The sequence below is a fragment of the Copadichromis virginalis genome, linkage group LG22, assembly GCF_057382275.1.
Source record: "Copadichromis virginalis isolate Kocher_CV1m ecotype Utaka linkage group LG22, C_Virginalis_male_GT1.1, whole genome shotgun sequence".
In the NCBI taxonomy this organism is placed as follows: domain Eukaryota; kingdom Metazoa; phylum Chordata; class Actinopteri; order Cichliformes; family Cichlidae; genus Copadichromis; species Copadichromis virginalis.
This window is the reverse complement of record NC_140638.1, coordinates 7838657-7910336: the sequence shown is the minus strand read 5'-3', so window position 1 is coordinate 7910336 and position 71680 is coordinate 7838657. Positions and strand designations below refer to the sequence as shown.

General features: G+C 38.0%; 5 protein-coding genes across 5 annotated transcripts; all 5 read right to left on the bottom strand.

Annotated features, from left to right (window-relative positions):
- Positions 1–3548: 3548 nt before the first annotated feature.
- On the bottom strand, positions 3549–6097 carry LOC146682620 (CD209 antigen-like protein A). Its single transcript, XM_085446821.1, has 6 exons — positions 6039–6097; positions 5524–5634; positions 4651–4728; positions 4293–4444; positions 4069–4193; positions 3549–3796 (listed from the first exon to the last, which is right to left on the bottom strand). Exons 1-6 carry the CDS (start codon positions 6067–6069, stop codon positions 3637–3639), a joined length of 657 nt encoding a protein of 218 aa, XP_085302947.1. The 5' UTR covers positions 6070–6097; the 3' UTR covers positions 3549–3636.
- Positions 6098–19035: 12938 nt separating this feature from the next.
- On the bottom strand, positions 19036–22895 carry LOC146682619 (CD209 antigen-like protein C). Its single transcript, XM_085445622.1, has 8 exons — positions 22865–22895; positions 22382–22492; positions 21373–21450; positions 21086–21154; positions 20886–20945; positions 19655–19806; positions 19446–19555; positions 19036–19180 (listed from the first exon to the last, which is right to left on the bottom strand). The coding sequence occupies exons 1-8, from the start codon at positions 22893–22895 to the stop codon at positions 19036–19038; spliced, it is 756 nt and encodes a 251-aa protein (XP_085301748.1).
- Positions 22896–26044: 3149 nt separating this feature from the next.
- LOC146682618 (C-type lectin domain family 4 member E-like) lies at positions 26045–30475 on the bottom strand. The gene is made up of 8 exons (XM_085446964.1): positions 30445–30475; positions 28601–28711; positions 27545–27622; positions 27257–27325; positions 27059–27118; positions 26530–26681; positions 26330–26430; positions 26045–26213 (listed from the first exon to the last, which is right to left on the bottom strand). The coding sequence occupies exons 1-8, from the start codon at positions 30473–30475 to the stop codon at positions 26045–26047; spliced, it is 771 nt and encodes a 256-aa protein (XP_085303090.1).
- A 20754-nt stretch (positions 30476–51229) lies between these two features.
- Positions 51230–55386, bottom strand: LOC146682617 (uncharacterized). The gene is made up of 9 exons (XM_085446003.1): positions 55322–55386; positions 54806–54916; positions 53885–53962; positions 53611–53679; positions 53395–53454; positions 53181–53240; positions 52550–52701; positions 52335–52453; positions 51230–51515 (listed from the first exon to the last, which is right to left on the bottom strand). The coding sequence occupies exons 1-9, from the start codon at positions 55350–55352 to the stop codon at positions 51281–51283; spliced, it is 915 nt and encodes a 304-aa protein (XP_085302129.1). The 5' UTR covers positions 55353–55386; the 3' UTR covers positions 51230–51280.
- Positions 55387–64884: 9498 nt separating this feature from the next.
- LOC146682616 (uncharacterized) lies at positions 64885–71144 on the bottom strand. The gene is made up of 10 exons (XM_085446962.1): positions 71114–71144; positions 70722–70832; positions 69456–69533; positions 69212–69283; positions 68996–69061; positions 68657–68808; positions 68433–68557; positions 66755–66899; positions 66055–66095; positions 64885–65203 (listed from the first exon to the last, which is right to left on the bottom strand). Exons 1-10 carry the CDS (start codon positions 71142–71144, stop codon positions 64885–64887), a joined length of 1140 nt encoding a protein of 379 aa, XP_085303088.1.
- Between the last annotated feature and the right edge of the window lie 536 nt (positions 71145–71680).

Here is a 71680-nt window from a genome sequence, read left to right as displayed (position 1 = left end):
TAAGGAATCTGATCCCACATGGCAGATACTGTATGTTATTGCACATGGTGAATACTGGGTGGGTGATCATACTGGCCAATGTGCAAAACCAGAATGTCCTGAAGGTGCACTATAGTATTCATTTTAGGCGAGTAAGGAGGCTGGTCTAATGGCCCGTTATTGTTTAGACAGTTGTAGGGCCATGGGAAGTTAACTAAAATACTGTTCCCGTGTATTTTCATATGTCTTATTTAATATTTGTTAGGTAAATTTTCACAGTCTTTAAACCTTGTGTTCAGTGGTGAGCCATAAATCTACAACTACCTTCTCTTTTCTGCAGATTCTGTCAGTTCTTCTCAAATGTCACAAAGAAAGCAAAATATTATATCTCACAGATATCATATCATCAATCTACAACTATCTGAAAGATTTTTCAAACATTCTTGAACATTTGAATAAAATGTCTTCTTGGAAAAAAAAGTGCCAGTACTATGGGGAAGTTTGCTACTTGCAGAGAGTGCAAGGGAACATTCGGGAAATGTTCTGTGACTGTTTGCTGAGGGTTGACTGAATGTTCAATCAACCCCCATCAAAAAATAAAATAAAATAAATAAATAATGAAAATAATAAAATTAAAATAAATAGTGGCATAGCTTATGTATCTATTAATTTCTCTTAGTAGTACACCCTTTTTTGTTTCAGCCTAACGCAACAAAAGGAGGATGGCACCACCTAGTGGCGCTATTCTGCAACTGTAATTGACAAGGAGGCATACAACTACGTTTTCTGTGATGTTATGTCAAAAACTGCATGTTCAACTGTTTAATACGACTTTTTAAGGCAGAATGAGATGGTGGGTCACTGTGGTGTCCAGTCTGGCCTCAGTCCAACACAAGAGACAAGAAGAGACCAATCTTTTCTTTTATATATTCTGTGATCATGACCTCCTGTCTTTCATAGTGAATGATTGGAAGTCAGTGGAAAAAATGGAAGTCAAATTAGAAAGATTGAAAGTCAGCCACCTCCTCTTCCTGTGTCTCCACTGCTCTTCCAGTGTCCTCTCCTTCTTATTTGAGAAGGAAACGGCGCTTCCTCACCTCTACCAGAATCTGTGGCTCCATCTGTGGCCCATTCCGGAGCATCAGAATACTGCTCTGGGGTAAGTGACAACAACTTTTCTCCTTATTATCTCCCCAAGCTGGAGAAAATGAAAAGAAAGACTGTTGATGTTTCCCAGCCTGCTAACCCAGAAAGTCTCAACTCTTAAGGTCATTACATTTGCTTTGCTTGACTCACTTACAAAGACTGCTTATTATGTTCCCAAGCTCTCCACTTCTGAGGCTGTTGGAAGTGCTGCTAACCTGGTTCTGCCAGAGACTGAAACTATGTAATGGCCTACACAGAGACTTAGTTTGAGGCTCCAGCCAACCCCCGGCACTCTGAGGGCCGTGGACCAGTGCTGCCTTCTGCATCAACTGGGGGCTCAGCCGTGCCACCCCAGCCTCCTGTGTCAGCTTGTTTCCCGGTGTCTGCTGAGTTCTCAACGCTGCCACCTGCCAGCGTCTTTGTTCGAGACTATGCCTGCTCTCTTGTGCTGAGAATCAGCCACCACCAGAGCCTGCTGTGTGCCCTGCGCAGCCCCACCCTGAGCCAGATTTTAGTGGGACCATATTTTTGGTCTTTTAGTAACAAGCAGAATTGAAATCAATTAATCAGTGCACACTCTTGTACATGTGCATTCGAATGTGCACGTGAAACTGGTCGCATGACACCCAATGCACACAATCACCACTCTGGTTCTTCTCATCAGTGCAGGTGAAACCTTAACTTTCCATGACTGGGGAGGATGGGGTAAAAAACCTCTCAGTGGTAGCACGGTGCATTTAAACATGCCTAAATCATTTTCAGCACTTTCAAAATTTTTGTACATACATAAATCTGTATATCTGCTGTGTATATACACACACATGGAAAAAATGGGCCCTTTAAAACTTGACTTTTAATTCCTACAGTAAAACCCATCACCCATGCTGAGAACCTATTTATTTACTTCTAGGCTGGAAATTGTAATCCACTATTATTATGTTCTTCTAAAAGCTCACTGAAAAGCCTTCATTTGATCCAGAATTGTAGTGAGAGTACTGATGAAGTAGAAAAATGTGCTTTATTTTCCATATTAGCTTCATTTCTTTCCCTTGGACTCTACAGACAGAGGACTCTGCCAGTAGTCCTTGGTTAAATCCAGAGTTGTGAAAAAAATAGCAGTGCCTAACTGGTCAATGAGCTTATTGGCCCGGGGAATGGGATAAGCATTAAATCTCATTTACCTTGCGGTAGTAGACATAGAAATGTATAGACCCATTTTTCTTCATCACAAGAACTATGGGGCTACACCACGCCCTGTGTAACTCTTTTATTACCCCCATTTTCAGCATTTTAGCCAATTCTCTCTGAACAGTTTTCTCTCTGAACAATTTCCCACAGGCACAGCCCTACAGACCCTACAGTTTAGACCAGGGGTCTCCATCTCCAGTCCTTGAGAGCTATTGTCCTGCAGCTTTTAGACGCATCCCTACTCCAACCAAGCTGAATCAAATGGTTGAATTAGCTCTTTGGAATGCCATCAAGTTTGGCAAAGGCCTGGTAACAAGCCATTCATTTGATTCAGGTGTATTGTAACAAGGATGCATCCAAAAGCTGCAGGACAGTAGCTCTCTTGAACTGGAGTTGGAGACCCCTGGTCTAGACTCTCTGTTGTACAGCCGCTGCTGACATTCTTGGGCCTGCAGCAAATTTTATTGTGACAACATCCCCAAAGTGTGTGGCTTTGCTCTCATGTCCACAAGGTATTGAGTCTCATTTTTTGCTGAGCTTAAACCTTCCTCCCAGGTTTCTTTAATTCGGTCCTACAACCCTTGCTGCTTCTGGCCAAACATTAACTCAAAGGGAGAAAATCCCATGGAGGCCTGGGGAACCTCCCGCATTGCAAACAACAGAGGGTCTAACCAGCCATCCCAATTGCGTTTGTCCTCGTGAATGAATTTATGAATCATGGACTTTAAATTCTGATTCAGCTGCTCCAACAGCCCATCCTCTGTGGTCTTCTGCCCGCTTTACCATGATATCCAGGCCAGATGGTGGCAGTGGACCCATTCCGGTGTCTGCCAGGAGCCCTTCCACAAGCACTGCCATATCCAGCAGACGAGCTTCTCACTCTGTGGGACCGGGCTGCAGCCACCTGGCCACTGTGTTGTGCAGCTGCCTGGTGTAGGCAAAGGGCAGATCCTCTGACCCCATCCAATCTCCCTGGAAATTGCGGCAGTGGTCCGCTGGGGACACCCCCAGCCGTCTTAAACACCGGCCCTTGCTGTTGCCGGGAGGTTGAAGGCCACCACCATGAAACCAACCAATTTACATTAAGTCAACCAATTCTGCATAAAAGAGTGGTCAAATATCAAACCACAATTATGACAGAAGGCTGGTGATGTTGCTCTTTTAGCACATAATACATGAATAAGAAAATCAGACACAGAATAATTATTAAAATGTATTTCATTATAAACAGTGTATATAGTATTTTTTTCATTAAACATTTCTGGATGTCTTTAAATGTTTGCAGCATATCGTCTGCTCATACTGTTGTTCCTGAACTGAAATTTAACCACACAGAATCAAAGCCGGTTTCTCACAAATACTTCTTTGTGGTACTTTGCAGGAATTATCAAACCAATACATTGGCCCCATCCCCACACAGTCGTCTCCATCGGGATCTTCTCCACTCAAATCATCTGCCTCTTGATCCTTCCAAAATGTCAACCTAAGGGATGAAGAACAAAAAGAGCAGTCACAGTAAAACGGGGTCACCCAAATGTCGCTAATAGATTGTCTGATTGTTGGATATCTTAGTGTCTTTTCCTTACACTATAAAGCACCTTTAAGGTGACTGTTATTGTGAATCTATCTATCTATCTATCTATCTATCTATCTATCTATCTATCTATCTATCTATCTATCTATCTATCTATCTATCTATCTATCTATCTATATGAAATGTAATATATAATATAATGTAATTGGATTGAATCAAACCTTTCGTTCAGTGGTGAGCCGTCCACCCACAACCATTTGCCCTCTTCTGCTGAGCCTGTCAGGCCGATCCAGAAAAGGTCGTCGTATCCCGCCGTTTTTTGTTGAACATTTTTCCCCAAGAAACTCTAAATGAAAAAAAATGATTCAATTATTTTGTAAAACTTTCTGTTCTGGGATGACGAAACATGAGGGTGAGAACATGAACCTGCAGCAGTGTTTAATACCTGCTCCTCGCTGCTGTCTATCTTAACCAGGCCTCCTCCTTTAGTGCTACATTCAGTTTTGCTCTGATCCCAGGATGATTTTCTTGTGGAGAAATAATAGCACTTTCCTCTGTGTTGCTCCCAGCCATCTTCACATTTGTAATATGGTTCAACTTTGAAGAAATTACATCAAAGACAGGCAGGTGGAAGAAATCATGTTTATGGTTGTAAGTATGAAAATATTTCCTGCTTAGGATGTTGTGAAAAAAAAACAATGAGCAAAGTTTAATAATACTAATATTTTGTGTTAGTGATTAAATTCCAGAGGTCACAAACAAACAAAGGTTTAGTACAATAAGCAGGAGTTTCATATTCTTACCTGTGACATCAGCTTTTACAGTTACCTGCTTCAGTTCAAGGTTTCTGAGCATTTCCCTGGTTTTCAAAAGCTCAAACACTTATAAAAAAATACAAAAAAGAAAAAATGCAAATCAGTCAGTAACATTTTTGGTTTCATTTGCATTTAAGTACGCACAGCACAACCATTTAAAAACTGTTTCATGAACTGTATAGTAAAATGATGATTATTTCTAATTAAATATAGTTGTTATATATATGTAGTATACTGAAAAGTCATATATTTAATTTGTTTAAAAACAAATGTCAGATATTCTTCTTCCACTGACGGTGACAGCACACTAAGACTCATAAAGAAGAATATCTGAGCTGCAGTTTAATTATGATTTTTAATTTCTAGGTTACAAATAAAAATAATCAATTACATATATTTAACATATGAATTACAAAAAAACCCATTGTGTTAAAATGCATAGTTCCACCTCAGAGTAAAACACATTTATGAATGACTTTCCCATACATCCAATTTATTAATGATGTTATAACTCAAAATTATGTAATGTTATGGATTTATTAACCTTAAATAAATAAATAATTAACTGTAATAAAGTGCACGTGTTGGTTAAGATGCAGGTGATTAAGCAGGTGATTGTATAGCTCACTGGACTTTAACAGCTAAATTACTGTTAAAATTTATTTTCTTTTCAATTAAAATTCTGGAAAATTTGTCCTGAAGCCTGGATTTTAAAATAAAAGGATTAAATATGATGCAGATTAATTAAAAAGTCACAAGTTAAGGTTTTCTTCACAATTTTATAGTAAACATTCTGATAATCAATTTACAGTAGATCAGACACTTATCAGTAAAGCTACATGAATAGAACTACAAACTCACAGAGATAAATTACCACGAGAGCCGATACCAGGAGAACACAGACAACCAGCACGGCCACTCTGAGCTTTAACACATTGTTTGATTTTGCATGTTGGGAGTGAAGAGCTTCACCTGATTCAGAGGAGACAGAAAGTGAACACACAAGTACGTAAACATTTAATAAATAGTGCTAACTGTAGTGCAGTTGAGGAATGCTGTAAAGATATGTGTTTGTGTTTGTCTTGTTTAAAATGATTTTTTTTTTAAACAGGTGAGAATCAGAGCTGGATTAGACCAATGAGAAACATGACACAGTTTATGTTACATAACAATATGGTTGACTTTCTTATTCTTTTTCTTCATAAATGAGGTTTTTATATTTTTCTGTGATAAAACCCAGAATACAGACTTAAGATATTTCACCTAAAAGAGTATTGTTTAATTTCAGAACACGTTGTTCTATGAAAACAGCATTGTTCATAAAAAGTGTAGATTTTCTCCTCCCTGTTGATTTACCACCCCATTAATGTTCTTACCTTCTATGTATTTCTGTGGACGGCTCATCATGCTGAGGCTTCAAGCTCCCGACTTCAGAGTTAGTCCAACTGTGTCTGAATCACAATAACAAAACAGCAAACTGGTGCTAATCATTTAATCAATTCCTTCAATATCTATAGAAAATTAAGCATCAAGCTTCACCTCTGCAACCCTCACCTCAGGCTTTTCAAAAAGAAATGAAGCACAACACCTTTCACAGCTCTCTGTTAAAAAAAACAAACTTCCTGGTGACTTTAAAGGATGGGGAGGAGGGTCTATCTACAGCGCAGCTCATCTATTTCAAGACAAATTCAAAATTGTATCAGTGGTATTCAGCCATCTTTTATTTTTCTATAAAGAAAGAAAAAAACTGAAACACAAAACAAAGCTGTTGGTCAGTCTTGACTAACTCTGTAAAATCACTGTTGGTTCTCATCAACTTCGTTACCTGTGATCTCATCATTAACCCCTGATGGTTTCATTTAATTTCACTTGAAAATATATAAAGTGAAACAGGAGAGTAGTTTCTGTATGTTTAACAATAAGAGTACATTTTATGGCTGTTGTTGAAAACATGTTTCTGTCTTTCTTGTTTAGCACTATACACACATTTAATATATTCCTAACATACTGTAGCGTTGTGCAGCTGCAAGGACATTAACCCTTGTGTCATACTAGGGTTGTGTTTTTCAAGTATTACAATTTTTCTCACATTATCGCATAGCAGTTTCTCACAGTACCAAATGTGAGAACCACAGCCACAGGAAACAAGACCTTTTATAGATAAAGACCAAATGTGAAAATATCACCTAATCTAACAGGTGGTTCCTCCGTTTTTTTCTTTCTTCTTTTTTAGGTTAAATATTATCACATTCACTGCTATGTCGAAAAATTGAATGTGGCTTTAAGTTTTAGGTTCAGGTGTTGTTTTATTCCTGCATTAATTTAACACCACACTGATATTCATACCTTATGTGTAGCTCTGCAGACGGCTCATCATGCAGATGTGATATCATGAAAATATTTATTCTGCAAGTATTCATGTTTTGAGCTTTAAAAAAAATGGCAGAAAAACATCCTTCTGTGGTATTTTTTGGATATTTCATGAAAGTCTAGTAGACAGTCTCTTTAAAAAAAACATTTATTTAGTAAATAATTTAATAAATAAATGTTTTTACTGTTTTCTAATAAATTAACTTCCTGTTAAATGTAATAGGATGAGGATTTTTCAGTAACAGTTTTATTTTCTTTCATTTAAAACGATGAAACTAATTATTTTCAGTATCACTGAGCTCACCTAAGCTATGCTAGTCCCATATTTAGTTAGTCTGATTTCATACAGATGAGATCTCAAATGCTGGTTTGCTTAAATAACTTGCTCATCTGTGCTATCTGTGTATCTTTTTGGGGGAGTTTTGAATGTTTTATTAATCTGCGTTTGTCCCTTATTTTTTTTTAAATAGATGTATGTTTTTCATTATTATTATTTTAGACATGCCACATCTTTAATTTCAATAGACTCAGGGCAGGAAAAAATTATCACAGTGTTCACCATAATTTCTCAAACTGCACATCTACAGCTCACAGTTGTATCCATGACTTTTCTGGAAGTTTGCATACACAATTTACAAATATTGTTCAGAATTATTTTATTTCTTTTTATTAAGCAGTTTTGGAAGGAAGGTTTAAATGCACTACTCAACTTATTTTACAGTTTGAACTGACTTTTAGACACATACAGATTTATGATGTCCAATTACTGCTGATTTACCACAAATACTTCCTTTTTCAGACTTTATAATTTTGCAAAAAGCATTTTTTCCAGACATGGGGTTGAAGTGACTACTCAAATCTGAATGAAGCTCCCTCTTCTTCAGGTTCCTGTTGATTTATCACCACATTAATGTTCGTACCTTGTATGAAGCTCTGTGGATGGCTCATATTGCAGAAGCTTCAATATCCTGACTTCGAAGGTAATCCAGATGTTTCTGCACCACAAAACATTTATTCTGTAAACATTCATGTTTAAATTACGCTTTGACAAACAGCAGAAAAAATATCTTTGCATTATTTAAAAGAGATTCCTCAAAAGTCTTCATCATTTTAAATAGCAGTCTTATTTTTTATTTTATTTAACATTTGCTGCCAAACTGCTGTGAAAGCTCAAGGCATGAGCTCCACTAGACCCCTGAAAATTTGCTGTGGTCTCTGTCACCAAGATGGTAACAACAGCTAAATTGGGAAGCGGAGCCTCCATGCATTGGACTTAATGGTCCAGCACATCCAACAAATGCTTGATTAAATTGAGATCTGGGGAATTCGGAGGCCACGTCCACCTCGAATTCATTTTTGTGCTTTTAAAATCTTTGCTGAACTATTTTGGCTTTATATCAGGGCACATTATCCTGTAGAAAGAAGTCACAGAAGTTTCATTAAAGAGTGTACATGGTCTGCAGCTGTACTTAGGTAGGTGGTATGTGTCACAGTAACACCCACATGGATGGCGGGAGCCACGGTGTCCCAGTAGATCAAAGCATCACACTGCCTCTGCTGGTTTGCATTCTTCCCATAGTGAATCCTGGTGCCACATGTTCCCCAGGTAAGCGATGCACTTGATGTAAAAGAAAATGTGGTTCATCATTCACCTTTTTCCAGTGCTCTGTGGTCCAGTTTTGAAGCTCACATACCCATTGTTGGTGCTTTAAGTGGATAGCGATCAGCATGGGTACCCTGACTGGTCTGTGACTATCCAGATCCAAACAAAACAAACTGCAATGCACTCTGTATTCTGACACCTTAGTATCGGAACCAGCATGCAACCTACAAGAGCTGCAGTTTGGAGATCTTGCCCATTTTTCCTGCTTCTAAATGCATGTTGTCATGTGTCAGTTGACCACCTGTCTGGTCATAACATTATGCCTGATCAGTGCACATTCCCTTTAAACATGGACACAACATCCTTCAACATATTTATCCTCGTTTGACGTATGTATCCTCATGAGCCAAATGGCCGACTTACTCACATGAAACAAAAACGGAGTGTCTTCCTTCCTCCTGGGCACACTGGTCTCTGCATAAAGGTCTCAACAGGAAAAACACAAACAACAAAAACCCTGATCCTCCCACACAGAACCTTAAGTTTTAAAACATGCATTTCCCTGATTGCAAAAAACAAGAGAATATACCCTCATCCCATTCCGTACCAGTTCTAAAGCAGTAGGTATGCCACATTGTCTTAAGAGTTTGGTGGAAGTACTCTAGTGCCTCCTGGCTTTCTGGATGATATGCACTAAAGACTTGATGCTTCACAGCCAGGAGCTTCAGTATCTAATCAAATACTTCAGACATAAAGTCAGTACCTTGGTCTGTTTGAGTAATCTTGGGCAAACCAAAAGTGGGACCAAATGTTTACTATTATATATAGAAAGATTTTTACTGTAATCTATTGTTTTTTTTTCTAGGAAACATGGAATGTGGGATGAATCTTCATACAAGGAGACCACTTAAATGAACAGCTGCAGGATTGTCAATTTTCCCAATGTCATTTGGGCCAATGAATCTTTGACCTAGTTTCATAGAAAGAAATTTCCAAACTTTCTGACCCAAACTATTCTGTGAGGCCGGAGACTTCAGCTGATCAGCCAAACTCCAATTCTTCTCAGATGTTTGGAGATGTTTGGTTTGTCTACAAAAATGGCAGCAACGTCAGACATGATGCTGGATGGAGATACAGCCACTTCTCTTTCTATTACAGGGGATAATGCTGGTTGATAATCCAGAAAGGCCTCAAAGGATGGTAGTCTGGTTGCGGATGAAGTGAGTGTTTTGTGTGCATACTTTATCCATGGGAGCGGTGAACTTCAGGAAGCAGGATTAGTGGAAACAACGCAGCAGAAAGCACCTCAAGTTTTTGATTGACCTTCTGAGTTTGACCCTTAGACTCTGAGTGAAATGCAAAAGCCAGACTGACTTTTCCTTCCAAAGCCCCAAGAAAAACCTTATTTGCAATATAAACTGGGGTCGAAGACTGGAGTCTATGTCTAAAGGAATATCATGGAGCTAGAAAACACGTTTAATCATTAGTAGCGCTGTAACGACTAGTCGAATAATTTGAATAATTATTCCTTTAAAGCACGGCAAATGTGTTAAACGATGTAAACACGAGTACTTCATCCACATTTGCGACTAAAAACAGACGTGCAATGCAAACGTGTGAATAAAAAGTCTGACAACAACAAGCCCACACAGCCTGCACATTTAAACAGAAACACTGATAACACAACGATGATGAGTTATGGCAGTAACGATGACGCTGGCACAGCTGAACGTGGAGCCGGAGTCTGTTTACACACCGTGAAGAGCAAAGAGGCGGACCCTTACCGAGACGCTGAGCTCAGGCTGAGTGAAAGAAAACGTGTTTTTAGCGTCCAAAACAGCAGCGCTGTTCCTGTAATCATCATTTAAATCTTTACTGACAAAACCCGAGCGTGAGTCCTCCATCAAAGCGCCTGATCAACACACTCCGACGCAAAGAAAAGCGAACTTTGCAGCTGCTCCATCCACCGCCGTTTGTTTTATATAGAGAAAAATCTGCAGCAAGTCTCCCGAAGTTGTATTAAAATATGCAGGTGAACTGTTAACTGATACGAGACTGGTTAAATTATACAGCTCGCTAAAGGCTGAGGCAGCCGTCCTATTTTACATGGAAGTGATACCTGCAGCAAACAGGGGTGAGTCTAAAGGGGGGCATGGGGTGTACTAGGCCATATTAACTTCAAGGGTTTTGTAACATGTTTTGAATTGAATGTGAAATAATAAAATAATATAAAGTATTTTATTAATTCAATTGCATTAATATTTTAAAGTATAAAAATAAAAGCTTTTTTCACAAGCCAGTAAAAGAGTTACACATCCAAGAAGACAGAGTTAGTTTAGGTTGCTTATGCATTTTATTTAATTTGACTTTGACTTTTGACTGTACTTTAGATTATTTATATATTTTTGCATTTCAGAAAATGTTTTCTTTAAAAAAAATAATTTCAGTATGGCATGTACATACAATCGAAGGGTTTAGTTTTATTTATTTATTTTTTGACAGATGTTGTATGCAGTTAAACTTTAAACACTGCAATTTCTAAAATGGAAACCAATGAGCAGTTCATTTTGAAAGACTTGTGTTTTTGCCCATTTGAATATTTATTATTGGCGCATTGGCATGACCATGGGCAGCTAGGTATACACAGTAGCTGTAACAGGCCTGCGATTGGTTGAGATTTGCTCTTACTTCTTGTGCAAACTGAGCATTCTGGATTGTGTTCCTTTATAACCTTGCCAATTGAGGATGAAAGAATGTGGCTTACCCCTGGATGGCAGGTAAAGTTGATGGTGTGGACCTAGTGGATAACTTGTGAGTGGACTGAAGACAGGACATACAGTTGGTTTGTGAAGCTGATTCTGGAATCATGTTCATTCTGCTGAGCCTGTTGAATGACATCTTCATTTTCCCAGGTCAGCTCTACAGAAATACAGGAACCAGAACGGTAAGTCATTGAATTTGCCAAAGAACATTACAGTCTAGGTTGCCTGGAATTGAGATGTTGGAGGTGACTGAAGATATGACAAATTTGGATGATTCTTCGAAAGCTAGTTGAACTGCTAGCAGATCACTATGAGTAGAATGTGCAGAATGTGCACGAGTGTAGTTTACTTTCTTCTTACAGTACAGTACTGTAAGAAGATTGCCCCCACCCCAGAGTCTGAAGCGTTGACCTTTACAACAAACTATTAACGGGGGTGAAGGCTTGGGGTGAAGGTTTTCTCCTGAAAACCTTCTTGAAACAGAAGTAAGGTGATATAGATCCTTGAAAACAATCATAGTATTGTCAAGGTAAAACAAAAACAAAAAACAACCACATTCAGGAAATTTCTGAAGACCTCATTAAATAAGGCTTAGAATACTGCAGCCACATTTGTTAGACCAAAAGATATTACCAAGTACTCAAAGTGTCCTCGTGTTTATCAAAAACGTCTTTTCACTTCTTGTTCCTCTAGTGATCTGATTTAGTCAAATACATGGTCTAAGAGTTTTATCTTTCTACTCAACAAAAAGCCAGCTATTGGGCATGGTCCTGCTGAGGATCAGAGAAAGATTAGGTGACTCACATTCAGCAGGCCCAGAGACTGAGTTAGCAGGGCTCATTGTAAGCGGTTTGACTGGAAAAACAAACTTCAACTTAGTTCTTTCTTCCGACCAACTTATATGTGGGTTGTGTCCTTCTAGCCAGGGATTTTCTAGGATCAGATTTGTGAGGTGCAGAAAAAACAAAGAACTCTGCGTACTCAGGGTGGTTTCCATAGATAATGAAATGAATTGGCTCAGTCTGATGTGTAATGGTAGCCAGCTGTTGTCTGTTTAGGGCAAAGATTGAAAGATGAGTGGTTAATAGTTTGGTGGAGATTCCCAGTTGATGAGCTAGCTTTGTTCTACACCAGAGTCAGCAAGGACTTCAGAGAGAGTGCTCTGCTTAAAGTAGATAGTTGCAGGCAGTGATCAGCGAAGAAATAACTTAGCCCTGGGAACACCAACAAGTATCCCAACCTCTACTGCAGACTGTTCTGTTTTGGCTGCACTGGAAAGCTGTCCACAGTAAATCAACACCTTAGCCTCAAACCATCTGTCTCTCTGCAAGGGATAGTTTTGCTCAGTTGAGCTACATCAACACATCTGGATTTTCTCCCAGGAAGACAGAGAGGAAGAAGCAGGGTGACTGAAAAAGCAGTGGTCGTTGTTCAGGATTTACTTTTTATTTTCTTTTCACAGGCTCTTACCCTAAGATGACTGACAGCTTTAAATGCTAGGGAAAATAATGCAACTATAAAAGATGGTTCATCACAAGTAACTGAGCCTGAGATCTCTGGATTGGGTGAGTTCTTTTAAAAAGAAAGTAAAAACTCATCTTTTTAACCTTTTGGCTGACTTTTTGTTTTGATGTTTTAGCATTTTTATTGTGAAGCATTTTGTAATATTTATTCTGAAAGCTCTATATGTAATTTACCTTTACTTTAATCAATGTTTCTTTAACCATAATAAGAGAAAACAAATGTTGTATAATTCTCAATCATGGTTACTTCGGGAAGCTGTGAACATGTGGGCTATACCATGTTGCATAGTTAATTTCACTCTCTATTAAAATAAAGTAAAAAAAAAAAAAAAGAGTAAACAACAAAGTTCTTTAAATCAGTCATTCAGCAAGAACATAAAAATGTGTAACAAATTTTTTTGACAAGATACAGCAAGCATGGCATGGTAACAACAACTGTGTGCCATCAGAGTAGATGTACTGATAATCCAAGTTTAATTCAACTTTGCAGCATATGAGTCTCCTATCCTTACCTGTGACATTGCCTTATGTGATTTTCCACCTTAATTCAAATTATTTGAGTGTTTCCTAAAACTACAACAACAAAAACAACAATAAGGCAGTCTGTTTATTTTTAAATGTTATCTTAATTAATAATAAAACAAAGCACACTAAAAGTGAGGGCTTGACATTAATTGACATTGTTATAGTTATGTAATTTTTAAAAAAACCTTTATCTTTAGATGCCACAGTCACAGTTGAAACAGTCGCCCTTAGTTTTTGTATAAGCAGTATTCACAGTCATACTGAAAACATTCTCCTCCTCTAATTTATGGTAAATTAGATAGCTGTGGGAACCGCAGCTGCATTAACCAAACAGGAAACACAGCAAACTGTGTATCAGACAACAACGTGGTTGACGGAAAAAACCACACAGGAAATTATCACAAAATCTAAGCGTCAACCCCCCACTGTTCTTGTTTGTTTCTTCTTTGTTGGACTAAGTATTACCAAATACACTCATGTGTTAAAGCATTTAGTCTGGTCTAAAGTTTTGTTTTAACTTAGGTTTAGATAATATTGTTTTATCCTTGCATACCTGTTTCAATCTGCAAAAAGCTGTTTTGTTTTTCAGATTTGACTGCATCTCCCTCTTTATCACCACATGAATATTCTTACAGTCTATGTACCTCTGTTAACGCAGAGGCTTCAACATCCTGACCTCAGCCAGTCCTGCTGTTTTGCATCACAAACACACCCATTTTATTCTTTATTATTTATTAGCATTTAATACTTTGGCAAACAGCAGAATTTTTTGGTATTATCTGCAAATATTTCTTTGGCTGTTGGTGGGCAGATAAGCCTTAAAACTGTCTCATTGCTTTTCTTAGAAGAAACACTTGTGACAGCTTCCTTTTTTACAGGTTTACATTAAAAGAATTTTCTCTTAAATTTTAATGGATTACACTTTATCATAACTTTATGTTTATGGTTTAAAAAAAACACATGTATATATCTGTAAATTCCCCTCACCCCTACAGGCGGTCTATCTGTCAAGCTCAGGTCCTCTACTAGAGGCCTGGGAGCTTGAGGGTCCTGCGCAGTATCTTAGCTGTTCCTAGGACTGCGCTCCTCTGACAGAGATCTCAGATGTTGTTCCTGGGATCTGCTGGAGTCACTCGCCTAGCTTGGGAGATTTTTGAAAGGGAGCTTTAATTGTTTGTGACTTTAGCTTTATAAAAGTAGCCTTCCCTACTCAACTTATTTTATATTTGACTTTCAGAAACATACAGATTTATGGGGTACTTTGCAGGATATATCAAGCTAACACTTTCTAACTGGAGGATATATTTCTAACATTTCCTCCACCCAATCATCTGGTTTATCGCCTCTCAAAAATGTAAAACTAAGAGATGAAAGATATCGTCACAACAAATCACTGTTCATGTTTTTACGACTTTACATTACATCAAAATCCAGTCTGCTGAAAAAGACTAGAGGTTAAATTTTTTTTGACTTTGTTGTGGCAGACAATGTTCAGAACTTAAAAAAAAGAAAATCAAACAAGAACTGGAGAAAAAAGAGAGGAACACAGTATGATGCAACACGACAGACAAATTGAGACTATAAAGTCACATGACGTAATGAAGGAATTAGAAACAGGAGGGAAACTAAACACAGTTGAACACAACAAAGGCGAACAACAGTCAGGAAATAAAACTAAACACAATGCATGGGAGACCAATAAAAAAAGGAACTAAACAAAAACAATGAAGATCAGTGAACTTAACACAGGATAAAGATATCAAATAAACTTTAATGCAAGTAGAAGCTGGAACTAAGAGCTAAAGACTAAAAATACTAAAGAAAACACTTCAATATAAAGTAGTACGTTCACTCTGTTAAAATACAGGATAAGCTCAATCATGGTGATGTCATCCTGGGGAAGAATAGGTTGTTTTTTGTTTTTGCATGACTTTTTCAATCTTTGACAGTAGAGTCATTTATCTTTTATATTGTGCTTTTAATTTTTTATAGCTATTAGTGTTATTGCATGCTTTTATTGTGAATTTTGTTTTTAGTTTATGTTCCCCCAGACCCCCCCCCCATTACTAATTTTCCTCTCCTGGGAGAGGTCATGCCATGGAATGAACCCGCCATTAACCAATCAGGGTGAGCCTTTCAACCACCAAAGACCAATAAGAGGGTCTGGCGGTATGGATGGTCATAGCAGCCATGAAAACAGCAGTAATGGACAGAAAGAATCAACAATGATGATGATGATGATGATGATGATGATGACGATGACGTGGCCATGGAGACACAGGCAGATGTTATTGAGGGAGGTGAAGCAGAGGGACACCTTTGAGTGGAGCGTCTGGACGTGCCAGGAGATCGTTCTATAAATTTGGAGTTTACCTGGGGATTTTTAGTACCGTTCTAGCTTCTGTTTTCATTCTGCCTGTAGTGCTAATTTTATTCACCAGTAACATTTGAAAAGGTTGTGGTTGCATTCAGGGAGACTGTATAGTATGTGTAGTATGATATTTGAAAAAATGCAATCAAAAAACTGTAATTTTCTGACAACATTTTGTGAATTCAGTCAGCTTTGACTGAATTTATTATATTTAACCAATGATTTGCTTCATTTAAAAAAAGTAAATCACTTTACCTTCTACATTTGTATCTTGAACTCCAGTAAGTTTAAGATACAAATGTCTAAACCTTTCACAGAAAACTATAACAAAAAAGGCAATCTTTTAATTATAAATTAGGTCTTAAGTCCTCATAAAACAGAATCTACAAGGAGGGGTTGGGATTCATTCCCATGTAAACTCAGTTAATAGTAGATATATATTTATCTTTATGTAGATGCTGGACCATTTGTGTTATAGGTTGTCTTCTTTTAGGTGTTGTTTTGCTCAACTGAATTAAAACAATGAAGCTGGCCTTGATGTTCATGCACACTGTATTTTACACTTTTATTGTAAACATTCACTTCCTCTTATTTACGGTAAACCAGATAGCTGTGGCAAATACAGCTGCATTAACCAAACAGGAAATGGCACACTGTGTATCAGACAATAACATGGCTGACTGAGGCAACCACAAGTTAAATTAGCCCCTCCTTTTCTTCTTTATTCTTTGTTGGACTAAATGTTCAAACACTGAATTGGTTTTCAAGTTTTGTTTTAATTTATGCACAGATAATATTTTACTCCTGTATACCTGTTTTAATCTTTGAAAAGCACTTTTGTCCAGATTAGTGGGTGTTTGATGATCACTCGGATCTGAATGAAGCTCCTTCCTGTTGTTTTTTCACTGCACGAATGTTATTATCTTCTATGTAGTTCTGCAGACGGCTCCTCATGCTGAAGCTTTGGAATCCTGACATCAGAATTGGTCGAAAGAAAGGCATTTGTCCTGTAAAATTTATTTTTTACTTGAGCTTTGTGAAACGACAGAAAAAAATCTCTTTGTCTTATTGCAGATAATTCCTTTGGTAGACAGATGAGACTTAAGACTCTAAATATTTGTTCTGTTTCTGTAAATTAAACATGGAGTTATTTATACAAAACAACTTTCTGTTAAATTTAAAAGTTTTGTAATTTAAAGGAATGCGATTTGATTTGAACACTTTTAGCTTCGTTTCATTTAAAACTATAAAACCAATTACTTTCAGCATCATCAAGGTCACTAAAGAGCCACCCACCCCATTTGTGTCTGTTGAGTTTTTTCTTTTTTAAATAGATGTGGTTTCCATAGATTGACAATTTGATTATACTTTTTCCCACTGCACAAACTACACAATACATTTTGGCATTGAAATATTTCAAACACCAGAGAGAAATTAACAGACTGAAACTGTTTTTCCCAATAAACATATAAAGTGACACCTATGATTTTTCAGGTAATACATTTTGTAAATTCAAGATCAGAAAAACAAGAGATTTCACTGGTTATGTTGCTGTTTTAGCACAATTATATTTTATTTGTCAGATTCCCATTTCTGTAAGGGAGTTTCAAATGTAAATTTAGAAACACTACCTTTTAAAAATAGCATCATTTAAGCCCATGTGTCTCCTTGTAATTGTGTTCTAGGCTAAGGGTCAGCTGAAAGTGTACAGTCACTTCTGATTTGTCAAACTAAAGAAAAAAAATTGTCAAGGACAAAAGCAACATAGCTTGCTAACCTATTAATATCTTAGTAGTACACTTAGGCTCTCCAGCTTAACACAACAAAAAGGAAGAGGCCGCCACCTTGTGGCGCTTTTCTGCAATTATGCTTTAATTCACAAAGGAAGGAGGTGCTGAAAGGGGAGAACCTAATGGGGCTTTTGAAAAATTCTGAGATCTGTTCATTAAAGTTGGAAGTAAGTTAATGTTGCAGAAAGATTTATAAGGAAATCGGTGAAGGAAATGGGGGACTTCTGTTTAGGATCAGCTAATGCCTGATATGACCACAGGTTCCTTTATCACTATGTCCCCCCCTTTTTTTTTCTTTCCTATGCATGGATATTCTATATGTAGCTTCTTTTGCATCCTCTACTTGACTGTACAGGAGGGAAGTCAGTGATGAGTGGACCTGGAAAGCAGGATGGCAGCTTTCTGCCTTAAAGCAGTGCAGAGATTTTTATATGGTGCTGGTGTGAGCTGGGGGTAACCAGCCTGTGCCCTGTTGAGGATGGCTGGAAGATGGGGCTAGATGTTGAACTGACAAAATCTCAAGAGCTGAATACTGTCGGGACTTCTACAAAAAGTATGGAGTTTTTAAGTACATGAATGGATGGGGGGCCTGGAAGTGGGGCTTTGGGCATGGGAAGAACCCTGTTTTCTCAAATCCAGTTTTCGGTTCATCGTGATTTGTTTCTGTGAGCTGGAAACAGAATTATGAGGACAGGCGTTGGCAAAGCATCTGTCACCTGCCTGAAGGGACAAGGTAGTGAGACACCAAAGGAGTTCAGTAAGCTGACTGGGCTTACAGACTGGGCTTAGAGTAGTCCAGAAGGCTCTGTCGGAGTTGGTGAGGAGCTGTACAGTAGTGTCGCAGGAGGAGGCTGCTGATTTTCTTTAGTTGATTGTTTTGAGCAGCTGCAAGCGGAGGTGAAGTTTCTCTCCATGTGAACTGCATGCCTGGGATAATTTAGTCAGCTGCAGGATGAAGCCTTGTACATGGCCTGTGTGAAGGTGAGTATGGCGGGGTGTGGTTTGTAGCTCAGCTGCTGGGGAGGGGTGGAGCGGCGGGTTGTGGTTTTCAGAGTGTTGTGGAAATGTGCTGAGGGAATGGAGCATGTTTGGAGATAGGCACCGAAAGGAGAAGGATGGGTGTAGTACCTTTCTTTAATATTTATACACAAAACATATTTAGTTTCAAAAGAGTGTGCAGCAGACTGAAGCTTTATTTTTTTCCACAACACATTTACCAGGAAACCAAGGAATTTCACTGGTGACATTGTGGTTTTAGCACATAATAATAAAATCTGGCACAAGATAATAATTCACATTCATTTCATTTTAAACAATCTATATATTTTTTTCTTTAAACATTTCTGAATGGAAGCTTTAAATGTTTGCAGCATTAGCTTTATAAAAACTTTCTCAATGTGTCCTTTACTTCCACTGAACTAACTGAATTTTAGTCACACAGAACTACAGCTGGTTTCTCACAAATACTTCCATGATTTACTTTGCAGGAATTATCAAACCAATACACTGGCCCCATCTTCACACAGTCCTCTCCATTCCAATCATCTGGCTCAAGAAAGGACCAAAATGCCAACCTATGGGATGAAAAACAGAAAGGACATTAATTGTAAAAGCTGAACTTTGATTCTGAGAAAGAACAAAAATATTTTCATAAATTGTTACATTTTTTTAAACACATATGCCACTACTGCATATCATAAAATGTGTATACTCTTTTCCATCGTTTGTGTTTTGTTATATCCAATATGAATATCCAAATGTCTTTTCCTTACATTATAATTCACATTTAAGGTGAAAATTATGAGAAATGTAATATAATCTAATTGTACTGAATCAAACCTTTCATTCAGTGGTGAGCCGTCCACCCACAGCCATCTGCCCTCTTCTGCTGAGTCTGTCAGTCCGATCCAGAAATAGCTCCCATATTCAATTTTTGTCTTCAAGAAACTCTAAAAAGGAAAATTTGATCAAATTAGTTTGTAAAACTTTCAGTCCGGGGATGATGAAACATGAGGGTGAGAACATGAACCTGCAGCAGTGTTTTATACCTGCTCCTCTTTGCTGTCTATCTTAACCAGGTCTCCTCCTTTAGTCCTACATTCAGTTCTGCTCACATCCCAGGATGATTTTCTTGTGGAGAAGTAATAGCACTTTCCTCTGTGTTGCTTCCAGCCATCTTCACATTTATAACATGAATCATCTTTGAAGAGATTACATCAAACACTTGGTTCAGGTGGAAGAAATCCCTGTTCATGCTTGTGTGATTTTGGAGTCTGTCCTACAGTTACATTCTAACGTTTAACGTATGTCTGTTTAATCACAGGATTTAAAACAAACCAAAACAGCAAGAAAAGCAACCACAAAAAAAAAAAAAAAAAACCATGACAAAGACAAAATATAAAGCTTACTCTTAATTATCTCAGGAGTTTGTGGGGATGTAAGCTGTATTCGTTAGGGTTCTTAGCCCATTGACCCAGTGTTTTGTGTTTACTGTGTTTTGGTGTCTTGTTTATTCATTATGTTCTCTGTCCATTTTATTTTTCCTAGTTTAGTTTGCTTACACTCTTGAGTTTATTCAGTATTTCTTGTTTAGGTTGTCCTGGTTGTTATTTCAGACTGTTTATGTCTTTGTCTCGTCTATGTGTCCTTCCTTCAGCTTTACCCCAGTTAGGTAATTGCTCGTTTCCTGTCTCTGTGTTTCTGTCTGGTTTCTCTCGCCCTCTCTATCCTCCCTCTTTTTTTCAGTCTGCGTCTCAGTGTGTGTGTCGTACTTCCTGTTTTAGTTTGAAAGTCTCTTGTTCTGTGTGTACCATGTTCAGCTGTGCTTTCCTTGTCTCGTCAGTTGATTGTTTTCAGCCGTGTTCCCGGGTGTTTCCTCTCTGCCCTAAATCCCTCTAATGCATTTTTAGTACACCCCTCTGTCTAGCATTGCGTTATCCATCATGCGCCGCTGTGTGTTCTACCTGCTTGTCTAGTGTCAGTTCCTAACAGATTGGTTTCTGTATTGTTTTAGTTCAGCAATAAAGCTGCGTTTGACCTTAGCTTGCCTCCCCGAGTCTGCATTTTGTGTCTTCCATTCCTGCCTGTCTCACACAGCTTATGACAGAATGATGCTGTAAGATTGTGTTACTGTTATGGAAAAGAGACGTTTTTCTTCATTTTTGCAAAATTTTCAGCGTGACCATCTACTTTTGATTTGACAGCAGCAGGATGCTCCTTTGATCCTGTTTCCTTAATCAGAGAATAAAAAACACGTCAAAGACAAAATATAAAACTTACTCATGTTTATTTCAGGAAGTTGTGGGCTTGTAGTTTGTATTGGGCTGCACGGTTGTGTTACTGTTATAAAAAAAGAGATTAAAAAAATGTTTTTCATAGATTTTTTCAGGCAGGAGGATGGTCCTTGTGTCATGCAGCTGTATATTTGTTTACGCAATTGTTTTCTGCAGATACAAATGTGTTCAAAATTCATAACGTACTAATTTTTACTTCAGGCTCCGGGCATGTGGGCTGCACTGTACTACATGGTTTGATTTCAGGAGGTCTCTCTAAAAAACAAAAAAAAAATAAAAAAAATAATTAAAAACAATAATTATTCATCAGGATCAGTTATGAGAATCACCATAACTTAAATATTAAAATGTTGGGGGGAAAAAAGCTAAGCAACATTTAATAATATAAATAATACTGTGTGTTATGTGATTAAATTCCAGAGGTCACAAACAAAAGTTTAGTACAAAATCACAGTGTAGTCTCATGTTCTTACCTGTGACATCAGCTTTTACAGTTTCCCGCTTCATCTCAAGGTTTCTGAGCATGTCCCTGGTTTTCAAAAGCTCCAACACTTATTAAAGCAATAAAGATAAAATAAGAAAAAATCTATCAGTAATATATTTGGTTTCACTTTGTATCTGAATTAGATTTTCCAGAGTCTAAAGCCAATGAGAAGATTTTTGTTACCAGAACCTCTTGTTTCAGTACACCTGTAGTCTTGATTTTTTTCACATTTGAGCATGCTTTGGTGGGATGCAGGTAAAGAATATGTGCATATAACCAGAGAGCAAAGTAACTTCTTTAATCATAGAATCATTGGCTATTGACCTGAATGCGTAATGCTACCAATTCTAAAGTTTTTATAATAAAACTGTATAGGTAAATGAAGCTTTTAAATATTAGATTTTTTAATTGAATATAATTTGTATATATGCTAATATTAAAATTTAATAAAGTTAATGTTAAAAATACGACGCAAGGCAGGCATTCTTCTTCCACTGACGGCTACGGGTGTGTTGCGTGAGATTCATGAAGAAGAATGTCTGATTTTTAACTTAGCTTACAAATAAAATAACATAATAAATAACAATAAAATAATATTAATTACGGCAAAAATCATGTGCTAAAAACACATTCATAAGTGGTTGTGCTATCCATCCAATTAATGAATTTGGTAACAGCTTTTATTAACCTTAATAAATAAAATTTTTGATTTGATGCTGATTGTCATAGCAAAGCAGGTGATAGTATAGCTCACTGGCCTTTGTTAACAGCTGATTTTCTGTTACTAATTATTTCTCTTTTAAATAAAATGCTGGACAAATTTGTCCTGAAGCCTGGATTTTAAAATGAAAGGATTTCATATGATGCAGATGAATTAAAAAGTCATAAGTTAAGTTGTTCCTTCACAATTTTATAATAAACATTTTGATTGCTAATTAATTTATGGTAGATCAGACACGTATTTAATTAAAGCTACATGAATAAAACTACAAACTCACAGAGATAAGTTACCACGAGAGCCGATACCAGGAGAACACAGACAACCAGCACGGCCACTCTGAGCTTTAACACATTGTTTGATTTTGCATGTTGAGAATCAAGAGCTTCACCTGATTTAGAGGAGACAGAAAGTGAACACACAAGTACATAAACATTTAATAAACAGTTCTAACTCTAGTGCATCTGAGGACAGATGTAAAGATATATGTTTGTCTTGTTTAAAATGAAAGAAAAAAGTTAAAACAGGTAAGAATCACAGCTGGATTAGACCAACGAGAAACATGACAAAGTGTATATTACATAACAATAAGGCTGACTTCTTCAAATGACCTTTTTGATATATTTATATTTTAAAATTCTAAGTAAAAGATTAAGATATTTCCATTTCAGTACACGTTACGTTCTATTACAGTGTTGTTCACAAAAATGTATAAAAAGTTTTTCTCCTCCCTGTTGATTTACCACCACATTAATGTTCTTACCTTCTATGTATTTCTGTGGACGGCTCATCATGCTGAGGCTTCAGCTGACTTCAAAGTTAGTCCAACTGTGTCTTATTATTTTAATCAATTCCTTCAATATTTACTGAAAATTCTGCATCAAGATTCACCTCTGCAACCCTCACCTCAGGCTTTTCAAAGAAAAATGAAGCACAACACCTGTCACAGCTCTCTGTTAAAAAAAAAACTTCCTGTCGACTTTAAAGTATGGGGGGAGGGTCTATCTACAGCGCAGATCATCTATTTCAAGACAAAACCAAAGAGATACTAGAGCAGAAAAAATATTACCGCCAGAGAAGCTTCTCAAACTGCAGTTAAAAAAAACCCCAAACCTGTTCAACACAAATGTTTGAAAACTCATTTCAAACATTTGCTTAGCTACATGCACGACAAATTCTATTATTAACACATCAATAATTGCCATCTTTTATGGAAAATGGGAAATGTTTCTATAAAAACAGAAAAAAAGACAAAACAAAGCTGTTGGTCAGTCCTAACTAACTCTCTACAATCAGTGTTGAGCACCTGTTGGCGCTTTTGCCTTCACTCTGCGGTCTATCTCATCCCAAATCATCTTAATTGGGTTTAGGTCAGGTGACTGTGGAGGCCAGACCATCGGGTGCAGCACTCCATCACCCTCCTTTTTGGTCAAATAGCCCTTACATAGCTTGGACGTGTGTTTGGGGTCATTGTCCTGTTGAAAAACTAAATGATGGCCCAACTAAATGCAAACCAGGTGGGATTGCATGTTGCTGCAGGATGGTGTGGTACCCATGCTGGTTCAGTGTGCCTTCAGTTTTGAATTAATACCCAAAAGTGTCACCAGCAATGTACCCCCACACCATCACACCATGCATGTAAAGACCATCCGTTCATCCTTTCTGCGCTGCACAAAGACTCAGTGGGTGGAACCAAAGATCTCAAATTCTTACTCAGACCAAAGGACAGATTCCACTGGTCTAATGTCCATTCCTTGTGTTTCTTAACCCATACAAATCAATTTTAGTTGTTGCTTTTCCTTAGTCATGGTTTCTTAGCAGCCTTTGACGGTAAAGGCCTGATTCATACCGTCTCCTCTAAACAGTTGAAGTAGAGATATGTCTGCTATTGGAACTCTGTGTGGCATTTATCTGGGCTCTAATCTAAGGTGCTGTTCAGAATCAGAATCAGAATACTTTATTGATCCCTGGGGGAAATTATTTGTGATTTATGAAGCTGGTGACTTGGACAAATTTATCCTCAGCAGCAGAGATGACTCTTGGTCTTTGTTTCCTGGGGCCGTCCTCGTGTGAGATGGTTTCATTGTAGCACTTGATGGTTTTTGTGACTGCACTTGGGGACACATTCAAAGTTTTAGCAATTTTCTGAACTAACTGACCTTCAGTTCATAAAGTAATGATGGACTGTTGTTTCTCTTTACATAGCTGCTTGGTTCTTGCCATAATATAAATTCTAACAGTTGTCAAATAGGGCTGTCAGCTGACTTCTGCACAACACAACTGATGGTCCCAACCCCATTAAGAAGACAAGAAATTGCACAAATGAACCCTGACAAGGCACACCTGTGAAGCAAAACCATTTCAGGTGACAACATCATGAAGCTCATTGAGAGAAGGGCAAGGGTTTGCAGCGCAGTCAACAAAGCAAAGGGAGTCTACATTCACAAATCTGAAATTTCCAGATTGGCGTCCAGGTACACACCGGCTCACTCCTTGGCGGCCGCTTATCGGGGCCTGGAGCCTGGGGCTCGCTCGGGCCACTTCGGGGGTGGGGTGCCCCCGGCCTCTCGGCCTGGGGCTCGGTCACTCAGGCACGGCTGGCTGCCGGCGGAGCTCACGGGCGCGTCACTGCAACTCCCCCTGGCTTCTGCTCCGCGGCTGCTGAGTGAGCCCTCATCTGGGACTCTCCTCAGCTCTTTCTGGGACAGTGGCGCGGCTGCCCCTCTGTTGGTCTTCCTTGGTCTCTTGTGTTCTGGGGGCCTCTGGATGTCTGGAGTTTTGATCTCCTCCATACCTGCTTCATGCCCTGGAGGACGGGGCTGTGGCCCCCCACACCCTCTAGCAGATCATTACATGAAGGAACCTTTTAAAAAAAACACAAGCGCGTCCATGCTCACAGGTGTACACACGGGTGATCACACCCACAAACTACACCCTTTTTGGCTCCTACCTCAAAGCACACGGTGTTCTGTTGATCTTATGTGCTGCACAATAATGTTTAATATTTAGTATTTACTGTCATATTCCCATATATCATTGTGATGTTGTTTATTCTATTACTCTTGTTCTCTTCTGCTTGTTTTCTTTTTTCTTTCTCAACAGGTGATCCAGGTGATTGATATATGCATTTTTTATTTCTTTTTTTTCTTTTTTTTTTCTTCTCATTCTGTTGGTTTTTGTCTTTTGCCCTTCTCCCCCGTCCCTCTTCTCAGCTGTTTCTCTTTCCCTCTTTCTTTCTCCCCTTCTTTCCCCCAGTCAAGTCTGTCCCGTATTCAGTAAGTGAAAATAAAATAAACAATAAAAGGTGAATCAAATGGACCATTACGGCAAGGCTGGGATGGTCAATTTGGTAAAGTAAATCCGTTGGGCATCTTTCTTTGCCTTTAGACAACAATTCTGATGGCAAAAGAGCCAAACGGGACAGGCAAAAAAACCCAAACCCCCCCCCCCAAAAAAAAACCAAAAAAAAAAAAACCTACTTATTCTGAGTAACACTGAAGTCTCTTTATGTAGTTTAATTTAATTTTCTTACAGGCAAAATTTTCAGATATTGACCTGCAGCACCATCTGCCTCATCAGTGTTTGTTTTGACTCCAGGCTCATTTGTCTTTAGATGTAGTACTTTTCTTTAATATAGATACACAAAACATATTTAGTTTCAAAAGACAGTTCAATAACACATTATCCAGGAAATTATTTATGTAAAAAAAAAAAAATTCCCTGGTAACTTTTAGCACATAATACATGAATAAGAAAATCAAGTGCAAAATAATGTGAATAATAATAATTCACATTTATTTCATTATAAACAGTGTCTATAATTTTTTTTTCTTTAAACATTTCTGAATGGAAGCTTTAAATGTTTGCAGCATTAGCTTTGGAAAAATTGTCTCAATGTGTCCTTTACTTCCACTGTTTTCTTTTTTTAATGCTGAACTGAATTTTAGACGCACACAGCCACAGCTGCTTTCTCACAAATACTTCTAAGAGTTAATTTGCAGGAATAATCAAACCAAAACATTATCCCATTGTGCCCCATCATCGCACAGTCCTCTCCATCAGGATCTTGCACGGGCATATTATTTGGCTCAGTAAAGAACCAAAATGTCAACCTATGGGATGAAGAACAGAATGGGCATTAACTGTAAAAGTTAAAGTTGAACTTTGATTTTGAAAATGGACAAATTCAGAATTTGTTATGTGTGTGTGTGTGTGTACTGAATCAAACCTTTCATTCAGTGGTGAGCCGTCCACCCACAGCCATCTGCCCTCTACTGCTGAGTCTGTCAGTCCGATCCAGAATTTTCCATTTTTTTTCTGCAATAATATCTAAACAGGAACATTTGATCAAATTATTTTATGAAACTTTCTGTTCCGGAATGATGAAACATGAGGGTGAGAACATGAACCTGCAGCAGTGTTTCATACCTGCTCCTCACTGCTGTCTATCTTAACCAGGTCTCCTCCTTTAGTGATACATTCAGTTCTGCTCTTATTCCAGGAGGATGACTTGGTGGAGAAATAATAGCACTTTCCTCCATGTTGCTCCCAGCCCTCTTCACATTTATAACATGAATCATCTTTGAAGAGATTACGTCAAACACTTCAGTCAGACGGAAGAAATCACTGTTCACGACTTACTCCACAGTTACAGTCTAACGTACTGTTTATATCAGTCCATCAATGTTTCTTTAATCAGAGGATAGCAAATATATCAAAGAAAATATATAAAACTTGCTCATAGTTATATCAGGAAGTTGTGGGGTTGTAGTCGGTATTGTGCTGTGTGATTGTTTTACTGTTATAGAGAAGAGATGAGAGATTTTTTTTTTTTCATTTTTGCAAAATTTTCAGCATGATCATCTACTTTTGATTTGACAGCAGCAGGATGCTCCTTTGATCCCGTTTCCTTAATCAGAGGATAAAAAACATGTCAAAGACAAAATATAAAACTTACTCGTGTTTATTTCAAGAAGTTGTGGGCTTGTAGTTTGTATTGGGCTGCACGATTGTGTTACTGTTATAAAAAAGAGATAAAAAAATTGATTTTCATCGATTTTTCAGGCAGGAGGATGGTCCTTGTGTCATGCAGCTGTATATTTGTTTATGCAATTGTTTTCTGCAGATACAAATGTGTTTAAAATTCATAACGTACTAATTTTTACTTCAGGCTCCGGGCATGTGGGCTGCACTGTACTACATGGTTTGATTTCAGGAGGTCTCTCTAAAAAACAAAAAACAAATTAAAAAACAGGCTTAAAAACAATAATTATTCATCAGGATCAGTTATGAGAATCACCATAACTTAAATATTAAAATGTTGGGGAAAAAAATGCTAAGCAACATTTAATAATATTAATAATAACGTGTGTTATGTGATTAAATTCCAGAGGTCACAAACAAAAGTTTAGTACAAAATCACAGTGTAGTCTCATGTTCTTACCTGTGACATCAGCTTTTACAGTTTCCTGCTTCATCTCAAGGTTTCTGAGCATGTCCCTGGTTTTCAAAAGCTCCAACACTTATTAAAACAATAAAAATAAGAAAAGACAAAACTCAATCAGTAATATTTTCGGTTTCACTTTATCTCTTTATCTACACAGCCAATGAGACAGTTGTTGTTACCATAACCTCTTATTTCAGTTCACCTGTAGTGCTGATTTATTCACATTTGAGCAGGCTTTGGTAGCATGCAGGTAAAGAATATGTGCATATAACCAGAGACCAAAGTAACTTTTTTAATCTTAAAATCTTTGGCTACTCTAATATTTAATTTTTAATTGAATATAATTTTTTATATATATGCTAGCCTTAACATTTAATAAAGTTAATGTGTTAAAAATAAGAAGCTAGCTAGGTATTCTTCTTTCATCGATGGCTACAGGTGTGTTGCTTAAGATTCATGAAGAAGAATGTCTGAGTCACAGTTTAATTATGATTTTTAACTTAGCGTACAAATAAAAATAATAACATATTAATTATGACAAAAATCATGAGCTAAAAAGCATAGTTTCCCCACAGAGTAAAACACATTCAAAAGTGGTTGTGTTATCCATCCAATTTATGGTTTAGGTCAGCGGTCCCCAACCTTTTTTGCGCCGCGGACCGGTTTATGCCCGACAATATTTTCATGGACCGGCCTTTAAGGTGTCGCGGATAAATACAAGAAAAATAAAACTAGTACCGGTACTGAAAAAAAGAAGATTTATTCATAACACACGTGAAAAGACCAAGGAAAACCGAGTAAACGATAACAAAATAACGCTAAAAACCCTGAAAACTATACATTTCACACCTGAGCCTCAACTCTCGCGGCCCGGTACCAAATGACTCACGGACCGGTACCGGTCCGAGGCCCGGGGGTTGGGGACCGCTGGTTTAGGTCACAACTCAAAAGTTTTTCCTTCACAATTTTATAGTAAACATTCTGATTGTTAATAAATTTATGGTAAATTAGACACTTATTTAATTAAAGCTATGAAGAAAACTACAAACTCACAGAGATAAGTTACCACAAGAGCCGATACCAGGAGAACACAGACAACCAGCACGGCCACTCTGAGCTTTAACGCATTGTTTGATTTTGCATGTTGAGAATCAAGAGCTTCACCTGATTTAGAGGAGACAGAAAGTGAACACACAAGTACATAAACATTTAATAAATAGTTCTAACTCTAGTGCATCTGAGGACAGATGCAAAGATATTACACTGCTTAATGTCATTTCAGTGTTTGTCTAGTACAAAAGTTTAAAATTGGTGAGAACCACAGCTGGATTAGACCAACGGGAAACATGAAACACTGCATATTACAGAACAACATGGTTTCCTTTGTTATTTTTTTCTTCATAAATGAGGTGTTAAGGAAGAAACGCTTTTATGAGTTTTATGTTGCATTAAAGTATATGTTCATATTTTACTCTTAATAGGAAAAGAACAAAATGTACTACTCGCTCTGTCTCTAGAAACAGGAAGCTCACCCTGTGACATTTACCACAAGAGATTAACACACACACACACACACACACACACACACACACACACACACACACACACACACACACACACACACACACACACACACACATATGCAAAATTAAAGGAAACTGCTATGCTTGTTTCACCCTGCTATAAATAAAGACGATTGCTGTAGCTCGGTGTGAGTCCCTCTCTGAACCCTCACCCGTCCAGCACGTTAACAGTCTCCAAGTGTCTCAGTGTTGTTTATTCACCTAACTGTTTGATAACTGTATATCTCTGACATGAGGTCTTTCTTTTTTTTTTTTTTTTGGTGTCCCGTTTGGATCTTTAGCCATCAGAATTGTTGTCTTAAGGCCAAGAAAGATGCCAAGCGGATTTATTTTACCAAGTGGATCATCATGGCCTTGCCATATTGGTCCATTTGATTGACCTTTATTATAATTATGAATTTATTTTATTTTCAGTTGCTACAAACGGGACAGACATGACTGGGGGATAGGACAGGGAGAAAGAATGAAAGAAAGAGAGGGAGAGAAAGAAAACCAAAGGGGAGAAGAGACGGTGAGAAGGGGGGGAAGAAAGAAAACAAACAAACAAACAAAAAAAAAAACACCTGGATCACCTGTATGGAGAAAAAAAAAACCAGAAGAGAAAGCAAACAACAAAGAGCAACATAATAATAATAAAAAAAACGGCACCATCACAATTAACTAGCTAGCAGTAGATATCAGTAGATACTAAATAATAAACGATATTGTGCAGCACGCAAGATAGACAGACATGAGGTTTTTTCACATTTTCGTATGATAAAACCCAGAAAACAGGCTTAAGATATTTTACCCAAAAGAGTATTGTTTAATTTCACAACACGTTACGTTGTATGAAAACAACATTGTTCACAAAAAGTGTGTATTTTCTCCTCCCTGTTGATTTACCACCACATGCTGGTTTTTAAGGTTCTTAACGGTACTGCACCTCCTTACCTGGCAGAGCTTCTTAGCATTTACCGCCCCAGGAGATCTTTGAGGTCAGCAGACCTGATGCTTTTAGATGTTCCCAGGTACAGATTAAAGACTAGGGGAGAGAGGGCTTTTGCTGTGGCTGCACCCAGACTGTGGAACAGTTCCTCCTCACATCAGATTCTCCACAAGCCTAGGAACTTTTAAAACTGCTCTTAAAACTCACCTCTTCTCATTGGCTTTTAGCAAGGTTTAACTTACTGTATTAACTTATTGTTTTATCAGTGAGGTGTTTTATGTACTTGTGTTTAATTGTATTTTATATTTGTATTTTATTGTACAGCACTTTGGTCAGCCTTGGTTAAATAAACTTGACTTGACTTGACTTGACATTAATGTTCTTACCTTCTATGTATTTCTGTGGACGGCTCATCATGCTGAGGCTTCAAGCTCCTGACTTCAGAGTTAGTCCAACTGTGTCTGAATCACAATAAAAAAACAACAAACCAATTATTTTAATCAATTCCTTCAATATTTACTGAAAATTTAGCATCAAGATCCACCTCTACGACCCTCACCTCAGGCTTTTCAAAGAGAAGTGAAACACAACACCTTTCACAGCTCTGTTAAAAAAAACAAACTTCCTGGTGACTTTAAAGGATGGGGAGGAGAGCCTATCTACAGCGCAGCTCATCTATTTCAAGACAAATTCAAAATTGTATCAGTGGTATTCAGCCATCTTTTATTTTTCTATAAAGAAAGAAAAAAACTGAAACACAAAACAAAGCTGTTGGTCAGTCTTGACTAACTCTGTAAAATCACTGTTGGTTCTCATCAACTTTGTTACCTGTGATCTCATCATTAACCCCTGATGGTTTCATTTAATTTCACTTGAAAATATATAAAGTGAAACAGGAGAGTAGTTTCTGTATGTTTAACAATAAGAGTACATTTTATGGCTGTTGTTGAAAACATGTTTCTGTCTTTCTTGTTTAGCACTATACACACATTTAATATATTCCTAACATACTGTAGCGTTGTGCAGCTGCAAGGACATTAACCCTTGTGTCATACTAGGGTTGTGTTTTTCAAGTATTACAATTTTTCTCACATTATCGCATAGCAGTTTCTCACAATACCAAATGTGAGAACCACAGCCACAGGAAACAAGACCTTTTATAGATAAAGACCAAATGTGAAAATATCACCTAATCTAACAGGTGGTTCCTCCTTTTTTTTCCTTTCTTCTTTTTTGGGTTAAATATTATCACATTCACTGCTATGTCGAAATTTTGAATGTGGCTTTAAGTTTTAGGTTCAGGTGTTGTTTTATTCCTGCATTAATTTAACACCACACTGATATTCATACCTTATGTGTAGCTCTGCAGACGGCTCATCATGCAGATGTGATATCATGAAAATATTTATTCTGCAAGTATTCATGTTTTGAGCTTTAAAAAAAATGGCAGAAAAACATCCTTCTGTGGTATTTTTTGGATATTTCATGAAAGTCTAGTAGACAGTCTCTTTAAAAAAAACATTTATTTAGTAAATAATTTAATAAATAAATGTTTTTACTGTTTTCTAATAAATTAACTTCCTGTTAAATGTAATAGGATGAGGATTTTTCAGTAACAGTTTTATTTTCTTTCATTTAAAACGATGAAACAAATTATTTTCAGTATCACTGAGCTCACCTAAGCTATGCTAGTCCCATATTTAGTTAGTCTGATTTCATACAGACGAGATCTCAAATGCTGGTTTGCTTAAATAACTTGCTCATCTGTGCTATCTGTGTATCTTTTTGGGGGAGTTTTGAATGTTTTATTAATCTGCGTTTGTCCCTTATTTTTTTTTAAATAGATGTATGTTTTTCATTATTATTATTTTAGACATGCCACATCTTTAATTTCAATAGACTCAGGGCAGGAAAAAATTATCACAGTGTTCACCATAATTTCTCAAACTGCACATCTACAGCTCACAGTTGTATCCATGACTTTTCTGGAAGTTTGCATACACAATTTACAAATATTGTTCACAATTATTTTATTTATTTTTATTAAGCAGTTTTGGAAGGAAGGTTTAAATGCACTACTCAACTTATTTTACAGTTTGAACTGACTTTTAGACACATACAGATTTATGATGTCCAATTACTGCTGATTTACCACAAATACTTCCTTTTTCAGACTTTATAATTTTGCAAAAAGCATTTTTTCCAGACATGGGGTTGAAGTGACTACTCAAATCTTAATGAAGCTCCCTCTTCTTCAGGTTCCTGTTGATTTATCACCACATTAATGTTCGTACCTTGTATGAAGCTCTGTGGATGGCTCATATTGCAGAAGCTTCAATATCCTGACTTCGAAGGTAATCCAGATGTTTCTGCACCACAAAACATTTATTCTGTAAACATTCATGTTTAAATTACGCTTTGACAAACAGCAGAAAAAATATCTTTGCATTATTTAAAAGAGATTCCTCAAAAGTCTTCATCATCACTTCATTTTAAATAGCAGTCTTATTTTTTATTTTATTTAACATTTGCTGCCAAACTGCTGTGAAAGCTCAAGGCATGAGCTCCACTAGACCCCTGAAATTTTGCTGTGGTCTCTGTCACCAAGATGGTAACAACAGCTAAATTGGGAGGCGGAGCCTCCATGCATTGGACTTAATGGTCCAGCACATCCAACAAATGCTTGATTAAATTGAGATCTGGGGAATTCGGAGGCCACGTCCACCTCAAATTCATTTTTGTGCTTTTAAAATCTTTGCTGAACTATTTTGGCTTTATATCAGGGCACATTATCCTGTAGAAAGAAGTCACAGAAGTTTCATTAAAGAGTGTACATGGTCTGCAGCTGTACTTAGGTAGGTGGTATGTGTCACAGTAACACCCACATGGATGGCGGGAGCCACGGTGTCCCAGTAGATCAAAGCATCACACTGCCTCTGCTGGTTTGCATTCTTCCCATAGTGAATCCTGGTGCCACATGTTCCCCAGGTAAGCGATGCACTTGATGTAAAAGAAAATGTGGTTCATCATTCACCTTTTTCCAGTGCTCTGTGGTCCAGTTTTGAAGCTCACATACCCATTGTTGGTGCTTTAAGTGGATAGCGATCAGCATGGGTACCCTGACTGGTCTGTGACTATCCAGATCCAAACAAAACAAACTGCAATGCACTCTGTATTCTGACACCTTAGTATCGGAACCAGCATGCAACCTACAAGAGCTGCAGTTTGGAGATGTAGTCATCTAGCCATCTTGCCCATTTTTCCTGCTTCTAAATGCATTTTGTCATGTGTCAGTTGACCACCTGTCTGGTCATAACATTATGCCTGATCAGTGCACATTCCCTTTAAACATGGACACAACATCCTTCAACATATTTATCCTCGTTTGACGTATGTATCCTCATGAGCCAAATGGTCGACTTACTCACATGAAACAAAAACGGAGTATCTTCCTTCCTCCTGGGCACACTGGTCTCTGCATAAAGGTCTCAACAGGAAAAACACAATCAACAAAAACCCTGATCCTCCCACACAGAACCTTAAGTTTTAAAACATGCATGACAGAATAGTTTCCCTGATTGCAAAAAACAAGAGAATATACCCTCATCCCATTCCGTACCAGTTCTAAAGCAGTAGGTATGCCACATTGTCTTAAGAGTTTGGTGGAAGTACTCTAGTGCCTCCTGGCTTTCTGCATGATATGCACTAAAGACTTGATGCTTCACAGCCAGGAGCTTCAGTATCTAATCAAATACTTCAGACATAAAGTCAGTACCTTGGTCTGTTTGAGTAATCTTGGGCAAACCAAAAGTGGGACCAAATGTTTACTATTATATATAGAAAGATTGTTACTGTAATCTATTGTTTTTTTTTCTAGGAAACATGGAATGTGGGATGAATCTTCATACAAGGAGACCACTTAAATGAACAGCTGCAGGATTGTCAATTTTCCCAATGTCATTTGTGCCAATGAATCTTTGACCTAGTTTCATAGAAAGAAATTTCCAAACTTTCTGACCCAAACTATTCTGTGAGGCCGGAGACTTCAGCTGATCAGCCAAACTCCAATTCTTCTCAGATGTTTGGAGATGTTTGGTTTGTCTACAAAAATGGCAGCAACGTCAGACATGATGCTGGATGGAGATACAGCCACTTCTCTTTCTATTACAGGGGATAATGCTGGTTGATAATCCAGAAAGGCCTCAAAGGATGGTAGTCTGGTTGCGGATGAAGTGAGTGTTTTGTGTGCATACTTTATCCATGGGAGCGGTGAACTTCAGGAAGCAGGATTAGTGGAAACAACGCAGCAGAAAGCACCTCAAGTTTTTGATTGACCTTCTGAGTTTGACCCTTAGACTCTGAGTGAAATGCAAAAGCCAGACTGACTTTTCCTTCCAAAGCCCCAAGAAAAACCTTATTTGCAATATAAACTGGGGTCGAAGACTGGAGTCTATGTCTAAAGGAATATCATGGAGCTAGAAAACACGTTTAATCATTAGTAGCGCTGTAACGACTAGTCAAATAATTTGAATAATTATTCCTTTAAAGCACGGCAAATGTGTTAAACGCTGTAAACACGAGTGCTTCATCCACATTTGCGACTAAAAACAGACGTGCAATGCAAACGTGTGAATAAAAAGTCTGACAACAACAAGCCCACACAGCCTGCACATTTAAACAGAAACACTGATAACACAACGATGATGAGTTATGGCAGTAACGATGACGCTGGCACAGCTGAACGTGGAGCCGGAGTCTGTTTACACACCGTGAAGAGCAAAGAGGCGGACCCTTACCGAGACGCTGAGCTCAGGCTGAGTGAAAGAAAACGTGTTTTTAGCGTCCAAAACAGCAGCGCTGTTCCTGTAATCATCATTTAAATCTTTACTGACAAAACCCGAGCGTGAGTCCTCCATCAAAGCGCCTGATCAACACACTCCGACGCAAAGAAAAGCGAACTTTGCAGCTGCTCCATCCACCGCCGTTTGTTTTATATAGAGAAAAATCTGCAGCAAGTCTCCCGAAGTTGTATTAAAATATGCAGGTGAACTGTTAACTGATACGAGACTGGTTAAATTATACAGCTCGCTAAAGGCTGAGGCAGCCGTCCTATTTTACATGGAAGTGATACCTGCAGCAAACAGGGGTGAGTCTAAAGGGGGGCATGGGGTGTACTAGGCCATATTAACTTCAAGGGTTTTGTAACATGTTTTGAATTGAATGTGAAATAATAAAATAATATAAAGTATTTTATTAATTAAATTGCATTAATATTTTAAAGTATAAAAATAAAAGCTTTTTTCACAAGCCAGTAAAAATGTAAATGGGCCATTAAAACTCTGAGCCACTGACCTGAAGGCTGTTAAGTTGGACACTGAATTATTATTAATATTAATTAATGTCTGCACCATTATAACATCTTTTTTTTTTTTTTTTTAGCAGCATAAAAACCTCCTATCAATATCAGAAAGCCTTCCAAGAAGACAGAGTTAGTTTAGGTTGCTTATGCATTTTATTTAATTTGACTTTGACTTTTGACTGTACTTTAGATTATTTATATATTTTTGCATTTCAGAAAATGTTTTCTTTAAAAAAAATAATTTCAGTATAGCATGTACATACAATCGAAGGGTTTAGTTTTTGTTTTTTGACAGATGTTGTATGCAGTTAAACTTTAAACACTGCAATTTCTAAAATGGAAACCAATGAGCAGTTCATTTTGAAAGACTTGTGTTTTTGCCCATTTGAATATTTATTATTGGCGCATTGGCATGACCATGGGCAGCTAGGTATACACAGTAGCTGTAACAGGCCTGCGATTGGTTGAGATTTGCTCTTACTTCTTGTGCAAACTGAGCATTCTGGATTGTGTTCCTTTATAACCTTGCCAATTGAGGATGAAAGAATGTGGCTTACTCCTGGATGGCAGGTAAAGTTGATGGTGTGGACCTAGTGGATAACTTGTGAGTGGACTGAAGACAGGACATACAGTTGGTTTGTGAAGCTGATTCTGGAATCATGTTCATTCTGCTGAGCCTGTTGAATGACATCTTCATTTTCCCAGGTCAGCTCTACAGAAATACAGGAACCAGAACGGTAAGTCATTGAATTTGCCAAAGAACATTACAGTCTAGGTTGCCTGGAATTGAGATGTTGTAGGTGACTGAAGATATGACAAATTTGGATGATTCTTCGAAAGCTAGTTGAACTGCTAGCAGATCACTATGAGTAGAATGTGCAGAATGTGCACGAGTGTAGTTTACTTTCTTCTTACAGTACGGTACTGTAAGAAGATTGCCCCCACCCCAGAGTCTGAAGCGTTGACCTTTACAACAAACTATTAACGGGGGTGAAGGCTTGGGGTGAAGGTTTTCTCCTGAAAACCTTCTTGAAACAGAAGTAAGGTGATATAGATCCTTGAAAACAATCATAGTATTGTCAAGGTAAAACAAAAACAAAAAACAACCACATTCAGGAAATTTCTGAAGACCTCATTAAATAAGGCTTAGAATACTGCAGCCACATTTGTTAGACCAAAAGATATTACCAAGTACTCAAAGTGTCCTCGTGTTTATCAAAAACTTCTTTTCACTTCTTGTTCCTCTAGTGATCTGATTTAGTCAAATACATGGTCTAAGAGTTTTATCTTTCTACTCAACAAAAAGCCAGCTATTGGGCATGGTCCTGCTGAGGATCAGAGAAAGATTAGGTGACTCACATTCAGCAGGCCCAGAGACTGAGTTAGCAGGGCTCATTGTAAGCGGTTTGACTGGAAAAACAAACTTCAACTTAGTTCTTTCTTCCGACCAACTTATATGTGGGTTGTGTCCTTCTAGCCAGGGATTTTCTAGGATCAGATTTGTGAGGTGCAGAAAAAACAAAGAACTCTGCGTACTCAGGGTGGTTTCCATAGATAATGAAATGAATTGGCTCAGTCTGATGTGTAATGGTAGCCAGCTGTTGTCTGTTTAGGGCAAAGATTGAAAGATGAGTGGTTAATAGTTTGGTGGAGATTCCCAGTTGATGAGCTAGCTTTGTTCTACACCAGAGTCAGCAAGGACTTCAGAGAGAGTGCTCTGCTTAAAGTAGATAGTTGCAGGCAGTGATCAGCGAAGAAATAACTTAGCCCTGGGAACACCAACAAGTATCCCAACCTCTACTGCAGGCTGTTCTGTTTTGGCTGCACTGGAAAGCTGTCCACAGTAAAGCAACACCTTAGCCTCAAACCATCTGTCTCTCTGTCAGGGATAGTTTTGCTCAGTTGAGCTACATCAACACATCTGGATTTTCTCCCAGGAAGACAGAGAGGAAGAAGCAGGGTGACTGAAAAAGCAGTGGTCGTTGTTCAGGATTTACTTTTTGTTTTCTTTTCACAGGCTCTTACCCTAAGATGACTGACAGCTTTAAATGCTAGGGAAAACAATGCAACTATAAAAGATGGTTCATCACAAGTAGATGAACCATCTGTGCACTGAGCCTGAGATCTCTGGATTGGGTGAGTTCTTTTAAAAAGAAAGTAAAAACTCATCTTTTTAAACTTTTGGCTGACTTTTTGTTTTGATGTTTTAGCATTTTTATTGTGAAGCATTTTGTAATATTTATTCTGAAAGCTCTATATGTAATTTACCTTTACTTTAATCAATGTTTCTTTAACCATAATAAGAAAAAACAAATGTTGTATAATTCTCAATCATGGTTACTTCGGGAAGCTGTGAACATGTGGGCTATACCATGTTGCATAGTTAATTTCACTCTCTATTAAAATAAAGTAAAAAAAAAAAAAAGAGTAAACAACAAAGTTCTTTAAATCAGTCATTCAGCAAGAACATAAAAATGTGTAACAATTTTTTTTGACAAGATACAGCAAGCATGGCATGGTAACAACAACTGTGTGCCATCAGAGTAGATGTACTGATAATCCAAGTTTAATTCAACTTTGCAGCATATGAGTCTCCTATCCTTACCTGTGACATTGCCTTATGTGATTTTCCACCTTAATTCAAATTATTTGAGTGTTTCCTAAAACTACAACAACAAAAACAACAATAAGGCAGTCTGTTTATTTGTAAATGTTATCTTAATTAATAATAAAACAAAGCACACTAAAAGTGAGGGCTTGACATTAATTGACATTGTTATAGTTATGTAATTTTTTAAAAAAACCTTTATCTTTAGATGCCACAGTCACAGTTGAAACAGTCGCCCATCGTTTTTGTATAAGCAGTATTCACAGTCATACTGAAAACATTCTCCTCCTCTAATTTATGGTAAATTAGATAGCTGTGGGAACCGCAGCTGCATTAACCAAACAGGAAACACAGCAAACTGTGTATCAGACAACAACGTGGTTGACGGAAAAAACCACACAGGAAATTATCACAAAATCTAAGCGTCAACCCCCCACTGTTCTTGTTTGTTTCTTCTTTGTTGGACTAAGTATTACCAAATACACTCATGTGTTAAAGCATTTAGTCTGGTCTAAAGTTTTGTTTTAACTTAGGTTTAGATAATATTGTTTTATCCTTGCATACCTGTTTCAATCTGCAAAAAGCTGTTTTTTTTTTCAGATTTGACTGCATCTCCCTCTTTATCACCACATGAATATTCTTACAGTCTATGTACCTCTATGAACACAGAGGCTTCAACATCCTGACCTCAGCCAGTCCTGCTGTTTTGCATCACAAACACACCCATTTTATTCTTTATTATTTATTAGCAATTAATACTTTGGCAAACAGCAGAATTTTTTGGTATTATCTGCAAATATTTCTTTGGCTGTTGGTGGGCAGATAAGCCTTAAAACTGTCTCATTGCTTTTCTTAGAAGAAACACTTGTGACAGCTTCCTTTTTTACAGGTTTACATTAAAAGAATTTTCTCTTAAATTTTAATGGATTACACTTTATCATAACTTTATGTTTATGGTTTAAAAAAAACACATGTATATATCTGTAAATTCCCCTCACCCCTGCAGGCGGTCTATCTGTCAAGCTCGGGTCCTCTACTAGAGGCCTGGGAGCTTGAGGGTCCTGCGCAGTATCTTAGCTGTTCCTAGGACTGCACTCCTCTGACAGAGATCTCAGATGTTGTTCCTGGGATCTGCTGGAGTCACTCGCCTAGCTTGGGAGATTTTTGAAAGGTAGCTTTAATTGTTTGTGACTTTAGCTTTATAAAAGTAGCCTTACTGTACTCCCTGTACTCTCAACTTATTTTATATTTGACTTTCAGAAACATACAGATTTATGGGGTACTTTGCAGGATATATCAAGCTAACACTTTCTGACTGGAGGATATATTTCTAACATTTCCTCCGCCCAATCATCTGGTTTATCGCCTCTCAAAAATGTAAAACTAAGAGATGAAAGATATCGTCACAACAAATCACTGTTCATGTTTTTACGACTTTACATTACATCAAAATCCAGTCTGCTGAAAAAGACTAGAGGTTAAAAAAAATTTGACTTTGTTGTGGCAGACAATGTTCAGAACTACAAAAAAAAAAGGAAAATCAAAAAAGAACTGGAGAAAAAAGAGAGGAACACAGTTTGATGCAACACGACAGACAAATTGAGACTATAAAGTCACATGACGTAATGAAGGAATTAGAAACAGGAGGGAAACTAAACACAGTTGAACACAACAAAGGTGAACAACAGTCAGGAAATAAAACTAAACACAATGCATGGGAGACCAATAAAAAAAGGAACTAAACAAAAACAATGAAGATCAGTGAACTTAACACAGGATAAAGAGATCAAATAAACTCTAATGCAAGTAGAAGCTGGAACTAAGACCTAAAGACTAAAAATACTAAAGAAAACACTTCAATATAAAGTAGTACGTTCACTCTGTTAAAATAAAGGATAAGCTCAATCATGGTGATGTCATCCTGGGGAAGAATAGGTTGTTTTTTGTTTTTGCATGACTTTTTCAATCTTTGACAGTAGAGTCATTTATCTTTTATATTGTGCTTTTAATTTTTTATAGCTATTAGTGTTATTGCATGCTTTTATTGTGAATTTTGTTTTTAGTTTATGTTCCCCCAGACCCCCCCCCCATTACTAATTTTCCTCTCCTGGGAGAGGTCATGCCATGGAATGAACCCGCCATTAACCAATCAGGGTGAGCCTTTCAACCACCAAAGACCAATAAGAGGGTCTGGCGGTATGGATGGTCATAGCAGCCATGAAAACAGCAGTAATGGACAGAAAGAATCAACCATGATGATGATGATGATGATGATGATGACGATGACGTGGCCATGGAGACACAGGCAGATGTTATTGAGGGAGGTGAAGCAGAGGGACACCTTTGAGTGGAGCGTCTGGATGTGCCAGGAGATCGTTTTGGTTTCGGCTAGTGTTGCGAAAAGCTAACGGCTGCTGACAAGTGACGAACAGTGGCAGGCAGAGTTCTGAGCTCTGTACCAACTACTGACTAAATCTCAATTGTCGGGTCAAGTACCGACCCAGCCAGACAATTTTTATATTTTGTTCCTGTATATTAATTTTTATGCCCCCTGGTCATGGCTGTTTTTAATTGTTTTTATTGTAAATAAATAAATTTTTTAGCTTTCTTAAAAAGCGCCTCTATTGCTTCTTGGTTAAACACTGCTCTCCACTCAGTCACAAGGATCTTCCTTCTTATTGGGACTTTTCCTTCTACATGAAATTGAAATCAAGACAAATACAAAGGAGTTGGTAACATTTTGGTGTCACTTTATCTTTTTAAAAAGACATTTCTATAAATTTGGAGTTTACCTGGGGATTTTTAGTACCGTTCTAGTTTCTGTTTTCATTCTGCCTGTAGTGCTAATTTTATTCACCAGTAACATTTGAAAAGGTTGTGGTTGCATTCAGGGAAACGCTATGAAGTATGATATTTGAAAAAAACACCATCACAAAAACCCAACGCTATTTTCTGACAACATTTTGTGAATTCAGTCAGCTTTGACTGAATTTACTATATTTAACAAACGATTTTCTTTATTTTAAAAAAGTAAATCACTTTAAATCCAACATTTGTATCTTCAACTCCAGTAAATCTAAACCTTTCACAGAAAACTATAACAAAAAAGGCAATCTTTTAATTATAAATGAGGTCTTAAGTCATCATAAAACAGAATCTCTTTATATCATTGTGGGGGGGTTAGAAATGACTGAAAGATTATTAGGCTCTGTTTTGACTTTTGTTCAAAAAAGAATGACTTCATATAGGGAAATATATCACATATACAGGACACCTTAAACTAGTTTTTTAATTAAGCAGCAAGGCAGAACAAAGTCAGGGCTGCATCAAGACACACGGACTAAACCCCAATTCAACCAGACCCAGAACTGATCCAGAATTAAAACAGGACTACTTTAGGACTTAACCAAGACAGAAGCAGAATCATAACTAGATGATAGTAGCACTAAAAATCATCATAGACCTGCACTACACTTATTTTTTTAATTCTACCAAAGTACACTATTTAGATTTAGAAAAGTTTATATAATTATTTAGCCTTGTTGTGCAAACAAGCCTGCATAACTTAATAAATATAGAATTTGAAAAATAACAAACCTAAAAAGAAACACTAGGTACGAGATACATGAGTACCTATGATACGGTGATACTTTTGGTAAACAACCATTTGACTAACATGTGTGTCTTACCTGCTCTTGTTCCCTCTCTGTTCCTCTCTCTCCCTCTCTGTTCCTCTCTCTCCCTCTTTGTGCTGACAATCATCAAATATACAGTTGAAACCAGATATTTACATACTCTTCAGATAAAAACACAAACACTTTTTTAATTGTAACATCAAATCAGACTAAATGTTTATTTTTTTTAGGTTGATAAATATAAAAAACACATTTGTTAACTTTAAGAGTAAAGAGAGAAACTATCTGTATTTCTTAATTGTAAATGGCACCAAATTGTATTCAAAATTTTGCCACACTTATGGAGCTCCACAGTTCTTTTCCTGGTGTTTTGGTTGACATCTCTTGATTTTCCCATTTCAAAAAAACAGGCTCTATGTTTTGTCTTATATGCATCCACAGGTGTGCCACCAATTTACTCACATGGACTCTACTAACCTATCAGAAGCTTCTTCAGCTCAGAATAGAATCGTCTGCAGTTTTCTTATTAATTAACAATAAACTTAGTGTATATGTACTCCTACATTTGATGAAAGTGATTAAAATAGACAGCTCTGTCTCCCGTTATTCTGACATTTAACTAATTCAAAAGATATTTCAATATTTATCTAAAACAAAAGTTTACTCTAAATTGATGTTGTACAGTAAAAAAAAAAGTTCTTGTGTTTTCCATAAAGTGTATGTAAATATCTGGTTTCAACTGTGAATATACTGCTGTGTATTGAAATTCCTCTTGTTTTGCATAGAAATATACTGAACAACATACAAAGCATAATCAATAAAATAACATCTACCAGAGTTTTTTCTTTGAAAGAAGCCCCTTATGTCCATTCTTGTATATCAGTGCATTACTGAAACCGATTTATTTAGCTGTGGAGGGAAACAACTGAAAATATGAAATAAACACACATCAAAAAAGCTAAGACTCTCTAAAAAAACAGTATTGTTGTTGTTCAGCTTTTCATTTCGCCATTTGTTGATTCACTCAAAGAGCAAGTAACGTAATATGGGTCAAGTGATCAGTTTGATATCAATCTTTCGTGATTCACCGTCATATTTACATTATTTGTACAGTACGAATGATTTGCTTTGGTACCTGCTCAAACTTCAGTTCTCCTCTGTCTGCCTGGCTGCGTTTCTCCAACAGCGCACTTGCAGGCAGCAGCTCCCCCCGCCCCCTCGCTCAGTTGCTTGTTGTGTGAGCTCGGATCATACCAATATTAGGGGGAATTTAAGCACAGTCGTAAATTCCCACCGTGTGCACTATGTGCTTCGAATATTGTGTGTAGTTTTTGTTTTATACAGTTGTCAGTCAGGCATCTAACTATGAAACAAATTGCACTCCAAAAGACCCCGGGCTTCTGAAAAAACAACCTGGGCTTAAGTCCAGGAAGCCACCCCCCCCTCCGCCACTGCTGAAACTGTTTTTCCAAATAAACATATAAAGAGACCATGATTTTTCAGGGAATACATTTTGTAAATTCAAGATCAGAAAAACAAGAGATTTCACTGGTTATGTTGCTGTCTTAGCACAATTATATTTTATTTGTCAGATTCAGATTTCTGTAAGGGAGTTTCAAATGTAGATAGATTTAGAAACGCTACCTTTTAAAAATAGCATCATTTAAGCCCATATGTCTCCTTGTAATTGTGTTCTAGGCTATGGCTCAGCTGAAAGTGTACAGTCACTTCTGATTTGTCAAGCAACATAGCTTGCTAACCTATTAATCTCTTAGTAGTACACTCTTAGGATCTCCAGCTTAACACAACAAAAATGAAGAGGGCACCACCTTGTGGCGCTTTTCTGCAATTGTGCTTTAATTCACAAAGGAAGGAGGTGCTGATAGGGGAGAACCTAGTGAGCAATTCTAATGGGGATTTGGAAAAAATTCTGGGATGTTTTCACTGAAGTTGGAATTAAGTTAATGCTGCAGAAATATTTAGACGGAAATGGTGAATGAAATGGGTGACTTTGGTTTGGGTTTGATGGTGCCTGTCCAGATGTGCTAGCTACCAATTTCATAGGCACTAATTCACTTCCAATCCTATCAGAGATGCAAACGTTTGAACTGAGTACTGATATAAAGCTAGATAGTCATTGTCATATTTAGATCATGGACATCCAATATTGATTTTCAGCTTTGTGCTTTCAGCACAGAGATTGCTTAAGTTTATCCAATTTGTTTTAATGATAATATATACTTTACCAAGGTCTTCTGAATTTAACATTGAGGAACTTTATTCTCAAATTGTTTCACAATCTGTAGATAGGTTATTAACGTAACATGGCAGTTTCACTACCTCACAAGATCAAAATCTTGATTGTTCTCATTTAAAATGATGTAAATGGTTCTATATTTCTTTTTTCTACATGGTTCTGTTTTAAAAACTGACTTGACATTCATTTTTTTAAAAACTTACTGCCAAATCATAATTGTCCTTTGGTCTAACTGTCTCAAACATGATTCAATAAATATTACCTTTTATAAAAATAAAGAAAGCTAATAAATATTGCTAAACACCTGAGCATAATTGTGTAAATGTCTATCAGTCACATTTATCCCTGTACATACATTCTAGAAGTGTATCATGTAAGTCTTGATACAGTTTGTAAAAACTGTGTTGTGGTGTGATGCTGTATTGTGTTTTCAAATTAGGCAAATCCTTTGTATGAAATACAATACTAAATATCAGTGGTGCATAGATGAGGGTAGATGTATGCATGAAATTGAAAACAATAGTGATCGTCCGTTTGAAGCTGAAGTTCTGGCATGTAACAAAAGAAAAAACAAGGCTTGGCTTGACTAAACAGTTATGTGATCTGTGACAGCCGAAGCATCATTCAGTACATCACTGCCTCAGTACCTGATTCAGTGGTTTACATAAGGAAGTGAATAGTCTGTGTGATATGGGTTTTTGTTGTTGTTGTTGTTTTTAAAAACATTTTTTTTGGTGATTTTGTGCGAGAGAGTGAACAACTGTAGAACATCTTTAGAGACATGGAGCCAGTGAGGAAGAGAGGGTGTCCTACCTACGCCCAATTTTTCCAGTTTTTCTTTTTTAAATTGAAAATGCAGTTTAATGTCTTATTGCACTCTGAAATAAATGCATAGTACAAATAAGCAATTGGGGTCAATAACCCCCCCTGAAAACAAATACACCTGAGCACACCAGTTATTAGCAGTTGGTGTGGTTTCTCTGGTGTGGTGTCATGGATTTGCTTCCTTTTTCAGCACAGGTAGGCGGGGCGGTGTGTCACGGGATGCTGGCACACCGGCGGTACATCATACATCATTTGATGGAGCGTTATTTAGGAGCAGCGCGACAGATGTCTTGTGTCGGAGTATTGTCGCCTCCCTGAGTGCCAGATCCATCACCCGCTTGCCTGTCAGCTGCTGGTGAAGCCGTATTTCCGGGATCACTGCAGAGATAAATCGCATCTTTACCTTCGCATCCCGGAGGTTCTCCCCCGAGCCTATACTACCAGTGTGACAAATCCACCCTGCGTGCGCCGATTACCCCTTTCACTCCGAGTGCGTGTCAGCCCCCTTCCCTGGTTTCCCTCTTGTTTGTTTATCACTGTACACAATCTCCCACCCTGTGTAAATAATCCAGACATTGTAAATAAAGAGCACTTTCTGCATTCCCTGCGTTTCTGTGTGCTCTGCCATAGAGTCCGTTCGTTGAGCCTAACACCCGTGGCATTCTTTCTACAATAGAAATCAAATATTCTTCAGAAAGTGCTTCGCATATCTGTTGCAGAAGTTCCCATAAATGTGTGGCACTTGTAGGTTGCTTTGCCTTTACTCTTCTGTCCAGTTCATCCCAAACCAGCTTGATGGGGTTTAAGTCTGGAGACTTTGCTGGCCACTCCATGTTTTCAAGCTTAACATCTGGTTCTTTTTTCCCGAGGTAGTTCTGGCATAGCTTGGACTTATGTTTTGGGTCATTATCTTGCTGTAGGATAAGCCCCCGATCAACTAGATGCATACCAGAGGGTATTGCATGACGCAGAATGCTGTGCTAGCCATTTTGGTTCAGGGTGCCTCTCGCTCTGTACAAGTCACTGACCACACTTCCTCCTACATGTTTGACATGCTTGCTTACTACGACCACTATAGGGCTTTGGAGTTGACGTCACGCCGCAATGCATTGTGGGAGCGCAGCTCCATTTTCGGGGTCTACGAATCAAAACAAACACACTGTGTTGGAACGACGACGACAAGAAACATGCTTAAAAGCAGCTCAAAAGAAAACGGACGGTATAGAGACCGATTGCGTCCAGAGGCGAAGCAGCGGTACTTGAAAAAAAATAGAGTGCATCGCAAATCTGGACCCATTTGAAATACGGCAGTGGAGTAAAGACCCAGACGACTTACCGCCACTGTCCTACCCCGATATCTTCACGTATCTTGTTTGTGGAGTAAGCGCTTACACAGCGAACCAGTTTCGTAATTACAAGTCACTGGAGGCGCACATCCAATTTACAAATGGCTGGGTGCAAGATTTGGCTATTTTCAAGCCGCCAAACTCTGAGTACGTCGTCAAAGTAAGTCAGCTGGAGTGCACCGAGTGAAATAGCCATTTTCCACCCCCCACCATAATTAATGTTACACATTTATCATTTAACTGCTAAAATATCGTTATCATATTATATGCCCATAATTGTAAAGTACATGCAAGTTAACACATTGATAATCGGGTAAATTATTAACGCCAATTTGTGTCCTTCCTGTCTCATTTCATTTATTGTCTTTACATCAACCAATCAAGTCACTCCATTCTATGTTTGATCGCAATTTCTATAACTTCTGAGACCACCAACGATGATATTATTCAGCTATAAAGTGTGATGTGAACATATTTAGAACTTACCGGAATGAAAATGTCTTGAGCACACCAACTGATATCTGGAGACGTAACAGAACTTGATATCAGCTCGTCTCACGGCTGCTATCCAGGCTAGACGCCTTCGTTTGGTAATATCCGATACATGAGCTCCTTCATGTTGCTTCCAGGTTGGGAAAGCATAAAAAGACAATCCAAACTTATTCCCGTGCCGGTCGTAAGATCGAACATTGCAGCCGACCGCACAGCAAGTACGAACCATGGCTATGCTTTCGCTCCTTACTTAGACCCCCAAAATGGCGGATCGGGCCAAAATCCTTTCCACGCCCACCCCCGTGACATCACGCTCCAAAGCCCTATTAAGCTGTGCGTGAAGCTGTTGTACTTTGAGCCGCCTATGCTGTTAACTCTCAATTGTTAATTACTACTTGCTCAATGGAATAAGCTTATAGCAGGGATTTAAGGGTTTGATGGAAGCGTTCAATGGCACTCTGACTCTGGATGAGGAGTGACTGGGCATGTTTTACCTGAAGCTGTTCCAAAATCTCACTAAACATGGGGAAGGAAGTCTGTTCTTTGATCATTCTTGAGAATGCCGAAAACAGACATAAACTGGGTCAGTGCTTAAAACCGAGCCGACAGGCTTGCAGATGACTCCGGCAAGACCAGAGGTGGAGGTTTGTGCATTTATATTAACAATGCTTGGTGCATGAACTCCACTACTACTGAGAGTCACTGCTCACCTAATGCGGAGTTTTTAATGGTCAAATGCAGACCTTATTATCTCCCCAGAGAACTCACTTCGATCTTACTCACTGCCGTGTATATACCCCCCGACGCTAATGCTAGGTTGGCCATGAAAGAACTTTCTGCAGCCATTAACAAACACCAGAATAAACACCCCGAGGCTGCTTTTATTGTTGCTGGCGACTTCAACCACACCAACTTAAAGACAGTCCTCCCCAGATTCCACCAACATGTCTCCTGCCACACCAGAGGAGACAAGACTTTAGACCATGTGTATTCCAACCTGGCTGGAGCCTACAAAGCCACACCCCTCCCCCACATTGGACAATCGGACCATCTCTCCCTGTTCCTCACACCTCGGTATTCACCACTCATCCAACGTGTGAAACCTGCTGTGAGGACAATTAAAGTGTGGCCAGAGGGGACAGACGCAGTGCTCCAGGACAGATTTAAAAACACAGACTGGAATATGTTCACCCACACAGACCTGGACCAGTACGCCTCATCTGTACTGGATTACATCTCCGAAACCACAGACAGTGTCACCACCCAGAAACGGATCACCATGTACCCCAACCAGAAGCCTTGGATGAACCGGGATGTTCGTCTCCTCCTGAAGGCCCGCAACACCGCCTTAGGTCAGGAGATGCACACGCCTACAGTACAGCCAGGGCTAATCTAAAGAAGGGCATCAAAAAAGCCAAACACCATTACAAAAAGAAGGTAGAAGAACACTTCTCCAACTCCAACCCCCGACGCATGTGGCAAGGACTCCAGACCATTACAGACTACAGGACCACCAAACCCTCCCCCGCATCCTCTGATGTCTCCTTCCTAAACGAGCTCAACAACTTTTATGCTCGTTTTGAGCGAGGGAACCCCACAACCACAACCAAAGCAGACATGACGCCAGACCACCAACCTCTGACTCTCTCCCCCACCGATGTAGGAGCGGTGCTGAGCAGGATCAATGTCCACAAGGCTGCAGGCCCTGATGGCATCCCCGGGCGTGTTCTCAGAGCGTGTTCTGGGGAGCTTGCAGGAGTACTCACAGACATATTCAATCTGTCCTTGGCCCACGCTGTGGTACCGGCCTGCTTCAAATCCACCTCCATCGTCCCGATACCCAAAAACTCCAACCCATCTTGCCTCAATGATTACCGCCCAGTAGCACTCACCCCCATCATCACTAAGTGCTTAGAGCAGCTGGTCCTAGCACACTTCAAATCCTGTCTCCCCCCCACCCTGGACCCCCACCAATTTGCATACCGCCAGAACAGGAGCACAGAGGATGCAGTCTCCATCGCACTGCACTCTGTCCTCTCACACCTGGACAACAACAACACCTACGCCAGAATGCTGTTTATAGACTTCAGTTCAGCATTCAATACAATCCACCCCTCACAACTCATCAGGAAACTGACAGACCTGGGCATCAGTTCCATCATCTGCAAATGGTTACTGGACTTCCTGACCAACCGCCCCCAACATGTCCGGCTGGATAACCGCTGCTCATCTACAATCACGATGAACACCGGTGTACCACAAGGCTGTGTGATGAGCCCTTTCCTCTACTCCCTCTTCACCCACGACTGCAGACCTGCTGATGGTTCCAACACCATCATTAAGTTTGCAGATGACACCACGGTGATTGGCCTCATCAGTGACAACGATGAGGCCGCCTACAGGGAGGAGGTGGATCATCTGGCTGAGTGGTGCGACAGAAACAACCTGCTGCTTAACACCGAGGAGACCAAGGAGCTCATCGTGGACTACAGGAGGAATGCTGACCCACATCCACCCATCCACATTAAGGGGACGGCTGTGGAGCGTGTGAGCAGCTTCAAGTTCCTGGGAGTCCACATCTCCGAGGATCTCACCTGGACGACCAACTGCTCCAAGCTGGTCAAGAAGGCTCACCAGCGCCTCTTCTTCTTGAGGACTCTGAGGAAGAACCACCTGTCCTCAGACATCCTGGTGAACTTCTATCGTTGCACCATCGAGAGCATCCTGACCAACTGTATAACAGTCTGGTACGGGAACTGCTCTGCCTCGGACCGGAAGGCGTTGCAGAGGGTCGTGAAAACTGCCCAGCGCATCGCCGGAGCACCACTTCCTGCCATAAAAGACATCTACAGGAAGCGGTGTCTGAAAAGGGCTGGGAAAATCATCAAAGACCCCAGTCACCCATCACATGGACTCTTCACCCTCCTGCCCTCTGGGAGGCGCCACAGGAGCCTCCGGACTAAGACCACCAGGTACCGGAACAGCTTCTTCCCCACAGCTGTCAGACTCCTGAACTCTGCCTCCTGACATCTGACCCACGTTAAACTCATGGACTGAACATATACACACCCACAATGGACAACTGTACCCTCAAACACACAATAATAACATGGACTGAACCACCACTCACAACCACTAGCACTTTATATAGCCTCTGTAGAAACTATCTATACCCTCACTTATCTTAACTGCACTACTGTATAGCTCTGTGTAAATAATCATTCTGTACATTCGATAATCTTTAATCCTACAACTTGCATAGTTCCCATTTCTGTATAGCTGTATATCTCAGATTCTGTAAAGTTATTTATTTCATATTCTGTATAGTTTTTCATATTTATATCCTGTTCATAATAATAATAATAATAATGGATTGGATTTATATAGCGCTTTTCAAGGCACCCAAAGCACTTTACAATACCACTATTCATTCACTCTCACATTCATACACTGGTGGAGGCAAGCTACAGTTGTAGCCACAGCTGCCCTGGGGCAGACTGACAGAAGCGAGGCTGCCATATCGCACCATCGGCCCCTCTGGCCAACACCAGTAGGCAAGTAGGGTAAAGTGTCTTGCCCAGGGACACAACAACCAGGACAGAGAGCCCGGGGATCGAACCGGTGACCTTCCGGTTACAGATGCGATTCCCAACCCCCTGAGCCACGGTCGCCCACAAGCCTCATAGCCTGTACATAGCTTGTACTCACTACAGCCTGTACATACTTATAGTTATAGAATATTCACAACATACTTCATACCGTGTACATTATAACATACCATAATAGACCCATTTCTGTAATATACTCACATATCTATATTATTGCTAATATATATTGTAATATATCTATATCATTAAAGCACTTCTGGATGGATGCAAACTGCATTTCGTTGCCCTGTACCTGTGCATGTGCAATGACAATAAAGTTGAATTCTATTCTATTCTATTCTATTCTAAAAGTCTCCAAATTACCACGACATTCATGCCCCTGATGAGTGTATGCAAACTTGACCATAACTATGTCTACAAATTCTGAAAAGAAGTCTTGGCATGATGAGCTCTTGTCTATCTTTATGATTTCAGTAAGAAATAATTACAAGAACTTCCTTAACTTCAAAGTTTTGTGCAAAATTTTAAAGGATAAATAGAAGACTTTATCTTTAACTGCATGCTTTAAAATGAGTTGCATTGTAATTGGATTCACTTAAAACTACTTATTTTGAATAATATTGAAATCTCGCTATGCAGTTTAATTTTTTGACAAGCAAATTTTTTGATGTCGACATGCAGCACCCTCTATTTGTGTTTCTGTTTTACTCAATTTTTTCATTTGTCTTTAGGTGTAGTACTTTTCTTTATTATTTATACACAAAATATCTACAGTTTCAAAAGATCATGCAGCAGGTAAAGGTATAATAACATCCCTGTAACTATTTAAGCGGCACAGAAAAACAGACTGAGGTCTTTTTTTTCTTCACACATTTTCCAGGAAATTGTTTTTGTAAATTCTTAAAGATTATGAATAAAGAGAAAAAAATAAGGAATTCACAGGTATCATTGGTGCTCTAACCCATAATACATGAATAAGAAGACCAGGCACAAAAAAGCATTTCACATTTATTTATTTGCAAACAGTATAGATAGATAGATAGATAGATAGATAGATATAGTTTTTTCATTAAACATTTCTTAATGGAAACTTTAAATGTTTGCAGCATTAGCTTTAGAAAAATAGCTCATTGTGTCCTCTACTCTCACTGTTGTTCCTGAACTGAAGTGAGGACACACAGCAGCAGCTGGTTTCTCACAAATACTTCTTTCACGTGCTTTGCATGATTGATCAAACCAATACATTGGCCCCATCCTCGCACAGTCCTCTCCATCAGAATCTTCCCCAGTCCAATCATCTGGCTCATGAAAGAACCAGAATGTCAACCTAATCGATTAAGAACAGAAAGAACAGCAACAGTGAAAGCTGGTAACTTTGATTGTGAAAATGAATAAAAAAAATTTCAGAATTTGTTCAATTTTTTAATATGCCACTACTGCATGTCATGAAACGTGTCTCTTCTTTCCCACTGTTTGTGTTCCCCCCCCCCCCCCCCTGTCTCTCTGCCCTTCTTCTCTCTCTTCTTTTCTCTCCTCTCTTTTCTCCTACCTCCTCACTGTCACTGGCGGATAGAGGAGGTGGCTGATATCCAGAAATCCTACTAGTGGCTGGATAAAGCTGGACTGAAAGACAGCACAGAGGCACTAATCATAGCAGCACAGGAACAAGCTCTGAGCACAAGATCCATAGAGGCTGGGGTCTACCAAACCAGGGCTGGAAAGTCCCAAGGTCAAAATGGGAGACGCCCCCTAGGATGGTCGAGAAGGCAAGTGGCTCCAAGTGGAGATCCAGAAGAGCGCAGTCCTAGGATCAGCTAAGATACTGGGCATGACCCTCAAGCTCCCAGGCCTCTGGTAGAGGAACTGAGGTCGAAGGATAGACTGCCCGCATGGGCGAGTGGGGATTTTTAAAAAATATATATAATACATATAATATAATATAATATATAATACATTTTTTGAGTAATTTTGCACTTTTTTGTTTACTACATAATTTCATATGTGTTCATTCATAGTTTTGATCTCTTCAGTGAGAATCTACAATGTAAATCGTCATGAAAATAAAGAAAAAACATTAAATGAGAAGGTGTGTCCAAACTTTTGACTGTTTGTGTATGTAATATAATGTAATTGGATTTAATTAAACCTTTCATTCAGCGGTGAGCCATCCACCCACAACCATCTGCCCTCTTCTGCTGAGTCTGTCAGTCCGATCCAGAAATAAATAACAGGGGTTATTTGTTGAATGGTTGTCCTCAAGAAACTCTAAACAGGAACATTTGATTAAATTACTTTGTGAAACTTCCCATCTTTGGATGAAATATGAGTTTGAGATCATGAACCTGCATAAATGTTTTATACCTGCTCCTCACTGCTGTCTATCTTAACCAGGTCTCCTCCTTGAGTTCTACATACAGTTCTGCTTGCATCCCAGGATGATTTTCTTGTGGAGAAAAAATAGCAATTTTCTCCATGTTGCTTCCAGCCATCTTCACATTCATAACATGGATCATCTTTGAGGGGAATACATTAAAGACTTCAGTCATGTGGAAGAAAACATGTTCATTTTTATGTATTAGGACAGCAGTCTCCAACCTTTTTTGTGCCACGGACCAGTTTATGCCCAACAATATTTTCATGGACCGGCCTTTAAGGTGTTGCGGATAAATACAACAAAATAAAACTAGTACCGGTACCGAAAAAAAGAAGATTTATTCATAACACACGTGAAAAGACCCAGGAAAACCGAGTAAACGATAAAAACGATAACAAAATAACGCTGAAGACCGATAAAAACCCTGAAAACTATACATTTCACACCTGAGCCTCAACTCTCGCGGCCCGGTACCGGTCCGAGGCCCGGGGTTGGGGACCGCTGTATTAGGAGACTGGCCTGCAGTTGAAATCTAACATACTGATTCTGTCAGTCCATCATTGTTTCTTTAATCAGAGGATTAACAAAAACATTTCAGTGGCAAAATATAAAACTTACTCGTAGTTATTTCAGAAGGTTGTGGGGTTGTAGTCGGTATCATGGTGTATGATTGTGTTACTGGTATGGATAAGAGATAAAAACATTTTTGTAAAAATTTCAGCAACATCATCTATTTTTTTTATTTGGCTGCAAGACAATTCTCCTTTTATCCCGTTTCCTTAATCAGAGGATAAAACAATGTGTCAAAAACAAAACAAAATCTAAAACTTACTGGTGGTTATTTCAGTAGGTTGTGGGGTTGTAGGCTGTATTATGTTGCACGGTTGTGTTACTGTTTTGAAAAAGAAATTAAAAAATAATTGATTTTCATTAAGTTTTCAGCATGCTGCTCCTTGGGTCCTGAAGCTATATATTTTTATATATTATATATAATTTCATATTTTTATTTATTTGCTTATTAAATCTCTTTTGGCAATTCATAACGTACTAATTTTTACTTCAGGCTCTGGACATGTGGGCTGCACTGTACTACATGGTTTGATTTCAGGCAGTCTCTCTAAAAAAACAATACAAAGAGAAAGATTAGGATTAAAAAAAAAGAATAGCAATTATTCATCAGGATCAATAACAAGTATGAAAATGTTTCCTGCTTAAAATCTTAGGAAAAAACAATAAGCAAAATTTAATAATATTATATGTGTTACGTGATTAAATGAAAGAGTTTAGTATAAAATTATATTACTGGAGTCTTATATTCTTACCTGTGACATCGGCTTTTATGGTTTTCTGCTTCAGTTCAAGATTTATGAGATTTTCCCTGGTTTTCAAAAGCTCAAACACTTATTAAAAAAATAAAATAAGAAAAAATTAAAATAGTCAGTAATATTTTTGGTTTCACTTAATCTCTATGAAGTGTATTTGCATTTGTATCTGTAGAGTCTATAGCCAATGAGAAGATCTTCGTTACCAGAACCTTTCTGATGTCATTGTGAAATGAATGCATAGCGCGACCACTTATAAAGTGTTTTATGATTTAACTGAAAAGTAAAACAATGCTTTTAAATGCTTTCTTTTTAATTGAATATAATTTCATTAAAAATCATAATAAAATCATAAAATCATAATTAATCTGCAAGTAATCAACTAATATATAGATAATATAAACTAATATATATGTGTATCACAATAAAATAAAGCATTAAAAAGCATAGTTCCACCTCAGAGTAAAACACATTGATGAATGACTTTGCCATTCATCCAATTATTTATTATGTCATTACTCAAATTATGACATGTTATGAATTTATATCAGGTTTTCTTAACCATAATAAATCAATAATTGACTGCTATAAACTGACTGCATGTGTTGCATAAGACAGAAGCAAGGACTCGACACTGAGTGTTATAGGAAAGCAGGTGATAATATAGCTCACTGACCTTTGTTAAGAGCTAAAATACTTTCAAAAATTCTTTTTATATTTAGTTAAAGTAGTGGACAGATTTGTTCTGAAGCCTGTTAGAACTTTAAAATATAAGTATTTCATATGATGCAGATGAATTAAAAGCTCATAAGTTGAGTTTCTTTTAAAAAAATTTAATATAAACATTCTGATTCTCATTTAATTTATGATAAATCAGACGCTTATTTAAGTAAAGACATATATATAAAACTACAAACTCACAGAGATAAGTTACCACGAGAGCCGATACCAGGAGAACACAGACAACCAGCACGGCCACTCTGAGCTTTAACGCATTGTTTGATTTTGCATGTTGAGAGTGAAGAGCTTCACCTGATTCAGAGGAGACAGAAAGTGAACACACGAGTACATAAACGTTTAATAAATAGTTCAAACTCTAGTGCAGTTGAGGACAGATGTAAAGATATTTCACCGCTTAATATAATTTCACTGTTTGTCTACTATTTAAGTTTAAAACAGGTGAGAACCACAGCTGGATTAGACCAATGGGAAACATGACACACTGTATATTAGACAGCAAAATGGCTGACAAATTTTTTTCTTCATAAATTTCTTCATAAGGTTTTTCATAATTTCATGTGACAAAGCCCTGCTTGAGATATTTTAACTATAAGAGTATTGTTTAATTTCAGGAGCTGTTACATTCTATGAAAACAGCATTGTTCACAAAAAGTGTAGCTTTTTCTCCTCCCTGTTGATTTACCACCACATTCTTACCTTCTATGTATTTCTGTGGACGGCTCATCATGCTGAAGCTTCAAGCTCCTGACTTCAGAGTTAGTCCACCTGTGTTTCACAATAAAAAAAACAAAAAGAAACTGGTGCTTATTATTTAATCAATTCCTTCAATATTTACTGAAAATTTAGCATCAAGATTCACCTCTGCGACCCTCACCTCAGGCTTTTCAAAAAGAAGTGAGGCACTTTTCACAGTTCTCTGTTAAAAAAAACCTAACTTCCTGATGACTTTAAAGGATGGGAGGGTCGCAGCTTATCTATTTCAAGACAAATTCAAACAGATACTAGAGTAGAAAAAAAATATTACCGTCAATGACGCTTCTCAAACAGCAGTTAAAAAACCTGCTTAAAAGTAATGAGCTGTACAAAAACTCATTTCAAACATTTGTTTAGCTACAAGTATTAGAAATATTATCATTAACACATCAATAGTTGTGTTTATTTACCTTAAATACAACATTAAAATGTAAAAAACAAAGTGGAACAGAAGACCAGTTACTGTATATTTAACAATAAGAACAAATGTTATATTAGGAACTTTTAAGCCTTTCATGCAGAATGGCTTAGATTGTTGGATATTAGTGTAATATAAGATGCTAAACATTTTCTTGTGCATGAAACAAGTTGTGTTTGGATTTTTGACAGAAATTTTGAATTTTAGTTTTTCAAAATACTCTTTCAAATGTTTTTGAAAACATAATTTGTCATGCTTGTTTACTATTTTATCCTATCCTCTCCTATTTATTCCTAACACAGTGTAGCTTTGTTCAGCTACAAGGACATTACATATGTTTGTCAATTATAGCGATTTCTCTCATTGCACTTTATCTGCACTCCATGTTTCAAAAACAATTTAATTTGTCTTTCATTTAAAATTATAAAGCTAATTATTTTCAGTATCATCGAGGTCACCTAAGCTCTGCTGGTCCATTTTTAGTTAATATGATTTAATAAAGGCAAGATCTCAAATGTTAATTTAAATAACTTGCTCATCTGTGCCATCTGTTTTCATCTATTTTTAGGAGCTTTGAATGTTTTATTAATGTGCATTTGAATCTTAATTTTTCTTCTTCTTTTTTAATAGATAATAGTTTTAGACACACCACATCATTAATTTCAATAAAAAATTCACAGTGTTCACTGTAACATCTCAAACTGCACATCTACGGCTCACAGTAATAACCATGACTTTTCTGGCAGTTGTTTGCATATAAAATTCACAACATATTGTTTCCATTTATTTTAGGATATTTTATTTTTTTATTAAACATTTTTGGAAGGAAGCTTGACATGTTTTTGGTGTTAGCTTAATAAAAGTAGCCTCACTGCACCCTCTGTTCAACTTATTTTATAGTTTGAACTGACTTTTAGACACATACAGATTTATGTCCAATCACTGCTGGTTTCCTACAAATACTTTTATGAGGTGTTTTGCAGGATCTATCACCATTATGTCTGGAGCATAAACGGATGTTTGTTTAGACTCCTTCTCTCTAATTGATCTTTCTTAGTTCATTTCAGTAATCCCTTTCTCCAAACCATCCCTCTGTCTTTTAGATCCCATTCCTACAAGACAGCTCAAAAATGTCCTATCATTAATTTAAGCTTCAATCTGAAATATGATCTATCTCTGTTAATGAGCTATGTACCATAGGTCTCTACGGTTGCAGTAATTAAACCATTACTTTAAAAGCAATGACTTAAACCAGCTATCTGGTTTAAGTTAATTATAGACCAAACCCCACCTTTCCTTTTATTTCAAAGAGTATTTGTAAAAAAAGCTAACTGATCTTCAACAGAAGAATGCTTTGTTTGAAGAGATCTCTGTGCAGTGTTTGAGACTATATAGACACACACCAACTACTTAAACTGCAGGAATGTCTTAACAATATACAGGCCTAGATAATCTCTAATTTCCTGCTTCTAAATTCATATATAACTGAGGTTAATCTGGAATGTATTACCTTGGTCTCCAGTAACACTGTGAAGACTAATGTGCACATTAATCAAATATTTAGGCTTAGACAGATTAGGCTTAAAACTTTTCTTTTGATAAAGCTTGTAGATAAGGCTGGATTAGGTGAGTTTGAACCCTCCCATACTTATGCTGCTATAGCCCTATAGGTTGCTGGGGGCTTTCAATGATTCACAATGTTTTTTTCTTCACTGTTATGTTTCTTCGCTCAAAAATCTGTCAAAAAATGTTTTAGTACGACTTTGGTAAACTACGAAGCTGCACTGCTTGATGGTTTGTCGGAGCATTACAGCTACCGTAGTCAGGAGCCTCGCGGCGTAATCTGGGTCCAAAACTCTGTCTATTTCAGGTCCCAAAGTCAAACAAACACTGAGAGGTAAAAACTGTCTGAATTCTTTCATCTATGATAAAATGATCAGCATTGCTGCTTTACGAGGTGTAACAATTAAGTTTAACATCCAGGCATCAATGAAAATAGAATTTATTAAATTTAACAGAGGTAACAGAAAGTTTGCTTGCTAGTTTCCTCCTAAACATGATATACCATGTTCTGACTGAGAGATTTCTGAAAAAATTAAAACGTACAGCTCTGCTATCACTTCCAGCATAAATGAAGACAGAAAACTAAACAGCAGTGACGTTTGTAGGGTTACTCAAGTTGGACTAGCTGGTATATAATGATGTGCTATGTGATTGCTAGCTACACAGCTATGTTAGCATAACAAACAGTGAAGCAGGAGGATGCTCCATCAGGAACCTCCAGATCTCAGGTTAGCCATTCTACACCGTTCAGCTCACTCCGGATTCACGTCAACCGTCCCCATGGCTTACTGCCTCCACCTGCAAGTAAGAAAAGTTATACAGTATACTCACCATCTACAGAGCTCCTCTCTACTACCTCCCTAACTCAGATGTCGTCTCTCCTCAATGTGACTGCTTAACTGCCACGTTCCAGTCTGCATCTCTGGGCCAATTCCCCCCTCAATCCACGTCCACCGAGCCATGTTAACTAGGCCTCACCAGGTCAAGTTCTGTGTTTTGTTGCCTTTGTTCTTATCACACTTTGAAGTTTTGAGTTTCACAAATGAACATTGTAAAATGTTCCACTGTCTCTGCTCTGGGTTCCTGCACTCGAGTCCAGTTTTTGTACCAGTCTTTTGGTTCTGTGAAACACAGAAGTTAACAGAACTAACTTACGTGACAAACCACTGACACTTCCCCAACATCTCTCTCCCCCTCTTTTGCAGTGACTTTGAGCACACCCACCTGAACCACAACCTACACCCCAGATTCCCCTTTAGCTCCCGGTTCATGTCCACCACTCCTAGAGTCTGATATCCACCATAGCTCACAGCTCATCTTTGGTATTCTAAGCATTAAATCATTGTATGTAAATAAAGCATTGTTGTCATATTTAAATCAGTGCCTCCGACTGTATCTGCGTTTGGGTTCACTCTCTCGGCCTGGCCACACGCTGTACCATTCACATGCCCATTGGTGGCGCTTTAAGCAGTGGATAGGGATTAACACGGGTACCCTGACTGCAGACCCATATACAACAAACCTTGCTATCAGAACCAGCATGCATTTTTTGGCAGCTTGTTTATTGGATCACCCACATGGGCCAGCTTTCCCTCCCCATGTACATTGGTGAACATTGGCTACCCATGACACAGTTCCTGGTTCACCTTGGACCACTTATTATAAATAATAACCACTACAGACTGCGAACACCCCTCAAGAGGTGGAGATGATCTGACCCAGTTGTCTAGCCAAAACTTAGACCTTGTCAAACTTACTCAAATGCTTATGGTTGCCTATTTGTCTTGCTTCCTGCTTCTGTTGTTCAGCTTCTGTCTAATATATCCCGCCCTGGGTGCTCCAGGCAGGAGGTGAATTTCGCATTCATAAGGATGATGCTATAGGTTACGGCACTCCTTAGGAATGAGAGAAAGATTAGGTGAGCAACACTCAGCAGATTTAGAGACTGAGTTGGCAGGGAAGATTGTAAACAATTCGACAGGCAAAACAAACTTATACTTTTAGTTCTTTCTTCCGACCAGCTTATGTGTGGGTTGTCTTTATGTTAAGATGAGTGTGTTAATGGTTTGGTGGAGAGTCACAGTTGCTGATTTAGCTTTGTACTACACCAGAGTCAACAAGGAGCTCTTTTGGAAGGAGATAGTTGTAGGCAACGATAAGCAGGGCTTGACACTGATTGACATTTTTAGTTATATTTGTCTTGTAGGCTTTCTTAACCGTTTGAGTTAAAGTTTTGCATTTGTCACAGTTGTGAGCCATACCTTTGGGTACACAATAATTTTACAGCCTTACTGTAAACATTCCCCTCCTCCTTTAATTTATGGTAAATTAGATAGCTACATCAACCAAACAGGAAACGCAGCACACTGTGTATCAGACAACAACATGGTTGGTTGAAGAAACCACACGTCAACTTATCGCATAGTCTAAGAGTTAACCCCTCCTTTTTCTTGTTTGTTTCTTCTTTGTTGTACTAAATATTACCAAATACACTAAAAGGTTAAAAGATTCAATGTGGTCTAAGTTTTGTTTTAGCTTGGCTGCAGATAATATTGTTTCGGGGTATGCATCTCTGCATACCTGGAACAACTGCAAAAACTTTTGTTTTGCAGATTTGACAGCATCTCCCTGTTTTTCACCACACAAATGTTTGTAATGTCTGTGTAACTCTGTGAACCGCTCATCATGCAGAGGCTTCAACATCCTGACCTCAGTTAGTCCCGCTGTTGGTGCATCACAAAAACACTTTCTTCAAAAATGATGATTTATTATTTATTAACATCTAATGCTTTGACAGTCAGCAGAAAAACATCTGTTCTTACTGTCTTATTCTATCTATCTATCTATCTATCTATCTATCTATCTATCTATCTATCTATCTATCTATCTATCTATCTATCTATCTATCTATCTATCTATCTATCTATCTATCTATCTATTCACAAAAAATCATCTGTCAGTCCATTTGTTTTTGTAATTATCACAGGATATAAACATTTTAAGTGGAAGCTGGAACTAAGAACTAAAGTCTGAAAATACTAAAGAAACACTTTAATATAAATTGAACTAATAGGTTCACTCTCTGTTCAAATAAAGGATAAACAAAATATATGTATTTTGTTTATCCTTTATTCAGTAAGATGAATTCAGAACTTGGAAATGTGACACACAAAACAGAATAAGCAAGTGCAAACAATAATAATTGTTGTGTGTCACCAGATTCAATTACGCCAATGGTCCAAGTTTAATCCAATTGTGCAACATAAGAGTTTCCCAGTCTTACTGGTGAGAATGCTATTTACAATTTTTCACCTCACTTCAATCTTCTTATCTGTTTCTGTGATTTTCATAAGCTCAACCATGTGAAATTGAAATCCAGACAAATTCAAATTAGTAACTTTTAGTAACTGTTTATAAATTTGGAGTTTACCGAGGGACAATTTTTTTTAGTACTTTTTTAGTTTCTATTTTCATTCTGCCTCTAGTGCTAATTTTATTCACCAATAACATTTGCACAGGTTGTGTTTGCATTCAGGAAAATGGTACAAAGTATAATATTTGAAAAAACGGCATCTTAAAACCAGCCACTATCCTCTGACATTTTGTGAATTCAGTCAGTTTTGATTGAATTCACTATATCCAACAAACAATTTGCTTTACAAAAAAAAAAGTTAATAATTTTACCTTCAACATTTTCAGACATGTGTACCATCAACTCCAGTAAATTGAAAGTATAAAACTATAATAATAACAACAGGGCAAACCTTTGATTATAAATTAGGTCTTAACTAATGAGACTAACAACACTACAAGGAGGGGCTTGGCAAATATTGCAATGTAAACTCAGATAATAGTAGATATATATTTTTATCTTAATTTAGATGCTGGATTCATCTGTCTTGTAGCTTGTTTTTTCCTCTCATTGGAATTAAAGTTGTGCCAACTGATTTAAAACAAAGAAGTCATAAGCTGGCCATGATGTTTATGCACACAGTATTTCACAACTTTACCGTAAACATTCACTTCCTCTTATTTATGGTAAATCAGATAGCTGTGACAAACACAGCTGCATGAACCAAACAGGAAACAGAGCACACTGTGTACCAGACAACAACGTGGGTGACTGAGGAAACCACAAGTTAAATTATCACATAATCTAAGAATTAGCCACTCCTTTCCTTGTTTGTTTTTTCTTTGCTGTACTAAATGTTCAGATACACTGAACGCGATCTCAAGTTTTGTTTTAATTTGTGTGCGGATAATATGTTATCCCTGCATACCAGCAAAAAGCAATACCCTGCAGCATTGTCCAGATTAGTGGTTGTTTGATGATCAGTCCATTTTGACTAAAGTGTCGTCTTCTTCAGCTGTCAGTTGATTTTTCACCACATGAATTTTATTACCTCCTGTGTAGCTCATCTTGGATGGCTCATCATGCCAGGCTTTGACATCCTGATATCAGAACTGGACAAAAACCTTTATTCTGTAGAATTCATGTTTTACTCAAGCTTTGACAAACTATAGAAACAAAACACTTTGTATTAGAGAGTATTTAAAATTCAGGGAATTTAAAATAGAAAGTAGCTCGTCCACAGAAGGACTGGTAGCTCCCCTTACGATAAGGGTTCAGATCGCGCGAACAGGTGTGAATGTGAATGTGTGTGTTTAGTTAGTTTGTTTGTTTGCTTGTTTTAATCAATTTTAAATCATGCTTTTTATTTGTTTTTGTTTCTAATGTCTCTGTAAAGCACTTTGAATCACCTTGTTGTTGAATTGTGCTATACAAATAAATTTGCCTTGCCTTGCCTTGCCTATTATTGCAGATAATTATTTTGGTAGACAGATGAGCCTTAAGACTGACTTTAAATATATGTTAGTTTTAATATAAGGTTCTTTATGTAAAATAGCTTTCTGTTAAATGTTAAACATGAAGATTTGACTTGAAGAACACTTTCTGTTTCCTTTCATTTGAAACGATGAAACTATAAATATAACTTTTAACATCACCAAGGTCACTGAAGATATGCTGGTCGACTTTTAGTCCAGAGCCAAATTTGGAAAAATCAACTTTCTGCACCTCTCTGTTCCATTTCTGTGTTTTTTGTCATTTTGAAATGTTAAGTGAACACTTGCACCTTAAAACACATATTTTATAGATGTATTTTCCATGGATTGTGCAGTAGGAAAAAAAGTATAAGATTCAAGATCCTTTATTTGTCACATGCGTAGTTATACAAGTACAACATGCAGTGAAATGTGTCCAATAAAAGGCCGCGGGTCGGACTCGAACCAGCCACTCTCAGCTATGCGCCATACGATTGCATGCTCATCCATCTGAGCAAAACTTGCTTTCAGTTTGAGAAATAAACAATTTCTCAAACTATATAATAAAATATTTGAACTGCCAACTGTGGTAGAATCAAATATAAATAGTAGACAGCAGAAATAAATAGCAATAATAAGAGACACATACATTAGAGAATGAGTTGCAAAGGGCTCATGAGTAAAGACTTGGTCTGAATAGAGTCCGCGTGTGAGTGGTCTGGGTTATGAGGGTCACAGACTTGCTCCTGTAACATCTATGAGAGATTTCAATCTGGTTTTCGCTCATGTCACAGTACCGAAACTGCTCTACTTAAAGTCACTAACGATCTCTTAATCGGAGCTGACTCTGGTCTTCTCACCATTCTCGTCCTTTTAGATCTGAGCTCAGCCTTTGACACCATTTCTCACTCTGTCCTTCTAAGCAGACTTTCCTCTCTCGGCATCTCTGACACACCCCTCGCCTGGTTTCAATCATATCTCCTCGACTGTTCCCAGTTTATTCAACTAAGATCATTCCGCTCTCGTCTATTCCCCGTCACCTCTGGTGTACCCCAAGGCTCAGTTTTAGGCCCTCTTCTCTTTATAATATACATCCTCCCTCTAGGTACCATCTTCCGCAAATTTGATCTTCAGTTTCACTGTTTTGCTGATGACACCCAGTTATATCTCTCTTGCAAACCTGATTCCTCCCTCCCACCTTCTTCCCTTACAGAATGTCTATCCGAGTTAAAATCCTGGTTTACCTCTAATTTTCTAAAGCTCAATGAGGATAAAACTGAGATCCTCCTTATTGGCACCAAATCCAACCTTTTGAAGGCAAACCATTTCTCACTCACCATCGATAACTCCACAGTTCTCCCTTCTTCTCAGGTTAAGAGCCTTGGTGTCATCCTAGACAGTTCACTTTCTTATAAATCACACATCAATAACCTCACCCGTTCTGCCTACTTCCATCTACGTAACATTAACAGATTGCTTCCTTCTCTTTCCACCCAGTCTGTGTCCATTCTTGTACATAGTCTTGTTACCTCCCGTATTGACTACTGCAATTCTCTTCTGCATGGTCTCCCCCAAAAATCCCTCCATAAGCTTCAACTGGTTCAGAACTCTGCTGCTCGCATTATCACCAGAACCCCCTCCTACCAGCACATCACCCCTGTTCTTCAGGAACTTCACTGGCTCCCTGTGAAATTCCGGATAATTTTCAAACTTCTTCTGCTCACCTTCAAGGCCCTTCATAACCTCGCTCCTTCTTACCTTTCTGACCTGTTAACCACCACTTGTTCTGCCCGTTCACTTCGTTCTTCTTCTTCTGTCCAGCTTACTGTACCTTCCTTCCGCCTCACCACCATGGGAAGCAGAGCTTTCAGCTGCTCTGCTCCCAGGTTGTGGAATTCTCTGCCCCCTGAAATAAGAAATATTGGTTCTCTCCCCCAGTTTAAATCCCAACTCAAAACTCATCTGTTCAAATCTGCATATTCACTGTGAATCCACTGTTTGTTCATTTTATCTTGTGCTTTATTTTATTGTTCTTATTCTGCCATTGTTTTACTAAGTGTTTTATCCTATTGTAAAGTGTCCTTGGGTGACTTGAAAGGCGCTCATAAATAAAATTTATTATTATTATCTCATCCTTTACTCAAACCATGGCTCAGATTAGTGAGGGTGGTGGGCAGGGTGGTGTATGGGAAAACAGTGTTTATTGACAGTCTGAATGGCACAGGGGAAGAAGCTGTTTGTGAGTCTGGAGGTGTAGGACATATAACACCGTTGCTTATGCAGTTACATTGGCTTCCTGTTGAATTTAGAGTCCAGTTTAAGATTTTGGTTTTAACTTTTAAGGCTCTTCAACAACAAGCACCACCATATATTATTGAACTTTTACAGCCCTATGCCCCTAGTAGGTCTCTGAGGTCGAGTAGTCAGGGCCTACTTGTCATTCAGTATACGAGACTGAAAACTAGGGGTGATAGAGCTTTTGCTACTGTGGCCGCCAGACTGTGGAATTCCCTTCCTCAGGACTTACGATCCGCTGATTCATTGATTACTTTTAAAAAACAGCTAAAAACACATCTTTTTAAAACTGCCTTTTGCTAACTTTGTTTGTATTTTGTCTTTTTAATCTGTTATATCTTGTAAAGCACTTTGTGATCTCTATCTAGAAATGTGCTATATAAATAAAATTTTACTTACTTACTTACTAGGACCTGATTGACCTGAGGCACCGACCACAGGGCAGCGGGTCAAACAGGTGGTGGGCAGATTGCAAGGAGTCACCTGTGATGGGCCTGGTTTTCCTGTGACAGAAGGATCTGGTGATGGCGGTGCTAATTACCCTCAGCGCAGCCTTCCTATTCTCAGTAGTGGCCCCTGAGTACCAACCACCCAGGCAGTAGGAGAGCATGCGCTCCACTGAGGAGCAGTTGAAGGCTAGCAGCTTCTGGTCCTGGTTATTCTTCTTCAGGACAGGGAGGAATCCAGCCGCTGCTGAGCCTTCTTTAAGCAACTGGCTATATGGCCTTTAACAAGAGGTGAAATTGCTCAATTTTGAATGGAATTTTTCAAATAAACCATTGATTTACAGTTGATCAGTTACATGTTTTTACGTTTTTACAACTTCTCTATCCACCCATCCGCCTGTTCGTCCATCTGTCTGTCCAGGGGAACATGGAAGCTTTCTCAGGCTAGCCAACAGATATAATCTCCCCAGTGTGTCCTGGGTCTAACCACTGGCCTCCTCCAGGTAGGACATGCCCAGAATACCTCACCCAAGGGGTGTCCTGATCAGATGCCTGAAACACCTCAACTGTCTCCTTTTAACGAGAAGGAGTAGCGGCTCTATTCTGAGCCCACCTCGAATGTCTGATCTCCTCACCCCGTCTGTGAGGGAGAGGCCAGCCACCCTTCAGAGAAAGCTAATTTCTGCTGCTTATATCCACAATCTCATTCTTTCCGTCACTATCCAGAACTCGTCACTGTAGGTCAGCAGTATCAGTTCCAGCATCACAGCAGCTGTGACCACTCCCACTCCAAACTTCCCTCATTTGTGAAGAAGATCCCAAGAAACTCCTCGACATGGGGCAGTAACTTCTTCATGACCCAGAGTGGGTGCTCCACCCTTTTTCAGCTGAGGGCCATTCCTTCAGACCTACATGGCTAGACAACTCACAATCCTGGAGCACCCTCGACAGGATACCTTGAGGCATGCGGTTGAATGTCTTTTTCAATTCCACAAACTGTATTTTGTGGACTTGAACAAGGCATTGAACCCTGTTTGGCAAACTCTCACCCATGCTTTGCGACCTGGAAGAAAACCCCATTGTTCCTCTTAGATTTAAGGTTCAACTAATGAACAAACTCTTTCCAGTACCTGTGAGTAGACATCCTCGGGAGGCTCAGGAGTGTGATCCCCTAAAGATGGAGCACACCTCTTCTTAAAGATGGGAACTAATACCCCAATTTGCCAGTCCAGTGGCACCACCCCAGATCTTTATGCGAGATTGCAGAAGCATGTCAACCAAGACTGCTCCACAACATCTAGATCACAGGTGTCGAACTTCAGGCCTCGAAGGCCGGTGATCCAACGCAGCTGAATTAAATGGCTAAATTACCTCCTCATCATGTCTTAAAGTTCTCCAGAATCCTGGCAATGAACTAATCATTTGATTCAGGTGTATTGAAACAGGGTGATATCTAAAACCTGCAGGACACTGGACCTCAAGGCCTGGAGTTGGACACCCCTGATCTAGATCATTTCAGGAACTCAGGGACTGTAGCTCATCCCCTTCATGGGGCCTGCCACAAAGGAGCTAGGTGGGGAAGTCAAAACCTCCCCACCTGCAGTATACACTGTGTGAGTAGAGCACTACTTTCCCCTCCTGAGTTGATTGAGTAATATTGAAGTCTGTTTATGTAGTTTAAAAGTTTCAGATGTCGACATGCAGCACATAATATTTATTCACATTTATTTTATAATACACGATACAGAATTTGTTTTTTCATTGAGCATAAATACATGAAAATACATGCTGACCTGAATTTTAGACACATACAAATATATGGTGTCCGACCACTGCTGATTTCTCACAAATACTTCTACGAGATCTTTTGCAGGAGTTATCATACCAATACAATGGCCCCATCCTACCACAGTCCTCTCCATCAGGATCTTTCCCTTTCCAATCATCTGGCTCAAAAAACCTCCAAAATGTCAAACTAAAGGATGAAAAACAGAAAGAATGTTAAGAGTCAAGTAAAGTAAGTAAGTAAAAGCTGAACTATGATTCTGGAAATGAACAAAAGTGTTTTTGTAATGTGTTCAGTCTTTTTTTATGCCACTATTGTATGTCATAAAATGTGTCTTCTCTTTCCCTGTGTTTGTGTTCTGTCCTGGTCTCTGTGTGTGTTTCTTCTCTTTCTTCACTTTCCACTTACCTCCTCACTCACTTTAATAAAATGCTACTGGGATTGTCTGATTTTTGCGGTCCCTTTTTTCCTCACAGTATAATGCACCTTAAGGTGACTATATATGTATATATTAGGGGTGCAACAATACTCGTATTGATATTGAACCGTTCGATACAGTGCTTTCGGTTCGGTATGCATATGTATCGAACAATACAAGATTTTTTATTTATTTTATCAACTTTTCTTTTGACGATGCTGTCTGTGTTGAGCGCTCAGTGGATCTGCGTTCGACTACTCCGCCTAGGCTGCACTGTCGGGTGCAGATCCACTGAGTGCAGCGCAAGCTAGCAAGACAGAAGCTAAGCTTGTTGCAACATGGCAACTGCCCCAACGCTATCCAAAATTGAACCTCCCCACCCTCATTCAGATCTGGCGTTTGGAACTATCTTGGTTTTCATGTGAAGCATGACCTTGATGGTAAGCGCATCATGGACAAAAGTAAAACAGTATGTCGGATGTACCACGCAATGCTCAATTGGTGGGAACTAGTGCGTTAGCGCAGTTAGCTTGTTAACGTGTTGACGCCGTCCAGCCCCATGCACGGGGCGATGCGCGGTAACTCGTTAACGGAGATTTGCGGCGTTATGGCGTTAATGTAATTTTAACGAGATTAACGCTGACAGCACTAGTGGGAACACAACGAATATGACTGCACATTTACGCCGAAAAAATATCGAACCGTATCGAACCGAACCGTGAATTCTGTGAATTGTTGCACCCCTAATATATACATATATATCGATACTTTGGTGTCACGGTTCAATATTTTTTCGATACAAAAAAATGTTCATGCCTTTTTAATTTGTCATTTATTAAAATTATAAATATATATTTTAACTCAAAAGTACAATTTTTAAATTTAATGTTGCTGAAAGAACAAAAATAATAAAAATAATTAAATCTATCTGATCGAGGAATCACTCATCTTTGGAAAAGAGAGTTTATTACAGAGAAATGTCTCTTTCCAAAATAAAAGCTATACTATACGCTTCTTCTGGGCTATATTCTCAGCAGCATATTAAACATATCAGGTCCCCATAAGGAGAATCATGTGCTAACGGCTGTCTAAATGACTCGGGTAAAGTTTGTATCATGCGTGCTTGTTGTTTTTGTCTGCTTCAACTTGTCTGTGCACTAGGATGATGTTGGCGTTTATATAGATCTATCTATCTATCGATCGATATATAGATATATAGATATATAGATATATATGTGTGTGTGTGTGTGTGTGTGTGTGTGTGTGTGTGTAATGTTGTATAATCTAATTAGATTGAATTAAACCTTTCATTTAGTGGGGAGCCATCCACCCACAACCATCTGCCCTCTTCTGCTAAGTCTGTCAGTCCGATCCAGAAAGGGATGTCATGTATCTCCATTTTTTGTTGAACATTTTTCCTCAAGAAATTCTAAACAGGAACATTTGATTAAATTATTTTGGGAATCTTTCAGTCCTGTGATACTGAAACATCAGGATGAGAACATGAACCTGCAGAAATGTTTTATACCTGCTCTTCTTCGCTGTCTATTTTAACCAGGTCTCCTCCTTTAGTTTTACATACAGTTCTGCTCTCATTCCAGGAGGATGAATTGGTGGAGAAGTAATAGCAATTTCCTCCATGTTCCTTCCAGTCATCCTCACATTTATAACATGGTTCATCTTTGAAGAGATTACAGGAAGATATTTCTTCAGGTGGAACAAATCATGTTTATGTTTGTGAGATTTGGAGGCAGAAGGAGGTGCCTCTGTGCTGCAGTTACAGTTTATCTTATCATTTCTGTCAGTCCATCAACTTTATTTCAATCACAGGATAAAAACATTGTCAAAGACAAAATCTAAAACTTACTCATGTTTACTTCAGGACGTTGTGAGGTTGTGGTTGTAGGCTTTATTGTGCTGTAAGGTTGTGTTACTGTTATGAAAAAGAAATTTAAAAAAGTTTACTCAATAAATTTTTCATCACAATCGTCTCTTTGTAGCAGGATGCTCTTTTGATCCTGTATATGTTTTTATTCCATCTCTTTCTGCAGATACAAGTCATGGCGAAAAGTTAATAACTTACTTATTTTCATTTCAGGCTGCAATGGACATGTGGGCGTCACTGTATTGCATGGTTTGATTTCAGCCAATTTCTCTGAAAAAAAAATAAAACAAAAACAAAACAAACAAAAAAACAGAATAGAAAATGAATGTTGGGAAAGTAAAGTAAAAGTTTAGGAGAAATGTTGTGTTATGTGATTGAATTCCAGAGGTCATAAACAAAATTGAAAGTCCACAATTGCAGTGTAGGAGTCTCATTTTCTTACCTGTGACATGAATTTTAACAGTTTCCCGCTCCAGTTCAATTTTTCTGAGCATTTCCTTGGTTTTCAAAAGCTCAAACACTTAAATAAGAAAAAAAATGTAACTCAGTCAGTACTGTTTTTGGCTTCACTTAATCTCTGTAAAGAATATCTGCCTTTGATTTTCCAGAGTCAATAGCCAAGGAGAAGGTCTTGTTACTAGAACTGCTATTATTTCAGCAAACTTGTAGTCACGATTTTGTTCACACATGAGCAGGCTTTGGTAGCATGCAGGTAAACAATATACCCATATAAACAGAGAGTAGAGTAACTTGGCTGATTTTGGTTCAGCTTAAAATCTTCTTTTTTTTAATTGATGTGTTTATTTTTGTCTTGGACATCACTGATATGTGACAAAGAAGGTGTGAATTCCTTCAGATTTGGTCTGAGTGTGATAAAGAATATTTAACAAAACATCCTGTCAAAATTACATTCATGAGGTTGCACTAAAGCCGGTAATAAATTTCTGACATATTTTGATTATGTCATAACCTATTATAGATATGTTATAACACAATTTTCATCTTTTTTTAGTTATGAATTGATATTTCATTAACTGAATGCAGTATGAATCAAGTATTTTATTATATAACTGTATGGTAAAATCATATGTTTTAAATGTTATATAATTAGTATGTTTATGCTAATATTAAAAATTAATATAATTAATATGTTAAAATAAATGGCAAGTCAGACATTTAGTCAGACAACTTTCACTGATGGCTAGTGTGTTGCCTGAGACTCATGAAGAAGAATGTCTGAGTTGAAGTTAGATTATTTTTAACATGTCAATTACAAATAAAAATAACAAGTTAAATATGTTAACATAAATTACTATAAAAATAATTTAATGTAAAGTAAAACATTATGACTGACTATTTCTGACAGGTTTTAATAACTTTAATAAATACAAATTTGACTGTATATGTTGCTTCTGTAGCGCTACAGGAGCAAGAACTTGATGCTTATTGTGGAAATTAGGTGATAGTATAGTTCACTGGACATTATTAACAGCTAAATTACTGTTAAAAATGTTTTTATTTTAATTAAAATACAGGACAAATGTGTCCTGAAGCCTTTTAGAATTTTAAAATAAAAGTATGATGTAGATTAATTAAAAAGTCATAAATCACAATTTTTTTTTAAAGATCCTGATTCTCATGTAAATTTATGATAAACCAGACACATGAAAAGCTACATAATGCTACATGAATAAAACTACAAACTCACAGAGATAAGTTACCACGAGAGCCGATACCAGGAGAACACAGACAACCAGCACGGCCACTCTGAGCTTTAACGCATTGTTTGATTTTGCATGTTGAGAATCAAGAGCTTGACCTGATTTAGAGGAGACAGAAAGTGAACACACAAGTACATAAACATTTAATAAATAGTGCTAACTCAACGCAACGGGAATCTTGACACACTGTATATTAGACATCAACACACTTTCTTATTTTTTTCATAAATTGATAAAACCCTGAACACAGGCTTAAAATATTTTAGCTACATCGGGATCATTTTCCACTACATATCACATTGTATGAAAACAGCATTGTTCATACAAAGTGTAGATTTTTCTCCTCCCTATTGATTTACCACCACATTAATGTTCTTACCTTCTTTGTATTTCTGTGGACGGCTCATCATGCTGATGCTTCAAACTCCTGACCTCAGAGTTAGTCCAACCGTGTCTGAATCACAAAAACAAAACATCAAACTGGTGCTAATATGGAATCAGTTCCTTCTATATTTAAAAGAAAAATTAGCATCAAGATTCACCTCCGCGACCCTCACTTCAGGTTTTTCAAGTGAACCACAACACCTTTCACAGCTCTCTGTAAAAAAACCAACTTCCTGATAGGTAGGGAGGAGGGTCTTTCTACTGCTTACTTCAACTATTTTGAAACAAATAAATAATACGTCTTTGTACATTTATTAATACAGCAAGTTTGATAATAATACAGTAATTATTTTTAGTTTCTATGCCTGACGTTACATTAGTGTATTATGACATGCTAAAGGTTTTCTCTTGCGTGAGTCAAGTTTTATTTTGCTGCACAGACTTGTAATTTTAGTTTTTTACAATAAACTACCAAATATTTTTTAAAACATGTTTCACTCTTGCTTGTTTAACACTATACAAACATTTCAGTAAGGACAGATCATTCAAAGGAATAAACATG

Coding starts and splice junctions, on each gene's coding strand:
- LOC146682620 (XM_085446821.1), bottom strand. CDS start 6,069: ATGATGAGCCGTCCACAGAAATACATAGAAG. Junction 5,635..6,038: donor TCCACAGAAATACATAGAAG/GTAAGAACATTA, acceptor CCTCTGAATCAG/GTGAAGCTCTTCACTCCCAA. Junction 4,194..4,292: donor TAGACAGCAGCGAGGAGCAG/GTATTAAACACT, acceptor TTTTTCATTTAG/AGTTTCTTGGGGAAAAATGT.
- LOC146682619 (XM_085445622.1), bottom strand. CDS start 22,895: ATGATGAGCCGTCCACAGAAATACATAGAAG. Junction 22,493..22,864: donor TCCACAGAAATACATAGAAG/GTAAGAACATTA, acceptor CCTCTAAATCAG/GTGAAGCTCTTGATTCTCAA. Junction 20,946..21,085: donor GGAGCCTGAAGTAAAAATTA/GTACGTTATGAA, acceptor TTTTTATAACAG/TAACACAACCGTGCAGCCCA.
- LOC146682618 (XM_085446964.1), bottom strand. CDS start 30,475: ATGATGAGCCGTCCACAGAAATACATAGAAG. Junction 26,431..26,529: donor TAGACAGCAGTGAGGAGCAG/GTATGAAACACT, acceptor GTTCCTGTTTAG/ATATTATTGCAGAAAAAAAA. Junction 26,214..26,329: donor GGCTCACCACTGAATGAAAG/GTTTGATTCAGT, acceptor TTCATCCCATAG/GTTGACATTTTGGTTCTTTA.
- LOC146682617 (XM_085446003.1), bottom strand. CDS start 55,352: ATGATGAGCCGTCCACAGAAATACATAGAAG. Junction 53,680..53,884: donor CATAAAAGCCGATGTCACAG/GTAAGAATATAA, acceptor TTGTTTTTTTAG/AGAGACTGCCTGAAATCAAA. Junction 52,454..52,549: donor TAGACAGCAGTGAGGAGCAG/GTATAAAACATT, acceptor GTTCCTGTTTAG/AGTTTCTTGAGGACAACCAT.
- LOC146682616 (XM_085446962.1), bottom strand. CDS start 71,144: ATGATGAGCCGTCCACAGAAATACAAAGAAG. Junction 69,062..69,211: donor GCAGCCTGAAATGAAAATAA/GTAAGTTATTAA, acceptor TTTTCATAACAG/TAACACAACCTTACAGCACA. Junction 66,096..66,754: donor TTTGTGAGAAATCAGCAGTG/GTCGGACACCAT, acceptor CTCCATCTTTAG/GGGATCACACTCCTGAGCCT.